The 72,089-nt window shown below is 32.4% G+C and overlaps 3 protein-coding genes across 4 annotated transcripts; 1 reads left to right on the forward strand and 2 right to left on the reverse strand.

Moving 5' to 3' along the window:
• Positions 1-347: 347 nt before the first annotated feature.
• Positions 348-30,925, reverse strand: LOC134686497 (uncharacterized). 2 transcript variants are annotated; one of them, XM_063546165.1, is made up of 3 exons: positions 30,905-30,925; positions 1,973-2,204; positions 348-862 (listed from the first exon to the last, which is right to left on the reverse strand). In XM_063546165.1, exons 2-3 carry the CDS (start codon positions 2,192-2,194, stop codon positions 533-535), a joined length of 552 nt encoding a protein of 183 aa, XP_063402235.1. In that variant the 5' UTR covers positions 2,195-2,204; positions 30,905-30,925; the 3' UTR covers positions 348-532. The 2 variants fall into 2 exon arrangements, with proteins under 2 accessions (XP_063402235.1, XP_063402234.1); XM_063546164.1 differs by lacking the exon at positions 30,905-30,925 and adding an exon at positions 3,011-3,108.
• LOC134688076 (uncharacterized) lies at positions 17,672-19,090 on the forward strand. Its single transcript, XM_063548543.1, has one exon. It carries the CDS (start codon positions 17,672-17,674, stop codon positions 19,088-19,090), a length of 1,419 nt encoding a protein of 472 aa, XP_063404613.1.
• A 7,772-nt stretch (positions 30,926-38,697) lies between the features above and the next one.
• On the reverse strand, positions 38,698-55,958 carry LOC134686498 (uncharacterized). The gene is made up of 8 exons (XM_063546166.1): positions 55,481-55,958; positions 54,562-54,609; positions 52,066-52,181; positions 48,141-48,488; positions 46,154-46,258; positions 44,334-44,369; positions 42,816-43,013; positions 38,698-39,003 (listed from the first exon to the last, which is right to left on the reverse strand). The coding sequence occupies exons 1-8, from the start codon at positions 55,947-55,949 to the stop codon at positions 38,770-38,772; spliced, it is 1,554 nt and encodes a 517-aa protein (XP_063402236.1). The 5' UTR covers positions 55,950-55,958; the 3' UTR covers positions 38,698-38,769.
• Between the last annotated feature and the right edge of the window lie 16,131 nt (positions 55,959-72,089).

Genomic DNA, 72,089 nt, shown 5'->3' on the forward strand with positions numbered 1-72,089 from the left:
TCGTAGCTGTTTTTGAATTCATTGTTCAGTCATTGACGGGTGCCACATGTGGAGCAGTATCTGCTTACCCTTCCGGAGCACCTGAGATCACCCCAGTTTTTGGTGGGGTTCGTCTTGCTTAGTCTTTAGTTTTCTATGTTGTGTTTGTGTATTATTATTTGTCTGTTTGTCGTATTATTTTTTGCATGGCGTTGTCAGTTTATTTTCAATCTATGAGTTTGACTGTCCCTCTGGTTACTTTCGTCCCTTTAAAAGTGGTGTATTTTGATGCTTGAGTGAATGATTCTTTTTTTTTAAATTTTTTAACCAATCTTACAAGCAGTCTACTATTCGGTAAATAGACAAAATCAATTTAACATGGCTGACATTCAACCATATACTTATTTATTTAAGTATTTGCACCCATAGTGTACGGTTGAATGCTAAAACAAATTTTATATACATGTACAACAAAGTAATTATACAAACTTAACACAAAAAACTTAAAGTAATACAAAGTATACATTTTACAGTAATTTTCCTGTCATTCTAATTACTGCGTGACCTCTAACCGTAAATTCGATAGTTTTTGACAATATTCAAATGCACGATATGGAGTCCACATTATTATGTCCCAGAAGTTTAGTGGAAGTTCTTCAAATTCGTTCGTCCTTCCAGCTTCCAAAGCTTTGATAACCATGGTGGCACAATTATTTGTAATTAATGAATACTTTTCGGTTGTCTTGGCCTGATGCCACCACGCGACAACTTTATCTTGATCCAATATACAATTTCTTAGTTTGACCTTGCGGTCAGCTTCCCTTCCTTCTAACACGACGTCATCATGGTATGATGGCATACAGTGGGGTTTGAGTGGATAAATCTGAAAGAGTAATATATTTATAAGTTTACACATGGATTGTTTTAGTGTCTAGCGTCTAGCTCTTTCTTCCATCTGTATAGGCACTTATAATGACCAAGACTTTCTTATTGGTAACATTGTTGAGGTATTCAGTATATGTCTCTTTTTGAAAAGGTTCTTATTTTCATTCGCTCTAAAATATAATGAAATTGTGGAGCTATCGTTTCCAGTTAGCTATTAAGTAGTTTCTGTAGTTTTGATCGAATATTTTCCCTACTTGTTCATACCTTTGTTCTACAAAACCAATCACAAGATTTGTATAACTAGGGCCAACGTTTGGTTAACATGTCTGTACCATTAACCTGCCTTTATATGTCCGTTATTATCACCACCAAAATAAAAGGAACGCTTCAAGAACGGTTTCCAAGTCTTCGATGATGAAACCATTTCAAATCTACTATCTATATCTTTCCGTTTCTTATTAATAAATTCATTATAGATACCAGGATTAAAATTTCGTATTTGCGGCAGACGCGCGTTTCGTCTACAAAAGCCAGTATCTGATAGGCCTAACACATGGGGAATACTTGTATACGAACTTTGGAGATTGAAACTGGTTATTTTTTTTTTCTGGATTTCTATTCAGTATGTGGTTTAAAAATTCCATATCGTTCATAATATAACGTTGTATCAATGGGCAAAGATTTTTCAGTAGACCTATTGAACGATTTAGACTTGAGTTATAGATCAAACAAAAAAATATTACGACTAAAGGGAATCGTAATAATATTGAATTGTTCATGACTTATGATCATCTTTAATTATAAGACAAAGATATTCGAATCACACATTTACATAAATTGTCTTTTTACGCTTTTATTTAGATAGAAAATAGAACTAAAGTTGGTTCGTAAAGCTTTCTCAACGAAATCCTTAATTATCAATGGATATTAACTGAGTCAACTCAGGGGCAGATCCAGCCATTTTAAAAGGTGGGTGGGGAGGGGGGTTCCAACTATAAGTCCCCATTCAAATGCATTGATCGGGCAAAAAAAAAGGGGGGGGGGTCCAACCCCCGGAACCCCACCCCCTGGATCCGCCAATGCAACTGTGTTTAATAGTAATACATACCATTGTAGTAGGGATAGACAGTAAAACTGTAGATATCTTAAATGGCGAAAAGCCAACTGTCTTAGCAACACTTTTACATCCACTCAGTTCCAACCATGTTGTCAGAGTCGATCGGTCTTCATCACATGGCCACCAGCTAATGTGGGTACCATTTGGTAATGTAAGTGAGGCGTGCCCAAGCGCTGACCCAATAGGATCCCATTCGTAAAACCGCACTACCATTTCCAATCACCTAAAAGTTCAATGGATGGTTTTAAAAGATTATGTAGAAATCAACATTAGATATTTCCACTTCATTTTAAAACAAATATTTAATGAGTATTTTTTCAGGATAATGTTTTTAAAAAAAACCCGATCATGTTATCATGGTTATATCATCGGCATCTTCAACGTTCAATCGAAGTAGACATTTCTTTATCATGCATTTAAGGTGAAATGGGACACCCAAATTACACACAGACTTATATATCTCGTTAACATTTTTAGGGATTGACCAGATCCAAACTCCAACCTGCAGCTTTATACTTTATACTTATTAGTCAGTGGCGGATCCAAGAATTTTCATAAGTGGGGGCCCACTGACTGACCTAAGAGGGGGCCCGCTCCAGTCACACTTCAGTGTTTCCTATATAAGCAACCAAATTTTTTCCCAAAAAAAGGGGGGCCGGGACCCCTGCCCCCCTAAATCCGCCTCTGTTAGCTACAACAGATATAAGCATATCATATACATTGAATCGAAAGTTCAATAAAACAAAATCATGATCTGAACTATCATTGTTGTCTTATTGTTGCTGTTCTATAACCACCTTAAACACGAATCTATTGTCGGTTTCAGATTTGCCCATTTTATTCTACCTGAAACATTTATCATGTTTAAAACCCAACTGTTTACATGATATGCAATGCATCACTAATTAACCAGCTAAAACGATGTTACGTATATAAATACTGTCAGACATTTTCCGCTCAGTTCTTTATTCGACGCAGAGCCTTTTCGTGTTAATTTCTATATTTTCTTTCTCTACAAATACTACATACCTTTAGCTATGTTATCATTCAAAGCTTAACTGCTTTGTCTCCCCGGGTGGAATTTCGTAATCATTTGTGAAAATTCATTACCTATTTTTAGACCTGGGAAGTTCCAACTTTTATAATGACCTATTTGTTTGTAAACCGTTATAAATAAACTTGTATACCCGTTTCATATGGGACTTTTAAAAAGAGATCAATTTGATTATTAATGTATGTTAAGAAAACAGGTAGATTTTCTACTATGACCCGTGTACGAATATGTCCCGGGATGATTCCTCACAAGAATTCATCTCTGAAAAATATTTACCTACATACATTAACAAGGTATCAATGTATTGTTTTTAAAAAGTCTACTGGAAGTCTTTGAATAATGATTGTATGGTATGAACTAGAATATAAGGGATATTCGTAGCTAGATTTAGAAATCTTTGACTATTTTATATGTTTGTAAAATCTTATGTAGCAATAAGTCAAGTTGAATGTTGAAGAAATTAAATTTAAATTAACTAGCATATCATGCACTTCAACATGTCAAATAAACCCTTCTTTTGTGTTTAATTTTGAATGCATTCAGCACTTGCAAGGCCGTAAGTAGGCATCTTATTTTAGTGAGGCAAACTAATTGAGCCGAGCGAAGCGAGGCGAAATCCTGCATTCTAGGCATTTTTAGAGAGTTTGATAATATTTTGAATTTGCACACTTTTTGTAAAAAAAATCATATTTTAAGACTTTTTATAAAATAACTAACACCAAATTTTTAACAACTTTTAAAAAATTTATATGTAAGATAATCATCCAAATATCACTGATTTGAGTCTGCTGCTAGAGCATAGAACAAAATTTGATACAGTAGAGTTTGCCAAATTTTTCTATGGGCGGTTCAGTCAAATCGTTTCAGAATCATAATTTGGTCTGCTGATATCCTTATTGCGATGAATATGGAGCATGACAAGATCGAAAATCTGTCGCCACTCATGCATGCTCTTTTTCAAGTTTTCAGTCATTTCAGGGCAGTCTATGTTTCTAAAGGTAGCACATTATCATCAACACAAAGATCAATGTCTTCTTCCAATTCCTTCTCCATCAGCAATTTGGGAGCAGCATCGGTAGTAACAGTTTTGTTTGCAAAAGGGAATTAAGCTTTCCTGTAAGCACCATCATACAGTCACAGTTACAAATTATTAAACTCACTTTTATGCTGACAAAGAGTACACAAACTGGGGATACAATGAGATAAGATACATGTATATGATTCTATCTATAGAGTAAGTATATATTTAATATGGGTATAGGGCAATTGGAATGGAGTTTTTGAGGTTTACATGTAGTTCCGTAACCCTGAATATAAAGAAACGAAATTCCGTAGTCCCGAATAAGTAAGGACAAAATCCTGTGTTAAAGGTTCTACCATTCCTCATTAATGGAATATGGAAAATTCTTTCAATTGTTAAGGTTAAAGAACCATCATCATGAATAAAAGCTAATCCATGCATTCATGTTTCATATTATTTATATTTTATTTATCTGTAAAGAGATAGATTAAAGTTCGTGAAATGAATACGCAGACAGGACTTCTCCCTTCCGAAGACAAGTACTTGATTTGTCAGTCTACTTATCCTAATAAATTTATATGCAATACTCAGACTCTGCTCACAAAAAAATAGTTTACTAGAATTATTCCTTCTTTACCTTCAGGGTCGCTTTTCCTTTTTCTGCAAAAGCCTGGTTTTAACTAAAGATCAATCAATGATGATTATAGTTATACTAGGTTAATGTAATAGAGAAACATCACCCGTTGAGATGCTAAGTTAACGTTATATCTAGGAAGGATAGTTTAAAAGGAATGATAACAAGTTATAGAAATTAAGGTTGAGACAGAACAACAAATGGTTATTATATTTATATATATATGTATAACAAAATAATCAGTGTCGACATTTTAGTGAGCCGAGGCAATTGCCTCACTTGCCTCAAGGGTAGTTACGGCCTTGACTTGAAAGACAAAAAACGTTAAGTTATTTAATTCGAGGTTTTACTTATATGTGCTCCGATAATTTTGAAAATGCTGCTGTATTTGACGCGCGTTTCGTCTACACAAGACTCATCAGTGACGCTCAGATCAAAACAACTAAAAAGCCAAACAAACACAAAGTTGAAGAGCATTGAGGACCCAAAAATCCGAAAAGTTGTGCCAAATACGGCTAAGGTAATCTACTCCTGGGCGTAAGAAAAGCCTTAGATTTTCGAAAAATTCAAAGTTTTGTTGACTGAAAATTTATAAAAATTACCATATAAATATAATTTCTTTCGTTTGAACGTAGTGAATAAGAGTGAAATTATTTTCTCTTGTTTGTTCATGATGAATGTAGGTGTCGTGCTTATCGCACGGTCATTTTCCCCGCCAAAACGGGGGTTTTGGTCATTCAGCACGACAGCGCCGAACCGTCAACACACATTTATTTATCTAAAGTTTAATTCTTAAGTAAGTTGGTAAATTTTTTGTAATGTCGGACCCTGAAGAGAGGGAAACCCCAGAACAGGAGGTGTCTCTTAGAGACGTTATGAAAGCTGTTAAAACCCAGGGTGACTTTAACGAAAAACTTAGGAAAGACATTTCCGATTTAAGACATGAAGTTCACGGGTCTACCGTTGCAGTTGCTTCCCAGGTTAAAAAGTTAAAAACTGAATCTCAATATAATTGGAAGTATGAGGGAAATAAGGTTCAATTTCAACTAAATACTGAATTTTTAGAAGACCTGACACAAGCTATTTGGGCCATTGATAATTCAAAGAGCGACTACGCACGGGAAACTATTACTGAAGTAATTGACAAGATTAAAAGACGAAATAAACTTGTTAAGATTGCCGATAGTAGTGAAGGGGGTTGGGAGACTGTTAGGCAATATGAAAGTAATCCAGTGGCCAGTGACTCCGACGATGAGAGCAAAATTAATAAAGCTGAGAGTAGGGCGATACGTAAACGTAATGCAAAAGGAAAAAAGTCTGCTTCTAAGAAGGCTAATTATTCTGCTTCTAGTACTCCTTCTCCATTTGTTGATACTTTTCAAACAAAAAATCAGCCCTTTCGTGAACCCCAGTCATGATACAATGGTCAAGCCTTGTATCAAAATCAACCCAGCACGAGCGGATATCAACGACAAAATAGACAAGGTGCATGTTATGGTTGTGGATCGTTCCAGCACTGGAGAAGCCAGTGTCCCTTCAATCCCAGACCTATCCAGCCAAAATCGAAATAGTACAGACTTTATAAAAGATGAGTATAATTGTAGCATAGATTATTTAATTGAAAATAATACAACTAAAGTATCTTCGATAAGTGACTCGGATAATCTCACTAATGATTACTACGAGTATGAACAGGGACAGGCACATATTATTGTGAAGGACAGGCTTAAAAGTCACTATTCTTTTTGGAAAAATATTGTTTGTTATGATTATATTTTAGATACTATTTTGAATGGTTACAAAATTCCTTTTTACAGTACCCCTCCTTCTGTATGCTTAAAAACAATCGATCGGCAATCATCCATAGCGAGTTTGTTACCGAAGCTATACATGATCTTCTTATAAGGGGATTGATTGAGGAATGTGAATTTCAACCTTGTGTTGTAAATCATCTAACAGTTTCAGCGTCGGACGGTAGGAAAAACGCCTTATTTTAGACCTCCGTCATGTTAACAAGCATCTTTGGAAATCAAGTGTAAAATTTGAAGATGTTCGCATAGCCATGCAGTTTGTCACAAACAATTCTTTTTGTTTCCAGTTTGATATTGTGTCGGCATATCACCATGTTAATATTTTTATATATTTACTAAGATCACAAGACCACTTATAAAAAAGTGGAGGGGTGAAGGTAAACAAGTTTTAATGTACCTAGATGATGGTTTAGGCACTCATACGGACGAAGAAACTTGCAAAACTATGTCCAATCAAGTGAGACAAGATTTAATTCAGAGTGGATTTGTTCCTAAAAATGAAAAATCTAAATGGTCACCTATGAAACTTTTGGTATTTTTGGGTTATTCAATTGACACAAACCGTGGCACTATAACCATTCCGAACGAAAGAGTTCAAAAGGTTTTAAAAACTATTGCTGACGTTGAATATTATGTATCTTAACATGGCAAAGTCCATGCACGATTGGTTGCTTCTTTAGTGGGACAAATAGGGTCCATGTCATACGTCATTGGAAACGTTGCTTATATCATGTCTAAACATTTAAGCATTGATATTTTAAGTATGACTTCGTGGAATAGTTGTATTGTTTTATCAACAGAAAGCTTGATACAAATTAAATTTTGGAGAGAAAATTTAGAACACGTAAATGTTAAAAAGTTTTCTTCAGATGAATCATGTCAATCTGTAGTTTATAGTGATGCAAGCAATACAGGATATGGTGGCTATGTTGTAGAAACACCTTTTAATATAGCACATGGTATGTGGTCAGAATGTGAGGCTTCAAAGAGTTCTACGTGGAAAGAGCTAAATGCTGTTAGAAATATTCTATTATCTATGATCAATGTATTAAAAGATAAACGAATTAAATGGTTCAGTGATAACCAGAATGTAGTAACTATTGTGGAAAAAGGTAGTATGAAACCTGAGTTACAGGATATTGCTATGTGCATTTTTGAGAATTGTTTGATACATAATATATCTATCGATGTAGTTTGGGTTCCTCGAACCTTGAATGAGAAAGCAGATTTCATCAGTCGTATTATTGATTATGACGATTGGGGTATTGACGAACAGTTATTTATGTATGTAGATTCCCTATGGGGACCTCATGAGATAGACTGGTTTGCAAATGATGACAATCGTAAGTTAACGGTATTTTATTCCCGTTATTGGACGGTGAACTCGAGGGGTATCGATGCATTCACTATTAACTGGCAAGGTGCCAATGGTTGGTTTGTACCACCTGTATGTTTAGTGTCTAAAGTAATAAGTTACATGAGGCAATGTTTTGCTCATGGGACACTTGTTTTACCTTTATGGAAGTCGGCAAGCTTTTGGCCGATTTGATGTCCTACGGGTGAAGGGTTCATTAAAGAGTTGAAAGGCTGTATAGATTTACCTACTAACAAGAAATTCTATACTTCTGGTAAAGGGAATAAATCAGTATTTGGAAATATTGATTTACCCTTCAGGGTGTTGGCTTTGAGACTTGATTTTGAACCTTTTTAACAACTAATATAAAAGTTCTTGAGTTGGTGGCGGTAATGTTACAGTAGGCCTGAGGGGCTGTGGTGGTGGTTTAATCTTAAGTGAAATGCGAGACGAGTTATGTGAACATTAGATTGTGAAATTGTTTATATACAAATTGTATGTGCTTTGTACATTATGTTTTAATGTGATTTTTATTTTTACATATGTTTTTGCAGGCTTTCCAAAGCGATCTGTTGGAATTACCTGATACTTTGATTGAGAAAATCCATTTACTTCCTGATCTGTTAACCGAAAGTAAATCTAACAACACAGTTCAAAATTATTATTATGGTTTTTTGAGATGGAAAAAATGGGCTTTATCTAATGGAATATCTAGTGAATTTATTTTACCGGCCAAACCAATACATGTGGCTATATATTTAGCATGTTTAGTGCAACAAAATCGTACGCCCAGTCCTATCAATCAAGCGTTTTATAGTATTAGATGGGCACATAAAATTATTAGTGTTATTTCTCCTACAGATTCTGATTTAGTGAAAAATATTCTTGAAGGAGCTAAGAGACGTCTATCTGTTCCGATTAAAAAGAAAGAACCGATCACTCCAGATATGCTTTCACAGATGTTCGACAGGTTATATTGTGAAAATGACCTTTACAACCAGCGCACTATTTCTGCTTGTTTGTTATCTTATTCCGGTTTTTTACGTGTTTCTGAATTGCTGAATTTGAGAACCTGTGATATTCAATTTTTTCCAAGTCATATGTCAGTATTCATACAGAAAAGTAAAACGGATATTTACAGAGATGGTGATCGAATAATCATTGCGAGAACCGGGAATAAATTATGTCCTGTGAAGAACTTGGAGAGTTTTTTTAGAATGGAGCAATAATCCACTTGATACTGATGTTTTCGTATTTCAGAATTTGACAAAAACCAAGGAAAATTATGTGTTCCGAAAAGAAAACAAACCTCTTTCTTATACAAGAATGCGAGAGCTATTTATAGAAGCATTTTCTCCGATTGTGCCAAATATAAAATCTTTTGGCCTTCACAGTCTAAGGTCTGGTGGAGCTTCTGCAGCTTGTAATTTTGGTATTTCTGATAGACTTTTCAAAAGGCATGGACGTTGGAGGTCGGAGACAGCAAAAGACGGTTACGTTAAGGACTCGTTTTCGGACAGAATGTTAGTTTCACAAAATTTGGGTCTTTAGTATATTTTTTCAAAAATTAATTATTAGTCCTTTTTTACATATTGTCCCTTTCTTTGGTTCAGCAGCGGCGTTGTCGTGTGGCTTTGCACTTTATTTATGAGTTTATTGTTTTCTTCATACTGTTTAGCAGTATGTCATTTACAATTTCATCAATACGAAGTATTTGTGGTATATGGTATATGAGACCAATACGAAGTATTTGTGGTATATGGTATATGAGACGGTATTGAGTAGTAATTCTGTTTTTTGAATACAGAATGAAGTTCGTTACAAGAGAAATATAATTTCTTTCGTTTGAACGTAGTGAATAAGAGTGAAATTATTTTCTCTTGTTTGTTCATGATGTATGTAGGTGTCGTGCTTATCGCACGGTCATTTTCCCCGCCAAAACGGGGGTTTTGGTCATTCAGCACGACAGCGCCGAACCGTCAACACACATTTATTTATCTAAAGTTTAATTCTTAAGTAAGTTGGTAAATTTTTATTTACAAGTCCCCCTTTTATCGTAATTATATGATTGATAGGACTGGAGGGTAGTTTTTATGCTTGGAAAAATTATAAATTATATTGTTGAAATGTTGTATTGTGTATACAAGTTATATGAATTGTTTCATATCTTGAATAAACTGAGCAGCGGCGTTGTCGTGTGGCTTTGCACTTTATTTATGAGTTTATTGTTTTCTTCATACTGTTTAGCAGTATGTCATTTACAATTTCATCAATACGAAGTATTTGTGGTATATGGTATATGAGACCAATACGAAGTATTTGTGGTATATGGTATATGAGACGGTATTGAGTAGTAATTCTGTTTTTTGAATACAGAATGAAGTTTGTTACAAGAGAATTGATAGAAACAACGCTGTCGTATACAACGCTGTCGTATATATAATAACCGCAATCATAATAAAGCATCTTGTTTTCCCCCTGAATTTGATTGTTGTTCCAGTCAGTCTGTTTTGGTAACATTATTTGTTTTCATATTCAACTTTGAAACCAAAAAAATATTACACCTTAGCACATCTTATGGGGTACATGTTCAATAATAACATATTTTGTTATAGCTGTAAAGTTGAAATTATAGACATTATAAGAATTTGGTTGATATGAGGCGGAATCCAACTTCTTTTCAAATTATTTGATTACAATTTATAATCCTTATTAAATAAAACATCAAACATGGATATGCATTGGGAAACTAAACCATTTATAACACGAATTATTAACAACACAAACACCACCAAAAAGTCGCCGATACAAGGTGCCTCAGAAGTATAATATCATCATATTCATGGTAAGTACATCTCATTTGTGTGATGTCACAATCGAAGAAACGGGAGAATTGGTATAAAATTTGGAACATATCGGTGCTCATCTGTGCCAGTCAATAACAACCAACTAAATAATAATTGCGCATCACTAACTATTAAACAATGGATAGCACATACTGTAGCGGTATAATCACCGTATCAAACTATAATACACCGAGACAGCTATCAAACATATTATATTATATACACAACTAAAGGCCAAAGAACAACTATGGGTCAAAGACCGGCGTTGACAATGAGTACACCCCCATATCTTAAGTCAGCGTAAGAAAAATCCGCCATGACATAACGCAAGACAATTCAAATTCAAATGAAAAAAAGACGTGATTTTTAACAAATAATATACTAAAAACTAGTATCTCAATTGTTTGTAAAACAATTGAAAGGTCTTTCCTGTAAAAGTGATGTTTTCGTAATGTACTTTGTACGACCTTTCGTTTGATATACGACAAGCATATCTTCTGAAACTTTTCGCTTTTTACACTTAATGACCTCATCCGCCTACATTTTCGAGGTTGGAAGTATGATATTTGTTATATAGACAAGATGATCTTTCATTTGATATGCGACAACGCTATGTTTTTTGCACTAAATAACCCCATCAAACTTATTTTTAGAGGTCGGGAATTTGATATTTGAAATGTACACACCATGACCTTTCTTTTGATATACAACAACCCTATCTTAAAAGAAAATTTATTTTTTGCATTCAATTACCCCATCCAACCATTTTGGGGACGCCAATTTGAATTTGAAATGTACGCTTTAAGTTCTTTCATTTGGTATGCGGCAACCTTGCACTCTGAGAAATTTGATTTTTTGCACTAAATGACACATCCTTCTCCCTGGGATGAAAAAGGGGGTTAACATTTTCATTTCTAAGTAAAGTTTTTTAAGACCTTCAATTTGATATATGAGATGACCCCATTTGACAAAGTGCCAAAAATGATGCAAAATCAACTATGTAAATAGAAGTTACGAAACTTACAAAGTCAATTCAAAACATGAACATTTCAAATTGACTTTTTTTGTGTTTTTTTCCATGGAATGTTTCTGGTATTTGGTCAAACTTATAGCTATGTTAACCTCTTCAATTTCTAAAACATTTTAAGTGGTAAGCTGTTGTTAATTCAGATATACATGCCTCCGCTCGCAAAATTTCAAACTGCATTATCTCTAAAACTACAGCAAATATCTCAAATCTGTTAAATGATAAATGATCTACAGTTGAAGGACAAAATTATGTTAGATACTTGAGACTACCACCATTCAATTTAGGACCACTCGACCTTTCATATATAATTAGATCAAGGTCATTGTATACTGTGAACGTCAAGATAAAATTTCATCATGACCTGCCATTGACCTCAAATTGAAGGTCCTGAATTACTGATATCTCTGCAGTTTATAGTAGGTTGAGGTCTGTTACCATTAAAAAGATATACACAAAAGACTATACTTTTAAGAATCATCCCGTTGTAGTTTTTGAACAGACGGTCGGACATTTTTGGCTTATTGTATAAAATGCAGAGCTCGTCGAGAGGAACATTTTATATGCTGTATGAATGCAGCAGTCTCAACGTTTTTTTTAATATGCAAGCTTGAAATTGCAGCGTAATTTTAAGTAATTTGAACTCGATGACCTTTGACCTTGGGTGCCAATTCAAGGTTACATGAACTTAAGATTATTGGTGTTGGGCCCAAGTCTCGACGACTTCCGGTTCTCGAAATACAAGTTTTCAAAAAATTGTGTATATTTTTACAAGGGAAATAACTCCTTATAAGGGTTAATAACAAAATGGTTGTATATGTTCATTAAAAAGTTATCACAGGTACCAGGATTATAATTTAGTACGCCAGACACGCGTTTCGTCTACATAAGACTCATCAGTGACGCTCATATCAAAATATTTATAAAGCCAAACGAGTACAAAGTTGAAGAGCATTGAGGATTCAAAGTTCCAAAAAGTTATGCCAAATACGGCTTAGGTAATCTATGCCTGGGATAAGAAAATCCTTAGTTTTTTTAAAAAACATTGTCTTGTGTTCTTTAACATGTTGCAGTTTTCAAATCGATTCTATCTCTAATACTTTTTGAGTAAAATGCAAATAAAAGAAACTGTTTCAAGGGGATATAACTCTCATAGGTGATGATGAAATCCTATTCAGCCTCATATGGTAATTCATCATGATGAGATCTACCTATGGTCATAATAAGGTCATGCCATCTTTTAAAACAAAGAGGAGGGGGGGGGGTGCTTTTTTGAAAAAAAATAATAAAAGGAAGATATCTTCTTAAGGGGATGATGAAATCATTATGCCCGCGTCACACTGTCCCGATTTTTACGCAGATGGCAACACGATTATGGAAATTTTCAAAATCGGGACTGATCGTATCCAGATCGGGCTATTCGTAGTGTCATCTTTTACCATCGTAGAAAAATCGGACACTTTTTCTAGTCTTTGGGGAGAACTTCGGGAAGGGTTCTAAATTTTTTAACATGTTAAAAAATCCCCGAAGGTGCGTCCGATGTTGAGGGTTCGTATTGAGTTCGTATCACCATCATTACGATGTCAACAAGAATGAATCACGACGCTACCATAAGGTCTCACGATGGCAACACGACTTCGTGAAGACCTCGTAATCCCGTCGTGTTGCCATCGAATAAAAGTACGAAGGCGACAAGATGGAACTACGACGGCAATACATACAGCTAAATGTAAGTTAATTTTCGCGCTAAAATACATTTAAAGTGCCATGCGCGATATGCACTGGTCAGTCTAATACGACAGTTAAACAATAACTATCTTTAAAAAAGATATCCGACGTATTTAAATTTGAGTATATTCACCAAAACCCCGCTGAAATCTCACATGCGTAGGTGCGTTCTAAGAGTCATGCACGTTCGTACAACAAAGTTTACATAAAAAATTATATAATTGTCCCGAATGAACAGCTGTTATGGATGCAAAGAGCTATTGGAGAAACAATTATTTTAATAAAAATATAAATCTTTGTAAGATCTAGTTCAAATATTTATAGTTTTTCACTTGCTTTCCATCACGATATAATTAACGAGACGTTTTTTCAAACACAACAAAATCACTCACCATGACAGCATTTTGTCCAATCACAGAAAGGATTTTCGAGCATGCGTATTATGTTGCCATAGTTAAGCATCCTCAAGTTCAAAGGGTACAAATCCAGTCACGTCTCAGTCATGACAGCTGAACGGACGTGCTGGGCCAGCTCTCCTTTACCCGCTATCTTCGATGAGGGTTTACAATTAGATGTTCAACGACTTACTACTTAAGATGACAGAAACCAATCCATGCCGTACAGATAGACGTAGTAGTTGGCGTACCCGCGTTAACATGCACTCCAAAACCATTGTATATTATGGGGAGTGTCATGCCGATTAACGTCCGAGGGCTGTATCCTAGGCTGTTGGGTGATACGACCTTCATTTCACTGCCTCACGGCTTTGGTCCTGATAACGCTTCCTGTCATCTTTTGAACTACGTCCGAGATCATCTACCAGTACTCCATCATCGAGGCTAGCGGGCTGCCAAGCTGACCAAACTGGCCCTGAAAGCAGCCGTTAGTGGAGAAAAACATCAAAATAGTAAACAAAGAAAAATCTACTCACCAAAACCAAGATGGCGGCCTACATATTGCGACCTCCACTACTTGTTCCTGACCCATGGCATCAAATCATTTAAAGCTCACCAAACGCCTTCGGGCACCGAGCCGACCGTGCGAGGGCTGAAAGGCCAGTCAAGGTCGTTAAACACTTCCATATATAGGGCACAAACCGAAACTATACCGACTACGTCGGAAAAAGACGTTCACAAAACATGGATCTCATATCATATGATTCTATGAGAACAAGAAAGACGACAGCGTTTTTCTATTATAAATTAAAATGGAACAAGAAGAGCAGCTATTACAGGCTCAGGATATACTTTTACAAGTAAAATATTCGTTTTTGTCAATTTTTCATATCAAGTAACATAATGAAAATCATAAACGCGCCTCGTACACCAACACTGCAGGTACACGTATTTAGGGAAACCAACTTTTTCTTCATTATCCTGATTTTTTTATGTATCGTCTGAGTTGTTGTCACACGAATGTTTACTACATAACCATTTTGTTTTCTATATGTCATATTTTGCCGCATTTGTTGCTTTCCCCACATCCTTCCTTTTGTTATTATGGTATTCTCCTGGAAAGAGCTCTTTTGTTAATAAAAGGGATCAACGAACCCATTACCTTACCTTAAAGATAGATCAGTAAACATGGGCATAATTATGGGTGATTATTCAGACTAGTGCACACATTTTACAGTTAAAACAAGGCAATGCCGAGCGTGGCATCCCCTCGTATGTAACATATTGGGGACAAATATGGACACTATATTTGTATATGACACATGCTGAAAATGGTAAATTGAATATGCATATTTAATACATAAACTATTTTTTTAGAAATTTACCAAAACGTTCAGTAACTGGAAATACCTTTAATAGTATCTTTAAAACGCGTGATGCCTTCGGCATATAATTTAAATGCATCGTAAGCTGTACACGACGTCTTTTAGACATCGTATGGTCATCGCGCCATCATCGTAATCCATCGTGTAGCCTTCGTGATCCATCGTGTAGGCTTCGGCTGAGATATGAAGCTTAAATACACGTCTTTGGTTAACCTTCGTATGTCGATCTATGTCCATCTTTTGCTATCTTTTATAATTTCGGCACCATCGTATAGACTCCGTTATTCTTCGTACTTGCTGCGGTCACTTTTCGGTATTTTAACGAGATCGGGACCAACTTCGTACGAACTTACTATTTTCGCATTCGTGTGTCCATCGTATATAAAAATCGGGATAGTGTGACGCGGGCATAATTAAAGTCATCTGGTAATACTTCATGATGAGGTTTATCGATGGTCCATATAACATTTGAAAAACAATAAGGTCTTTTCCTCGCGTAGAGGAAAGACCTTAATAAATATAACAGACACCAAATAAAGACAACCACTAAATTACTGAATCACGACACAGCACGCATCTATAATACTAAAATAACGAGGTCCAATTTGTCAGCCGTCGTCGGGTAAAACGACATATTAAAGAATTCAACTCTAAATATAGGACAATGGTGTAGATTAAAATTACACCAGTCCAGACCGTTTTGTTTTCCACATAACTAATATTGCCAATAACTAACAAGTTACGGGTCGATTCAGATACCAATACCACTAGTATATTCACCTGACACCTTATCTGTACGTTCCGCATGTGACAGGCGCACCACCAAACTGTGTATTTAGGATTTTGCTATATACATGGGTCATAATCAAAGGGCTGACACTACTAAATTCAATCATTATCAAATTGTTCCCTGTTGTAGTTTTATTCAGCAATCAGCAAGACTTTCTAAGATAACAAATATAGGACAATGCTGTCGATTAAATAGTTATCAAAAGTACCAGGATTATAATTTTATACGCCAGACGCGCGTTTCGTCTTCATAAGACTCATCAGTGACGCTCAGATCAAAATGGTTAAAAAGCCAAAAAATACTCCATTCCTGGATAGCCAGGACCTTTTGTTTTCCAAATAATTAACAGAAAACTGTGTATCTTATAATCGACATGACTTTATCAGATGATAATACCAATTACTAAAATATAAGGCTTAGGCATAGTTATATACTTTAATGCAGTCACAGACCCGCGATATCACGGGTGTGTACTTGTATAATATAAAGTTTCAAACCACACTTATCCTTGGTAATACACATTTTTCCTTTGAAATAAAATAATCTTCAAAATGTTTTCGGAAACTTTATAGCTAACCAAAAAGTATTTTACCGTTACAATTTATCAATCTATTAATGTCACCATTGACATTTGAATAGACGATAAACACGTATGTTAAGATATTTGATTCAACATGTCTTCACTGTTATCTAATTTTCTAAGCCCATCGTATAAACTAATGCTAACAAGGAAGTGGACAAACCAACATATTATTCTTGCATTTACACATATAAAAAACAGAAGAATAGAACCTGATCAATTTGTAGTGCTGTTGGAAATATCTATTTGAAAGAAATGAATATACTAATAATTAACTTTTATACAGCAATTATATTAACCGTGCTGTTTCCCTCTGTAATGGGATCATACACATATTGTAGTATCGATGGAATGAAAGATCTGTGGTGTAAGAACCAAAGCAGTTGTTACACAAATAATTACCATTTAAAGGACGGATATGAAGTTATAAACCAATGTCTAGCATGTGAAGCCGTTCCTGAATGGGAAATTCCGCTTCCTAATGTCACATACCTTTCTTTAGACGTTGAAATAACGAACGTAGAAGGAACAGTAAGTATCTTATTAACCGATCAAGAATTCAAAAGTACAACTTATTTTAGATTTATGCATTCACATGGATACCTTCAACAATTGCCAAGGAATATATGCGAGTTTAATATTGTCTTTATTGATGTAAGTTATAATCTATTCCAAGACATCGGAAACATTTCATGTCTACAAACTTTAGATACACTAAAGTTGAATGATAACAGAATAACATTTGTTTCAAATAAGACATTTGCAGGGATGCCAAAGCTGAGGTATGTTGATTTGTCCAGTAATAAGATTTCAAAACTGGACTTCAATATATTGAATTACCCAAAAACTAACATTCTTCACTTTTACCTTAATGCAAATAATTTACGTCAGCTCGACGTTGGAAATGTTCTTGTACAAAATAATACTATTTGCAGGGTAAGTTACAAGAATAATAAATATCCAATTAAGATTTCTAACATTAAGAATTTTAATCCGAAGGAATCAAACACGTTTTTGTGTGGTACCATCGACTTTTCGAATGTAAGGTTAAATATACACCCTTATATGGTATTAGGAACCAGCATTGGAGAACTAGTTAAATTTGCAAGGTGTGGAAACCTTGAGTATCGCGGAGCGAAAATTAACTGTGATTGTTCAGTTGCAGAATTCTTCAATTTAGAGTATCTTGAGTTTAATCGGATGTTTAGTAATCTATTTACTAGTAATGCGTGTCAAAATCCAGAACCTTTACGAGGTATACATATAAAAGACCTTTTCTTTAACACGAGTCTTCATCATCTCATGATATGCGACGTTCAAGATGGCTGTCCTAAAGTTGGAAACTGTAAATGTGTTTGTACATCTCATCCACTTACTGACAGTATAATCATAGATTGCTCTAACCAGTCTTGCACGGATCTTCCCGATGTGGTTCCCAAAACTAGGCATAGAATAGTGTTATTGATGGAAGGTAATCAAATACAAAGTGTTAATTCGAAATACTATTTTAAAGATGTAAAAAGTTTGGATTTAGCCGGAAATCCTGTACAGGGTTTTGATGAAAGCATCCAAAATTTTACAAATGCTGCTGAAATAATCATAGTAGATCATTTACTTGACTCACTTCCAAGGCAAGTTCAATTTCTTGATCCTAACGTCTTCCGGTTCGGTCAAAATGGTATACCTTGTAATTGTGATAATCGATGGATCGGCGAATGGAGACAGTTTAAAAATGCAAAGGATCCTCTATTTTGTTCAAACTTTGAAAATTTCTCAATTGAAGATTATATAAGTCATTCAATGGACTGTGATTCAAGACAAGAAAATCTATTGTCTTTGTATTCACTTATTCCCCTGACTATATTTATTCTTATTTGGAAACTACGACATCTTCGTTATGATGTAAGAGTCCTTAAAAATCAGTTCCTAACAATTGACAAAAATATACAAAGGATTTGGCAAACTGATGTTTATATTTCATTTGACGAAGACAACGATGACGTCAGATGGTTTGTGTTTCAGATATTAGATAAGTTTTGTCGTAGAAGAGAACTAAGCACCTATATTGCCTGTCGAGATTCATGGCCTGGCAGTACAGACGAGCAAAACATCGTCAGGAATTTGCAACGTTGCAAATACTGCCTAATAATACAGTCATCTGGCATGTATGATTTAGATAAAACCAACTCATGTTCAAATCGTATGGAATATAGACTAGCATGGGATCTGTTTACAGATAAAAAGTTATGCAAAGTATTTATTATTAACTTTGACAAGAGTAAAACAGAAAAATTTCAAACTATGAAAACAAAAGCGCTATACAGACTTGGGATGGGATTTAAGATATATGATCGTAAACGGTCTTTATACGAAAAATTGTTGGAAGTTTTCAACGAACCACTAGTTACAAATGCAAAACACATTCGCCAGCGTAAAAGAAGAATATTGGCATATTTATGGCATCAATTTAAAGATAGAACTTGAACTCTATAATATTACAAATACTGAATTCATTTATGAATAAGAAGTTGATTAATGCAGTATAGTTAGTATGTATAACTATTAGTGGAGTGACTTTAACATGTTTAAACGTAAAATTAATTTTTTTAAAGCATCCACCTAATACACTCTAAATTATATATCATTCGAAAGCTACACATCTGTACTATCTGTTTTGCCCGGTTCCGGATGACAGCTAAACAATGCTTAAAATTCATTAGATGTTCGTGTGTGCTTTCGGCAGAATATTTTCAATGAATCTGATGCGCGTCTGGCGTAACACATTATATGTCAAGTATGTGTTTGTTTACAACGACAATAATATGAACATGTAAATGAACCGCCTTTTTCAGATGCAAATTAAAAATCCATAATGTATGACGAAACGACGGGAAAAAAAGATAACACATTTTATCAGTGATGCTCAGTCTGTAGTTTTCTGTGTTGTGTTTTGTGAACTGTTGTTCTAACTTAGCCATGTCATTTGACTTATACGTTTGCATGGATTTTCTTTTGGTGTATCGTAAGCCCCTTTTTTATCAATTCAGATTGCTATATATATCATATTTGTAAACGTGTTTATTGTAAACTGACCGATATTAGATAGATATTGCCAAAGTAACCAACATGAAAAACAGACGAAACAAATTAATGACATATATGGCATCCAAACAAATAAGTTAACAATATTAGTAAATGAAACTTTTGTCAACCAGGATGTGATTAAGCTTGTTACATTTACTCAACACCCACTGTGAAGGTATTTGATGAACATTTTATTTGTAAAATGATATATTGATAGAATAAATACTTTGTGTACAAAACTGAAACAGATGATTAAATTAAATTTTCATAGATACCAGGATTAAAATTTTATATTTACGCCAGACGCGCGTTACGTCTACAAAAGACTCATCAGTGACAATCGAATCAAAAAATGATTAAAAGGCCAAATAAAATACGTTGTTGAAGAGCATTGAGGAATAAAAGTTCCTAAAAGTGTTGCCAAATACAGCTAGGGTAATCTATTCCTGAGGTAGAAAAGCCTTAGTTTTTAAAAAATTCAAAGTTTTGTTAACAGTTAATTTATAATTATGAACATATCAATGATAACTCAAGTCAACACAGAAGTGCTGACTACTAGGCTGGTGATACGGGGAAATATATCTCCACCAGCAGTGGCATCATCATAACTCATCAAAGATACCAGGATTAAAATTTTATATTTACGCCAGACGTGCGTTTCGTCTACATAAGACTCATCAGTGACGCTCATATCAAAATATTTATAAAGCCAAACAAGTACAAAGTTGAAGAGTATTGAGGATCCAAAATTCCAAAAAGGTGTGCCAAATAAGGTTATGGTAATCTATGCCTGGAATAAGAAACGCCTTATTTTTTGAAAATTTCAAAGTTTCGTAAACAGAAAATTTATAAAAAATTACAACATAATTGATATTCATGTCAACACTTGGCTGGTGATACCCTCGGGGACTAATCGTCAACCAGCAGTGGTACGGTCTTCAAAACGGAGCCTTGGCTCACGCCGAATAGCAAACAATAGAAATGGCCTAGTGTAATACCATTCAAACAATAAAAACAACCATTTAAAAAAAACGAGAAACGAGAAACACTTATGAAACACATCAACAAACGACAACCACTGAACAATCTGTGTGAAATCCGATTTTGTGATGTCCGAATCGAGGATAAGATTACAGGAAAATGGCAACGACAATTGCTGCATACTCGTCGTCATCTGTGACACAGTTATTCAAAGTCTGCTAGCACATCATTATGGCGGCCGTCAAACTGCCGAATGGATAACTTCACTACTAGGAATCCTTGGTAGTATACCGCTGTTCAAACTCATAAATCCATGGACAAAAAACAAAATCGGGATAACAAACTAAAACTGAGGGAAACGCATGAAATATAAGAGGAGAACAACGACACAACACTACAATGTAACACACACAGAAACGGACCAAGCATCAGACAAAATCCTACGAGAATAACAAATATAACATATGACTGTCGTGTAGCAAATTAGTATCGAGTAAAATCGCGGTAGGTAACGCAAGCTCTATAATATTGTTAATGTAAAATGAAAAAAAAATCAAAAAGATCGACGCTTACAAATGCATAGAAATATAGGATATTTTCTAACTTCACCATCGATTGCCAGAGATTATCCAATAAATGTCTTGTTCTCCGCTTATAATTTTGTGAATTTAAGTAATTTTATACTGTCTTCAAAACAATTGTAAATACCAAGAATTTTTGAAAAATTAATATTAGCTAATTCATCCAGTCAGGCTTTTGTGTTAATTTTGAGACAAAGGGTTTACAACCCAGCGTTGGCGGCACAGTTATTTGTATAAATTCCTATATTACAGGGTAGAAGACATGGAGGCGTTATACCTCGCATAAAGATGTCTTGTGTTACGATATATCTGTTTGTTATATGTTCGTTGTCCTTAACCTCATTTGTATGGTTAATGACTGACAAAATTAGTTATCAAAGTTAAAGCAAATGACACATTTCAGCATGCACACTTTCTATAATTGATGACTGCATATGAGGAGGCCATTATATAATTTTATGTAGCGGGCTGCGAAGTGCGTCGAGTCTATAAATGTTTTGAACGAATTTACAAAAGGGGAATTGAAAATGTATGGATAAATAAATGCGTTAAACACCCACCATAAAGCTTTACCACTTTCAACATCTAAACCAAAAGATAATCTAGATATCATAAATTCATACCTTTGACTAAGTGATTGCAAGCAATTCTTTCGTTTCTTTCATTGGTGATCCGAATAATATCATATTACGTCTAATGTGCTAATGAATTAAAAAAGAGAGGAAAGTATGTAGTTTAATAATTTTACATTTCGCACAGAGCTCGCTATCATTGATTATTTTAAAGAGTTCAATCAAGTGAACGCATTGAAAGTTTCTAGAAATCGCAAGAACAGCACACGTATGAATGAAACGGTCTACTGTTTCTGAGTCTTTCATGACAAAACGAAAACATTTCCGGAGAAAAACCACGAAATGAAATGTTTCAAAACTATAAACTAAAAACAAATATAACGGACATCAAACTAATACCTATATATTTGATCATTTACATCTACATGATCTATAAATGTCATTATTAACAATTCATTCGACGTTACGCAGATATGTTTAGATATTTATTCAACTGCTTTTCTGTGTTATCTAAAGAAGGAAGTAGAACAGCAGTACATATGTCAAACTAATTTCACCCTTTTACACATTAGAAAAGAGAAGTAGATTATAATCAATTTGTAAATCGACAACGTTACGTGATGTTGGATATATTTATCTAGAAGAAATGAATATAAGTAGCTTGTTTACAGCAATTTTGTTTAAATAAAAACGAGTCCTTAACCAATCCAAATATCTCAATACAACTCATAAGACACAATTCTCCTTTTCTTGTAACAACATAAATCTTCAGAGATGTTGAAATAAGAACGAGTCCTTAAGCAATCCAAACATCTCAATATTATCTCTAGGACACACTCTTCTATTTATGTAACAGTATATATCTTTAGAGAATCAGTGACCTATCGTATCATTAAATATTTGAAATAGTCGGTCAATATTACAATTAGTTTCGTTTTGAACCAAACTATGTAGGCAAGTATCTATTTATTATTACTTCAATAGTAAAATCATACACGTATATCTACGCATAGATATTGGTACGAAATAATTGATTTGATGATGTAATTGGTGTTTCGGCGTAGGTTTTATATTACCTAGGCATTATCCTCATCAGGTACCCTAGCTTTACAGCAACATGATAGAAATAAACGAAAATTCTGTATTGTAGTCCAAATGGAATGAAAGATCTTTGGTGTAATGACCATAGCAGTTGTTACACAAATAAATATTCATAGTACGGATTTGAATTTATAAACCAATGTTTAGCATGTGAAGCCGTTACTGAATGGGAAATTCCGCTTCCTAATGTCACATACCTTTCTTTAGACGTTGAAAAAGTGATAGGCACAGAAAGAATGTTACTAACTGATCAAGATTTCAACAGTACAATTTGTTGTAGATTTGAACATGTACATGGATACCTAAAACAACTGCCAAGGAATATATGCAGTTTTACTATTGTCCTTATTGACGTTAGTTATAATTTGTTTGGAGAAATCGGAAACATTTCTTGTTTACAACAGTTAGATACACTAAAAATGAATAATAACAGAATCACATTTGTTCCCAATAAAACATTTGTAGAGATGCCAAAGTTGAGGTATGTTGATTTGTCCAATAACAAGATTTCGAGACTTGACTTTAATTTACTGAATTATCCCAGAACTAACATTCTACACTTGTATCTAAATGCAAATAATTTACGTCAACTCGACGTTAGCAATGTTGTTGTACCAAATAATAATAATTGTAAGGCTAGTTACAGGGATAATAAATATCCAATTAAGATTTTTAATATGGCGAATATTAATCCTAAGGATTCAAACACGTATCAGTGTGGTTACATTGACTTTTGCAACGTAATGTTAAATCCTTATATGGTATTAGGGCTCAACCCAGAAGAACTAATGAAATTTGCAAGATGTGGCCTGCTTGAGTATCGGGGATCGAAATATGACTGTGATTGTTCAGTTGCAGAATTCTTCAAATTAGAATATAGTGAGTTTAACCGAATATTTGGAATTAAGTTCAGTAAGAGTACGTGTCAGAATCCTGAACCTTTACGAGGTATTAACACTGAAACCTTTTTTTACAACACGAGTCTGCACCACCTCATGGTATGTGACGTTCAAGATGGCTGTCCCAGAGTTGGAAACTGTAAATGTAGATATACTTCTCAACCAATAGCTGACAGTCTAATCATAGATTGTTCTAACCAGTCTTGCAATGATCTTCCAGATGTTGTGCCCGACACTAGTCATAGAATAGCTTTACTCATGGAAGGCAATAAAATTCGAAGTGTTATTTCAAAATACTATTTTAAAGACGTAAAAAGTTTGAATTTATCAAGAAATCCGATCCAGACTTTTGACGAGAGCATCCAAAATTCTACAAATGCTGTTGAAATAATCATAACAGACCATTTACTTGACTCACTTCCAAGGCAAGTTCAACTTCTCTATCCTAACGTCTTCCGTTTCGGTCAAAATGGTATACCATGTAATTGTGATAACCGATGGATCGGCGAATGGAGAAAGTTTAAAAAAGCACAGGAAACTCTATTTTGTTCCAATTTTGAAAATGTTTTAATTGAATATTTTATAAACTTTCAACAGACTGTGATTCAATACAATATACTCTATTGGCTTTATATTCGATTATTCCCCTGACTACATTTTTTGTTCTTATTTGGATACTAAGACATCTTCGTTACGATGTTAAAGTTCTTAAAAGCCAGTTCCAACCAACTGACAAAAATATACAAAGATATTGGCAAACTGATGTTTATATTTCATTTGTTGAAGACAACGATGACGTCAGGTGGTTTGTGTTTCAGATATAAGATAAGTTTTGTCGCAGAAGAGAACTAAGCACCTACATAGCCTGTCGAGATTCCTGGCCTGGAAGTACACACGAGCAATACATCGTCAGGAATTTGCAAAGTTGCAAATACTGCCTTATATTACAGTCATCTGTGATGTATGATTTAGATAAAACTAACTCATGTTCAAATTGTATGGAATACAGACTAGCATGGGATCTCTTTACAAATAAAAAGTTATGCAAAGTATTTGTAATAAAGTTTGACAAGAGTAAAAAAGAAGAATTTCAAGCTATGAAAACAAAAGCGCTATACAGACTTTGAATGGGTTTAAAGATATATGATCGTAAACGGTCTTTATACGAAAAATTGTTGGAAGTTTTCAACGAACCACTAGTTACAAAAGCTAAACAGATTCGCCAGCGGAAAAGAAGAATATCGGCATATTTATGTCAACAATCTAAATATGAGACTTGACCTCTAAAAATGACTATAAAAATCAGTACACTGGAGACATTTGCTGGATGACAACTAACCAATGCTCAATGTGTTATACTATAAACGTGTGTGTTTTCGGCATACCTTCTATTAGGTTCGACCGCTTTCAATGAGTCTGATGAGACAAAGCAAATTATAAGTCTAGTATGTGTTTGTTTACAACGACTTTAATATGTACATATAAATGGACCGCTTTTTTGATATGCAATTTAAAAACCCGTGTTCGTCTGTTGGTCTTATTTTAGCTTTGTCTTTCGACTTTATATGCGTTTGAATTTTCCTTTGGTATCTTTCGCCTCTCTTCTATCTGTAAAGAGTGATCTATTTGTTTAATTTGCAAAAAGGTTGATTATAAACTGACTGCTATTGGATAAAACTTAGCATATCAATCAATATGAACCAGCGACAGATACAAACTAAGGCCACATTATTGGCATACATACAAATAAGTAAAGAACAAATGAAACTCTTTTATACCAGGTTGTGTCACATGTCCCCAATATTCACTGTTTAGGTATTTGATTAATATGTTATTGATAGAAAGATATATAGTTATCGATCTATAGATTATATAAATACTTTGTGTACAAAACTGAAGTAGATATTAAAAAAGACAGAATATATCTTAGGGATGAGTACAAAAGGGAATGTTTTTATAAAGAAGAAATTATCATTACAAATATTGATACATTACTTTGTCGTAGTCTGTGTAATGAATGTTATAATAGTTGACAATCTATATTTCATTGCTTTTAGATTTAGAAGTTTAAACTTCAAGATCAAGTTTAAATCCAGAATAACGCTTTAAAATGAATTAAATTGATAAAGCGACATTTTCAGATTCTAGCATAGTGTTGGTGTTGGAAGATGATGTAAATTGAACATGCTCTGATACTATAACTGACCTTAATTGGTTTTTTTTATTATCAAAAAACACTTTTGCTCGCTTTGGAGATTCCGTATATCGTCAAGTTATCGGAATTCCAATGAGGACTAACTGTGCACCACTTATTGCGGACCTGTTTCTGTATTTTTAAAATACTTTTTGATATTTCGATGATATATTGGCTTTCACTAATGACGACTTATGTATGTATACCAAAGAAAGTTATCCTGTTGAACTAACTTTAAATACAGGTAACACTAATAATAAACACTGCCCTTTACTCGTTCTTGATATCTATATCAAAACTCAAAACCAAGATTTATGATAAAAGAGATGATTTTTTATTTCCTATCGTTAATGATCCATATTTAGATGGTGACGTTCCCTTGTCACCATCTTATTTTGTTTTTATATCTCAAATTCGCTCGTGTATGTAACAACGTATTAGATTTTAACGAGAATATTTTGTGTATTACTGAAACATTATTACACCAGGGTTTTCGATATCATAAACTAGTCAAAATATTTACCAAATGGTATCACCGGTACAAGAACATTATTCGTAAATATAATTCAACATGCACACACGTTATACGTTCCGTGAATATTCTATACAAAGCCCCAAAATGCCGACATTCACCTCAAAAGCTAACAATCCTTTAAACAGACTTATTAAGAAGGGATATAGTTACGATACTGTTGCCAGGTCATCAAATATGGCTTTAATATTGACTCACGTATAGGGTCATTGCATCGGAAATAAACACACTTATTATAAAACCAGTTGTTGGCATGATACGGGTTATGTTCTTCTCATATATTTTATGATTGAATAATGCTAAACGCCTAACGGCAGGGATTGTGCTTGATATTCATATGACGACGATATAATCTTTCAATCAGTTTAATTGAGGTTTGTAGCTGGCATTTCAGAAACTGCTATTAGTCCTTTGTTAATGTATGCATCATTTGTCATTTTGTTTAGTTTCTTTTGTTACCTATTTTTGACATCGGACTCGGACTTCTTATGAACTTAATTTTTCTATGCGTATTTTTTTTTTTTTTTACATTTACTAGAAGAATAGGTATGTCTGTCTGTTTGTCTGTCTGTCTGTCTGTCTGTCTGTCTGTCTGTCTTCGTTTTGTCTGTCTGTCTGTCTGTATGTATGTATGTATGTATCTTGAATCTGTGACCAACAGTTACCAATCATTATGCAAATAGATATAGGAAGATGTGTTGTGAGTGCCATTTTCTATGTTCAATGGACCGTGGAGTTGGGGTGAAATCTCTAATTTTGCATTAAAACTATATAGATCATTTCATTGGGAACTTCATCAAAAACTATCTTAACCTAAAACCTTAACTTGAAGCGCGACAGACTAATGAACTGACGAACAAAACACACAGACCAGAACACATAATGCCCCTCTACTATCGTAGGTGGGAAGTAAAAACCAATGATCAACACATAGGTATCCTAAGATAAAATGATACAAATAGACAAAAAGCAAAACCCATTCAATAACGAAAATGACCAAGTCTAGCACACTGGAAATCAGAGAAAAAAAAAAACAGTCTGGAAAAGGTTGCAAACATTTTCGATATTTTATTTTTTTTAACAAATTTCAATAACAATGTATGAATTATGGACGACTCAAACAATAAATTGGTCACCATATTTACAGATGTTTTTTATTTGTTAACGTTGTGTCTCTATTTTTTTTAAAGAAATTTCAAATTAATGAAATGAATTAGCAAAACATACCTATTCAAATGCTTTAAAAAAAATTAATTTCAACATCAATCCAAAAAAGAAGCTCCCCGACTTAAAACAGAGAGAAAATTATCTTGGTTTCATGCCAGAAATGAAAAAATAAAAAATTCAATAAAATTTACGGGAACTATAAAAATTGGTAAAGTGTTGATAGTTGATTCTAAAATGAGAACAAATCAAAAAGATTTTATTCAAACTTCGCAAAGCCAACCTGCAATTCTAAATTGTTATAACCGCAAATGTAATGAAGCATATTGATTGACGTCCAAAGTGAGATTCCGTCAGATAGACATTTTCAGTTGTCGTGTTAACTTTGAAATTGAGAAGAGGGCACCATCAGCGCATCGTATAAGGTAAAGCTTTCAAACGAAGTAATTGTTCAATCATAGCATTGTTTTTTTTGTACAATTTGTAGTTAAATTGAAGTAATAGTCGTTATTGGGATCTTATTAATATGAAGCGGAATTCAATTTTATTTTCATAAATGTTTGTTGTGTTGTTTTACTTAATATGCAATTTATAATCAGAAAGGAAAAGAACATCATGTTCGTGGTAAGTACATATTCAGTGTAAACATATCAATTTTGATATCACATTCAATGAAAAGATTACAGGAAAATAGCAACAACAGTTGGTACATACTCGTGGTCACAGTTATTCATATAACGACCAACCAACTCATAATGGCACCCGTCATACTGAAAACAGAATTATATTTATTGTGCAATCATACAGTGTGCTCTTTTATGGATTCCTTCTTACAAGATACACCTGTACTTATTATATGACTGAAGTGTAGCATAAAGATAAAAATACATGATGATAGAGGAAAATGAAGCTAGCCATCTATGCCAACTACAACTGAAGGATATTCAACAAATGGACTGTACAAAATGTAACGGGATACTCATTGTATCAACACTATAATACACCGAGATATGTATATTAGTAGATGTGGTTATCGCCAATCAGACAGCTATCAAACATATTATATTATGTAAACCCATATAGGCCAAAGAATTATTATAGGTCAAAACAATAATATAGGCCAAAGAACGGCATAAACAACGAGAAAACCCCATATCTTAAGTCAGCTTTAGAAGAGCCCGTTATGACAAAACGTAAGACAATTCAAACGAAAAAGACGGGATTTATGACAAATGATAAACTAAAATAAATATAACAGACAGCAAATAAAGACAACCACTAAATCACAGAATCCCTACACACCACGCACAGATTCTGTCAGAAATTGATTGGATTAAACAAAAATGTGAGATTAAAAAACCACCCTTATACTTGGTTATACACATTTCCCTCTTGATATAAATACCTTCAAACAATTTTTGGAAGCTCGATAAAAAGTATTTTATCGTTACAATTCATCAATCTATAAATGTCGCCATTGACATTTGGAAAGACGATAACATATGTTTAGTTGTTTAATTCAATATGTCTTCACTGTTATCTTATTTTTCTAGCTCATCTTATAACTCTTATGCTAACAAAAAAGTGAACCAGCCAAAGCATATTATTTCTTGCTTTTACACATTCGACAAACAGAAGAGTAGATCCTAATCAATTTGCAGATGGTTAACATAACGTGTTTTAGGAAATATCTGCCTAAAAGAAATGAATATACTAGTAATTAACTTGTATGCAGCAATTATTTTAACCGTGTTGTTTCCATCGGTAATGGGATCATACACATATTGTAGTATCGATGGAATGAAAGATCTGTGGTGTAAGAACCAAAGCAGTTGTTACACAAATTACCATTCAAAGTACGGATTCGAATTCATAAATCAATGTCTAGCTTGTGAAGCCATTCCTGAATGTTGATTTGTCCAGTAACAAGATTTCGAAACTGGACTTCAATATATTGAATTACCCCAAAACTAACATTCTTCACTTTTACCTAAATGCAAATTATTTACGCAAGCTCGACATTGGAAATGTTCTTGTTCAAAATAATACTGTTTGCAGTGTTAGTTACAAGAATAATGAATATCCAATTCAGATTTCTAACATTAAGAATTTTAATCCGAAGGAATCAAATACGTTTTTGTGCGGTAACATCGACTTTTCCAATGTAAGGTTAAATATTCATCCTTATATGATATTAGGAACCAGCCCTGGAGAACTAGTTAGATATGCAAGATGTGGTAAACTTGAGAATCGTGGAGCGAAATATGACTGTGATTGTTCAGCTGCAGAATTCTTCAAATTGGTATATAGTGAGTTTAATCGAATATATGGAAATATATTAGCTAGAAGTACGTGTCAAAATCCGCAACCTTTACGAGGTATAAACATACAAGACCTTTTCTATAACACGAGTCTGCATCATCTCATGATATGTGACGTTCAAGATGGCTGTCCCAAAGTTGGACAATGTAAATGTGTTTGTACATCTCAACCAATTACTGACAGTCTAATCATAGATTGTTCTAACCAGTCTTGCAAGGATCTTCCAGATGTCGTGCCTGACAGTAGGCATCAAATAGTTATAATCATGGAAGGCAATCAAATTCGAAACGTTAATTCAAAATACTATTTTAAAGACGTAAAAAGTTTGAATTTAGCCGGAAATCCTGTACAGGGTTTTGATGAAAGCATCCAAAATTTAACAAATGCTGTTGAAATAATCATAACAGACCATATACTTGACTCACTTCCAAGGCAAGTCCAACTTCTCGATCCTAACGTCTTCCGGTTTGGTCAAAACGGTATACCATGTAATTGTGATAACCGATGGATCGGCGAATGGAGAAAGTTTAAAAAAGCAAAGTATCCTCTATTTTGTTCAAACTTAAAAAATGTTTCAATTGAAGAGTTTTTAAGTCATTCAACGGACTGTGATTCAAAACCAGATACTCTATTGCCTTTATATTCACTTATTCCTCTGACTATATTTATTGTACTTATTTGGAAACTACGACATCTTCGTTACGATGTAAGAGTTCTTAAAAATCAGTTCCTACCAATTGACAAAAATATACAAAGGATTTGGCAAACTGATGTGTATATTTCATTTGACGAAGGCAACGATGACGTCAGATGGTTTGTGTTACAGCTATTAGATAAGTATTTTAGGAGAAGAGAATTAAGCACATACATTGCTTGTCGCGATTCCTGGCCTGGATGTACAGACGAGGAGAACATCGTCAAGAATTTACAACGTTGCAAATACTGCCTAATAATACAGTCATCTGACATGTATGATTTAGATAAAACTGAGTCATTCACAAATCGTATGGAATATAGACTAGCGTGGGATCTATTTACAGATAGAAAATTATGCAAAATATTTGTTATTAACTTTGACAAGAATAAAACAGAAGAATTTCAAGCTAGGAAAACAAAAGCTCTATACCGACTTGGAATGGGATTTAAAATATATGATCGTAAACGATCTTTATACGAAAAATTGTTGGAAGTTTTCAACGAACCTCTAGTTACAAATGTAAAACACATTCGCCAGCGGAAAAGACGAATATCGGCAACAATCTAAATATAAGACTTGACCTCTCAAAAGGATCATTATTGAAAAGTCGATTAATATAGGATATCTACGCATAATGTATTAATGTAACACTATGTCTAAACCACACCGGCAAAATTTGTTCGGACTCAATGGTACCTAACATCCGGCACAATGACGAAACATTTATAGACAGAAGAAAGCTAAGTTTCTCCTTATTTTCTTATATTTTTTATGATATCGAAGAATATATATACATACACAACTATTTTCTATTGTGATATGCAATATTTTCTACAACCGTTCTATATTAACGAAGAAATAAGTAAAAATGCATGTCAAAATGACGAATTGAGTGAACATTGCCTCGAAATTGTTTAATTTCTCGTTAAATTGTTCACATTGTACGGAAAGAAAGGTACGGGAAGATAGATACTGACACGGAGATTGCAAAACTAGTCATTATGAGCATCTCAATACTTGTATGTCTGTGTATGGAGCGAAAGAAATGGGTCATGTCAAATTAAAATACACCGGTAATTGTTGTTTATTTCCAATCACCCGGTTTCGTCTGTATATATCACCCGTTTTTTTTTTTATTACAACCATCAATTTATGAAAAACAACGTTAACACGGATCTGAAAATTGTCTTTCGAAAGAATTTAAATATATGATTATTATAAAATAAATTTGGCGTGTTTACATTTATTTATATAGGTAATTATAATACTACATATTTTCCTGATGAAAGGCGTATCCGTTATTTCACTGATCTCCAAACTAATTTTAAATGGAATATAAATACTCAATAGCAAACACTGATATCTAGTTACTTTTTTAACACTAACATTATGATATTTTTTATATAGGTTTTGAGATACATCGCAATATGTGACCCCCCTTATTTTTACAAAAAAAAACCCCACCTAAATAACGCTTAATAAACAAAATTTAAAACATCACCAAAAAGTATGCAGAAGATTTATATTACTGAGAAGTGTGTAAAGTTTGATGAAATAATGATAAATCGTTTTGAGATATGGCGCGACATGTTAAAAAAAACCACTCCTGTTTTACTTACAAAGTTCTGTAACTCAAAAATATTAAATTTGATTTTCACTAAAAAGGTTTACAGATCGTTTGACCATTTCAAGAAATAACTTTATTACGTTTGATGAAAACTAGATGTGATGTTCTCAAGTTACGGTGCGAACTGTTAACGTTGGACAGACGGATAGATAGACAGACGGACGGACAGACAGAATGACTGATAGATGAATTAACGGACGGATGGAAGGAAGGACAGACGGACGGACGGATGTGTATAATAATACGTCCTGTCAAAATTGTGACGGGCGTGTAAAAACGCAATGGAATGAAGAAAAACTCTAAATTAAAGGTCAATAAGTTTTATTAGGATATCGGCCAAGTCGATTTATTTGTATATCTCAGTTTATTTTTGCTATATGACTTTCATATATATGTTTGAAAATAATAGATAGAAATTGATAAAAAGAACTTCAAATTCGTCTTTTAAGTGCAATGCAATAACTCATTTGAGAACTTATGTGAGAACTTTATAGAAAATGGACAAATGGTAGAGCTCAACATTTTGCATTTTGAAAATAATAATCTGGCCCTTTCGAAATGTCTATGTCTACGGCTGTTTTTAATTAATTGACATCATGCACTTGCAAGTTTCGTTATAACCTTCATTTCTATCTATTCTGCTGTTAAAAATGTTTGAATGCAAAGTAAAATTAAAATTATTTGTGTTCCGTATAAGAGTAGGAATTCTAGTGTTAGCTTATTATTTATTTGAATCCGAGACTAATCATATAAATAATACGCCGTTGTCCTGTAAAAGAACTTGTTTTCCAACGACCTGGTCACAAAACCCTATTTTATTACTGAGGTTAAATTATCAATTACAATGCAATGCGATTATGATTTTTTTTTAATTTGACCAAACCGGGTTATCCATTGTGAAATAAATGACCAAACCGGGTGGTAAACATTGACGAAACCGGCCAGTTCCATTTTGACATGACCCATTTCTTTCGTTCCATACTCAGAAATAAAAGTATTGAGATGTTCACAAAAACAAGTTTTGCAATTTCTGTGTCAGTATCTATCTTCCCGTAACATTCTTTTCGTACAATGTGAACAATTTAACGAGAAATTAAACAATTTCGAGGCAAGGTTCACTCAATTCGTCATTTTGACATGCATTTTTACTTATTTCTTCGTTAATATAGAACGGTTGTAGAAAATATTGCATATCACAAGAGAAAATAGTTGTATATGTATATATATTCTTCGATATCATAAAAAATGTAAGAAAATAAGGAGAAACCTAGCTTTCTTCTGTCTATTAATGTTCCGTCATTGTGTCGGATGTTAGATACCATCGAGTCCGAACAAATTTTGCCGGTGTGGTTTAGACACAGTGTGTTATGCCGTGTTCACACCAAACACCGTGTAGAGTAAACATGTTTACAATTAGTTTAGTGTAGTGTACACTGGTTTCACATTACATTTGTTCACATCTATACACCTTGTTTAACTACCTGTACATAAGATTTGTTCCCACTTGTAAACTATATGTCATTTAAATGTTCATTTCGTAGAACTGAATTCAAAATTTTTGGACAATTTTTCCAGCGGTAAAGGAACAACCATTTGACCTCAAAAGGGGGGTGGGATGGGAATGAAAATATTCCGATCCCCACTTTGATAAAAAAAAAATGGTCATACAGATGATAAAAAAATATTCTGAATCAAGAGTTTCCCCATACATTATAGTGTTAAATATTGAAATAAATGTATTTGATCACCAGCATAAAAAAAAGGAATAAAAAAGTACGCGCGAAAAAAAATCTGACTCAGATAAAAAAAAATATACCCTCCCCCTTTTTTAAGTTTAGTGGTTGCTACTTTAAGAAAGTCATTTTTATAATTTGCATTAGTTTGAATTTACTAGATATGTCTCAATTACGCATTAGAAAACGTTAGCTGTGGCAGCGTGCTTACAGCCGAAAAAAAGGATTGAGATATTAGGGATCACTACATTTTTATCTTTTCTGTTTGTTTCAAATGGTATTTCTTCTCCAAGGAGTATTGGTAAAAGTATAGGGTAACGTTTTTTTAAAAAAAATATTTTACATGTAATTCAACGGATCTGAGATACAAGACAAACATATCATTTACCCCACACTTTTTTTAGTCATGCATTTATGCGTGAATCGTTGTTTGAGTAAAGACCAGTGACGAATATTTCTGTGTACGTCAAGTCGTTTCGGGTAGACCTTTTCAAATGAATTAGGCAGCATCTATTTACTTTATTTTATAGGGGAGGGGAGGGGTAGAGGGGCGTGGGCTATTGAATTTTTACAGGACAAATTTTGGTGACAAGTCGAAATCGATTTTAGCATTATATATAGGGCCAGCTGAGGGTGAAACAAACACATTTTTTTTGTCATGGCCAAAAACTGGAAATATTTTTTGTTTCCAAAACAAAATCCATAGCTCACCACCCCACCCCCTTGCCTATATGTTTTATACTCAACTATAATAGACCCCACCCACCCCACCCCTCCCGAAAATCAATTGGTTGCTGCCTTATGGGTTCGGCAATGATGCTGCTTTGAGTCTTGATCAGGGGTTAATAAAGTACGTGATTTTTTTTCTGTAAATCTGTAAAATTTAGACAACAATTTCTGTAAACAATGATAAAGAACTATACTAATAATTATTAAAAATATCAATTTTCCTTAAAAATAGTTTCCTCCTTAAATATATACACGGTAAAACTAATGTCCTAAATGCCTAGTTTTGTGTACACTTAATCTACACAAGGCCTACATTGACTATCGACTGTGTGTAGATAAAACATATTTAAAACTACATGTAAACATTGAGTTTTATCAATGGGAACGTAATTATGTTTAGTTTACGTGTGAGTTACACTAACACAACACCGAATTTAGGTCAATGTGAACACAGCCTAATACGAATTTGTTTATAGTTGTTCGTTTTCAATGGACCTTTACTCTAATGCAAAAATATATGCAAATATTCTGTATCAGAATAAGATATACCTATATAAATCTATATATATAGAATGATAAAATATTGTAAAATTAAAAGCAACACTATCATTGAATGAGCTCGTTCAGGTATCCAAACAAATATGATCCCTTCAATTTTGGGAAGTCAAGAGAAGAAGTTAAATGAGATAAAAACATTATTAACTATGTACAGACATTTATGCATAAAAAATGAAACAATAAACAAGTTTATACAATGAAAACTTAAGAAAGATTTTCATACGTAAGAAATTGCCAAAAAAAAGACCCAACTAGGTTCCTACATATCTATTTAAATTCCTTTGCTTGGTTGAGTATTATGTAGAATAATGACTTTTTTGGTTTTTTAAACTGACTTCATCAGCAAAATTTTAAGGTAAAACTTATTTAAATTTGCATATGTAGATCACATGTACACAAAAGCATTAACAATCTTAAGTGGGGACATTCACTAGATGACAATTTACCTTTGCATAATGCACTATATTGTCGTGTGTGCTTTTGACCTGCATACTTTTAGGTTCGAACGCGTTTAATGGGTCTGCTGAGAGGAAATGAGCGTCTGGCGAACATTTTATGAGCCTAGTGTGTTTTTGTTTACTACGACTATAATATGTGAAAAAAATGTATAAAACATGTTATCAGTGTTGGTCAGTCTGAAGATTGTCTATCTTGTATTTTGTGTCATGTTGTTTGTTGATGGCAGTGCTATTTCATTTATGTCTTTTGACTTATGCGTTTGAATTTCCATTTTTTGTCTTTTGAATCCCTTTTGAACAGCAGAAAGGTATGTGTTTGTTATATTTGCCAAAAAAATCATAATTATAAATTGACCGCTATTGGATAACAATTGACATATTTATCAATATGAACAATCGACAGAAACAAATTAATAGCATACATTCAAATAAGTAAACAACACATACAACTATTTTTTAACCAGGATGTGAGTAAGCTTGTCACATTTTTTCAATACCCACTGTTTAGGTATTTGATTAATACGCTATTGATAAAAAGAGATAAAGTTATCGATCTTTTGATAGGACACATACTTTGTATACAAAACAGAAGTAGATATTTTAACGGACAGAACCTAGAAAACTACATCATAGGGATAAATACAATACGAAATGACCTGGGAAGGAGAATTTATCATTAAAACATTATATTGTCTAAATCTGTCTAATTAAAACTATTATAGTTGACATTCTATATTGCATTGCTTTTAAATTGAGAAGTTTGAACTTCTAGATCAAGTTTAAATCCAGAAAAGTTCTTTGCAATGAATAAAATTTACAAAAGTATATTTTCAGTTTCTAGCACTATGTTAATGTCACTCAGGGTAGACTGCAACTCCCCGAGAGTATCCTTAGTTTAGAATGTTAATTAAAAAAGACTTTAATTGTAAAAATGCGCATAATCTATGATGTTATAAGGTTATTCTGATTTAAAAAAAAAAATATAATGTAGTTAAAAGTGAAATAGCGAAAATACCAAGTAAACTTGAAAACGGAAAGTCCTATATCAAATGGCAAAATCAAAAGCTCATACACACAAAACGATATATTATGTACAATATGTCATTATCAATATTCTTATGTTTAATGTTCAACTTAGTGTTCTAAATTTCTGTCTAATCATTGTTGTTTTCAAACAATATTTACTTACGGCCTACATGTTTTTGATTCAAAACGCTTTAAAAAGTGTAGAGAGACGAATGCGCATCTGGCGTCACAAATTAAATGCCTAGTATATTTGTGTTTTCAACGTATGAAATATATTTTATAAATGAACAACCTTTGTCATATGCATCGTTTTAAATATTAAAAATTTAACTGTCGAAAGTGGACAAATATCGTAATACACGAGATTTGGTGGTGGAAAGTCTTTCTCTAATGATTTTCAAACAATACGTAGACAAACCAACGAATGTCTTCTTTCTATGTGACGTCAGCAGGCATGGTCGCCTTTTTTCATGCACCATAATAAGAAATTCAGAGGAATAAAAGACAATTCGACGTCATAATCAGATCTTATCTAATGAAAAACTGAGATCAAACGAACCACACGTTGATGAATTTTTTTATACAATGGGTGCAGAAGGGGGTAAATTGACGAAGAATTAGAGAATTCGACTTAGCTTGAATTGTTTTACATTGTCTTATTGGAGCCTTTTATAGCTGACTATATGCGATATGGGCTTTGCTCATTGTTGAAGGCCGTACGGTGACCTATAATTGTTAATGTTTGTGTCATTTTGGTCTTTTGTGGATAGTTGTCTCATTGGCAATCATACCACATCTTCTTTTTTATATTATATCCTTGAATTGGTTTTCATTTGGTATATCTAGCCTCTCTTTTATCAGTAAAGTGGTCTATGTATGTTATATTTGACAAGTTTATCAATATGAACAGACGACAGATACAAATTAATGACACATATTTGGCATCCATACAAATAACGAAAGAACAAATGAAACTCTTTTCAACCAGGATGTGATTAGCTGGTCACATATGTCATTGATAGAAAGATAATGAGTTATCGGTCTTTTGATAGGTTAATACTTTGGACAAAAATGAAGTAAATATTTTTGAAGACAGAACCGAGAAATTTCATCTTAAGAATGAAAACAAAATGAAATGGATTAAGAAGAGAAATTATCGTTAACAATATTGACACATTGTATTGTCGAAATATGTGTAATGCATAGCTATTATAGTTGACATTCTGTATTTCATTTCTTTTAAATTTAGAAGTTGAAACTGCGAGAGCAAGCGTAAATCAAGAAAAGCGCTTTGAAATAGTTAAATTGATAAAGCGTTATTTTCAGTTTCTATCAATTGGTTGGTGTCGCTCCAGGTAGACTGCAACACCCCGGCAGTATATCAGTTTTTTTTTATAAAACTTTTCTTAGAATTATTTGAAGGCTATATAATAATCAAAATTCATCAGGTAAAGTTGAATCAATTATTCGGCTGTTTATATTTATTTAGACTTTAATAATCAAGGTAAAAAAGCTCCTCAAACACTAAGGGAACAGCATTTTGTCAAAAAGGTAGCGATATTATATAACGAAGTAAAACAAATTAAAATTCAGTATGACAATTTGAAATCCATATCTAAATAGGGGAGGAAATAGTTATCATAGGTACCAGGCTTTTGATTTAATATGCCAGACACGTCTGTATTAAAACATGCATGCAAATTTGTTTCAAAAAGGGACCTCCTTATATAGACAACAAGCTCATATTATTAATTATATAGCAACTTTACAACAAGAATGGCTTTTATACGTGTAGATGGAGAACAGTAAAACAGATTTTCGTTTTAATGTCAAGTTCTTTTTATTATCACATGCAGACACACAATTTATTACGATTGTATCATCAAAATAGTTTCCAATATAGTTTTAAACAACGTTTGCAAAATTATATGTTGATTCGTTGGAATGGTTCCTCAATCCTCTTTCTGAAATTCCAGAATCGATAATGGAGATATGTAGCAATCCATGCATCTCCGCATACTCACACATACAAACTGCACGCGTGGTATGCCTGTAAGATTTACTGTTTTCCAATTTTTGCTCTAGAAAATCTTGAACAAAATTTACAGACATTCTGATTAGAAGATCTCTTGCTTTCTCCTAAAAGACAAACTTTTATTTATAATAACTTATTTCATACTATTGTACACCTGCTCCTAGCATGTTACATAAAATAAAGTTAATATTAGGTAAAAATATAACTCGTAAATCAAATATTCTTGTATTGTTTAAAAAAAAAAATCACAATTAATTATCAACTTTTACCATGGTGGCCAAACAATGTGAATACAATACGATGATGTCTTATTTATAACATCAAGTATCTTCAGCCTGAATTAAAGTTCCGTTTTGATTTTATATTCTTTTAACTACAGTTTTGATACCAGTTACATATTTAACATTCTAATGCAACAACGTTTGTAACGTTCATTTTGATTGGATAACGTGACTTTCTTACATGGCATCAATTGACAATTGATGCCATGGGACGTACGCGCAAGCGCAGACGGCATATGCTAGATTTTAAATACATGTTTTATCGTTGTTTTCTGTCAGTTTCATTAGAATGGAGATAACAATATTGTATTTTAAGCTCCGACGGCATCAATTTGGGATTTGATGATCGCAAATACCCGTTTACTGTCTCCGCTAACGCGTCGCCAGTAAACTTAATTTGCGACCATCAAATCCCCAATTGATGCCGTCGGAGCTTAAAATACAATACAGTTATCTCCTAAATATTTAACAGACCAGCAAATTACATATAGATATAGTTCATCATTTATGTCGATTACAATTTAATTACTATCAAGCCTTATCTGCAGTCATAGTAATATTGTGTATCAGTTAAGCACTAACATTTGGCTCGTACCATTATTTATCACTTTCTTCCCTGAATTCATGTGTCAAAATAAAAAAAACAACTTGATTTTGCTTTGAGGATAAACGTAGATTCTTGATAATACGATATGGCTGCGGTGTATATTTTCAATATTGTTAATAGACAATAAAGTTTAGACTTTGTACAGACTTATCAGTACTTGCAACACAAAATTAATACCACGGCAGTCTCTCTTAGGAAATTTGGCTAACTTCTATATATGTTGCACCCAATAATAATCATACGTTATTCATGCGAAAGTATGTTCTATATTTAAAAAAAGCCCTCAATTTCATGACGTTTAAGCATAAATAAACCGTTATTTTTTTTTATAGCAATCTCTCATTTACGATAGAAATAAAAAAAAACCTTCATGTTACAGTCTTTAACAGTTTGCTGGCAAATGACAAAAATGGGTTCCACCAACCTAGCAGTCATTACTTCTTATTGACATTAAAGATCATTTGTATTATAAATAAAATCATTTGTTTTCAAAACTGTATTTATTTTCTCGCTAAGGAAAGGTAACTTTGATATACACGACAAAACATTTCGGACTTTGGGTCTTAAACTTCGTTCTCTTTTTTCCATTCTGACTTGTTTGATTCGAGCATAGTTGATGAATCTGTTGTAGTCGTTTTGCGTTTATAATTTAAGATATATTTTGAGGTAATTTAAACATATTGAGAAGTCCGTCTAAACAATGACAATTCTTCTACAGTTTCATCAATTTGATCACCATTGAAGGTGATACATAATTGAACACACATATACTATACAAATACCCCTTGTAAGCATGATATAATTGTTTAATTCCACCGAATGTTCCACCCCAGTAAGTTTATTATAATCAGGTATCATATGTAAGTTCTATTTGAATGTTTCATTTTTGCAAGTTGTAAACACTGCCGCTGTGCTATTTGCGCAGTCAAATTGCATTGACCGTATAATGGTCTATAATCATTTCTTATCATTTTTTTTTATGTAAAGTCACTAGCTGACCTTTTTGTGATAATTTGCTGATTCTCGGCTGACTACTACACTTAGTTCATCAGTTTGAGTGAAGCGTAATACAAGTGGATTCCAGTTTTATGTGACCAGTTGATAGTTCATTTCCATTGAATTTTATTTATGACGTCATTAAAAGTACAGGTTCGCGGAATTTTTACGTCATTCAATAATGATGCTTTTTATTCTTAATATTTCATCTGGAACCGTATATTTAAAATGACCATGAATTTGTCATCTTAGAATAGAAATAATTAATTGAGTTATTTTAAGACATGGTGTTCCCCATCTGCCATGGTATTTGCTAGGGTATTCCCCATCTGCCATGGTATTTGCTAGCAAATTCCCCGGCACATGGAATTCCCTAATGACAAATACCCCGGCAGAGAAAAGAAAATCTCAATACATAGAAATTGGTAAAAAATACCATGTCTCTCATCCAATCAAAATACAGCATTATTACATAAGGTGGAATTATATTCAAAATTACTCTCATATCATCACAACAATGTTAAATATACAAATTTACAAATTTGTGGAAGCACATTTACGTTCTTCCCTCACCAAAATTCAAACTAATGCTGATGTATATTGAGAAAACATCGCCTGTAATTTGTCCAGGGCTGTTGACCACTCAGTCACCTAGACATAACCTAAAATTTGTTTATCGGTGACCTAGTATTACCTTTCCTCGAAATTAATCATTATACCAGGATTCTTTTGCTTAATTAAATGATTGACTTTAGTAGTGTCTGATTGTAGTAAGAACGCATGGACGGGTTCAAACAGAAAGATTTTATAAGCATAGAAAACTGTTCACCTGATTATATGCACGACTTTATCAAATTTAAATATAAATATATTATATAATACATAAAATCAAGGCTAAAAATAAGGTATAGGTACGATGACGCGTGTTTGTTCTAGTAAGTATTTAAGATTCGTATATACAAGAGTACTGAAAATATCTACATTCTAAAACGTTTTACAAAATAATAAGATAAGTGACAATTAATAATATTCATGTATGTTGTTTGTTGAATAAATTCATCATAGATACAAGATTTCAACTTTGTATTTATGCCAGACGCGTGTTTCGTCTACAAAAGACATATCAGTGACGCTCGAATAAAAAACAGGTAAAATGGTCAAATAAAGTACAAAGTTGAAGAGCATTGAGGACAAAAAGTTCCTTAAAGTTTTAACAAATAAAGCTAAGGTAATCCATTCCTAAGGTAGAAAAACTTAGTATTCAAAAGTTCAAAGTTTTGTAAACAGTAAATTTATAATTATGACTATATCAATGATAATTCATTGTTATGTAAAGATTGTAAATTTCACCTCAGACAAACATAATAAATATTCTCTTTTTATTCATAGTCACATTACTATATTTATAACTAGATATATAGTAGACATTTATAAATATCTTTTCAAATATGATATTCGAAATTCATGTTCACATTGATTATAAAGCGGAAAAGTAGTAATATTATTCCTTTTTCATAGTATAGACTTTCTCGTTTTTTTTTAATATAAATTACACAGTTGGTTTTCCCGTTTGAATGGTTTTAACTAGTCATTTTGGGACCCTTTATATGCTGTTCGGTGTGAGCAAAGACTCCATGTTTAAGACCATACCTTGACCTATAACGGTTTAATTTTATAAATTGTGACATGGATAAAGCGTTGTCTCATTGGCACTCATACCACATCTGCCTAAATCTATTTATATGTCGCATGAAAAAGAAGTTAATTTTGTTTTATAGAACTATGGGATATGGCTTTGCTCGTGGGTGAAGCACAGTAAAGTGACCAATAGGAGTTAATTTTTTGTGTCATTTTGGTCTCTTGCGGACAGTTATATCATTGGCAATCATGTCATATCTTCTTTTTTATATTGTTTTGTATTTATACCCTTTCGTCATTTCCCTTCTTATTTATGTATATATAAATAATAGATGAAGAGTAGTTCCTTTGGTGAATGAAATAGTGACAGTGGTTGCAAATTAACAACACTTACTCGATAATTTTCTTCGATGTTATTTGTAAATTCTTCGTTCTCTAAAAGAGAATTTTCTTCGTTCTCTAAAAGAGAAATTTCTTCGTCGCCAGAATCGTTAACTAAGCTCTTAGGTGATGTTTCATTTTGAACACAGCGTTCACCATCACATTTACCAGTGTCAAAATGGTCTTTTAGGAAACACTGTTCCATGTAATTCTGTAAAACGTAGACACATAATGGTATTATGATTACTGGACAAGTTTTTGTAGAATTATTAAAATAGCCAAATAACGACGCAGCACTTATTTTTCGGAAATAGAACAGATCAGATTTATGCGACAAATAAACAAACAAAAAACAAAACCCCACACACACAAAATATATGACGATATCGTTATATATATAATACTTTATATTCATTATTAAAAATATTTTGAAATTTTATCAGTATTGTATATATAAAAAACCAAGCGGATTCGAAATGTGACTTATAATTTTGTATATTTATTGTCTATTGCATTTATAGAGAAGGTTAGTCGAAAAAAGAACTAGATATCAAGATAGAACTAAACCCGTGACGAATATTTACTCCAAACTAATCAAAATGTATTTCAGAAACATTCGATTTATTTGAAAAGGTAAACACAATTACACTCCTTTCAGAATGCTCTACAAAATGCATGGGAAATACACTTTATAATCTTTTATGACATCAAAACCAAATACATGAATTTTAAACCTGATGCTTTTTTTTTTTATCTATTAACCATATTTTTCTTTGTCTAATATGTTCTCCTATTTATTTGTAATGTAGTCCTGTAATATTATGTTGTCATTTCAATGATATATTTAAATTTGCCATTAAAGTGCGAGGTTTGGCATGCCACAAAACCAGGTTCAACCCACCATTTTTATTCCCCTTTAAAAATGTACTGTACCAAGTCAGGAAGATGGCCATTGTTATATTATTGTTCGTTTCTGTGTGTGTTGCATTTTAATGTTGTGTCGTTTGTTTTCTCTTATTTTTGAGATATTAAGATAAGACGTGGTACGATACTTGTCTATCCCAAATTCATGTATTTGGTTTTGATGTTATATTTGTTATTCTCGTGCTATTTTGTCTGATGCTTGGTCCGTTTCTGTGTGTGTTGCGTTTCGGTGTTGTGTCGTTGTTCTCCTCTTATATTTAATGCGTTTCCCTCGGTTTTAGTTTGTTACCCCGATTTTGTTTTTTGTCCATGGATTTATGAGTTTTGCACAGCGGTATACTACTGTTGCCTTTATTCATAAGAGTTTAACATACAACCCGTGTTCTCAATATGTCAAAGTGCAGCTAGGAATGTAGTAAAATTTCAAATACAACGTATATGGACTGACAGGCGTAGATATTTTGTGGTAGGGGAAAACACATATATTCATAAAATATTTGTCTGAATATTTCTATTTATTGGTTAAATTCACGTATTTATTTCTAATACACTTCGTCAACTTGTACCTGAACATTAAAGTATCTTTAAAGCAACGTAAACTACATACCAGACAGGGTCGGCAATTGAAGTAAATAAATATCACCTACAAGACAAAATTATATTGAAATATAAAATATATGCATTAAACTCAGGAAGAAATCTACAAGCAAATAAGACGGTTCAAAAATAGGTAGCAGGTTTGTTCTGTTTCAATTTCGATAACAATGATTTTGTTTCCGATAGATGAATATCATTAGCTTTGTAATTAAAATAAAATAAAACATGCAAGGCCTTTTATCGTAACTTACGCAATTTCAATTCGTTTTAAGTCAATGTCATTGGCAACATATGTTACACTAAGCACACACTCCAACATTGAAGACGAGAAAAGACTATATGAAAAACATCTCTTTTTTGTTGATTTTGTATTACTGATCTTTTGGTCTGTTAAGTTTCTTTGACATATTAATAAATTTTGCCTTGTTGATCATTTTTGTGATTTAAAGTGTTTATTTTTCTATGATAATTTGAATCATATGAGGAATAACAAATTTTTTTTTTTATCTCATAATATCATAGTTTTAAAAAAAACGTTTGTCATATTAAGGTCTTAATTCTTATCAGAATTTGCCTGAGAGTTTTTCCTTACATGGACATTGATAGAGGAGCTAATTATTTTGAACATATTTATTCCTTTCAGATTTTCTCTATTCATAAAAGTTAAAAAAAATAATAGACTTGCATTTTACACCTGTGTTCTATTTTTAACCATATCAACCATGTTAGTTGGTAGGTGGGGTCATCTGACATATATTTGTTTTTAAATTAATACATTAATTACTATTGTTGCCAAGTTTGGAGGAATTTTTCCTAGAAGTTTCATAGAAGAATTATTCAAAAAGATTACAATAAATTACGATTTTTTTTAATTGACTATGAGGGCAATAACTACTAAAGGGTCAATTGACCATTTTGGTTTTGTTAAATTATTTGTAGATCTTACTTTCCTGAATAATTTACTGGTTTGACAGTTTATCTCTATCTGTAATATTATTCAAAATCATAATCAAAAACTGCAAAATTTCCTTCAAATTACCAAATCTGGGGCAGGAACCCATCAACATATTGTCTGTTGCGTCTGAAAATTAAGTCAGATAGATCTTGACCTGGTAAACATTTTTATTGCATTTTAAATTTAATGTAAATGCTTTCCCCATTTTATATTTTAGCAATGACGGCCATCTTGATTGATGTACAGGAACATCGGTTACAATTATAAAACTAATTACTAGACGGATATTTTATGTCAAATTTGGTTCAATCTGGCCTAGTAGTTTCAGAGTAGAAGGTTTTTGTAAAAACTTACACAAATTTACGAAAAATTTACTTTAAAGGGCAATAACTCCTTGAAGGAGCTATTGACTTATCTGTAGATCTAATTCTGCTGAACAATGTTGCTGTTTACAGTTTATTTCTATCTATTATAATTTTCAAGATAATTACCCAAATATGCTTAAATTTACCAATTTAGGGCCAGCAATCCAACACTCGGTTGTATTATACATCTGGCAATTTCCGGACAGATAAATATTGACCTGGTGAACAGATTTGCTCTAGTTCTTTAGTTTCAGAGCTATAAGCCAAAACTGCATTTTACTCTTATGTTTCATGATTAGCCCTTGCCCCTACTTGGTTTATATGGGATGGGGGAGGTGTCTCTCTGTGTGTGTGTGTGTGTGGGGGGGGGGGGGTGTCATCGGATACATGTTTTTTTTAAAAATTAGATTCCGAATGTTGAGTTAGGTCAAGTTTGACAGACGCCAAGTGATGCGAAAAGCTCACTTGGCTCTTTTGGGCCACGTGAGCTTAAAATGATATTCGACTTACTTTGACTGTAGCAGAACATATATAATCCTTGAATCCAATCAACAAATTGTGGTCAAGTAGCCTGTGATTTGCAATCATTAGTGCCCTAGTCATTAATGTCCTTTTCTGAAATATAATAGAAACAATTCGTATATGAATTATGAATTTCCAACTCTTAAGTATTCATCTATAATAAGTTTCACGATAAGGTTCTATAATATATATTAATGTGAGAGAGAAGGTACAACTTTCTTAATCCCTCGTGACAACTTTGTATCGAATTGTTTCATAATTTGGATAAATCCATCTTAGAGAAGAGTTATTTTATAACTATAATGACTGAAAGGTACAAGGTCAAGTACTAAAATAAAGAGTATTCAATGCCTGTTCAATGCTGCTTAACAACAAGACAGTTTTTGTTTTCATTCCTATGGTGTGTTTGAGGTTTTAATTTTGCCTTTTGATAACTAACTTTACGTTTTGATTTTTTCTTGGATAATATCTCAAAATATAGGTATACATTGCATTGATTCATCGAGAGGTCAATATGGCAAATTCAAAGGAAAACGAGATTTGGTTTAACATCTGTGTTAGTCATCCGCACTTCTGTTCTGACATGAACATATTTGATAATAATTATAAATAGTTATTTAAAAACTTAGATTTTTTTGAAATAGTAAAGTTGTCTACCTTACGACTAAATTACAGTAGCTCTAAAACAAAATCCTACGGAATATTGGGTCATCAATGCAATGGTTTTCAATATCCTTAAATTTAGTAAAAAAAAAATTAATTCAAGCGCCACTGGTGAATATTTTTAAGACAAAACATGCGGCTGGTGTACAAATAGTTAAATTTTATAACTATGATAATTCTGAACAGTTTATTCAGTTCAAGTTTAACCAAAAAAAAAAAAACCATGATAATAGGTTTCCTTATAAACACACTTTTCGATCAGCTCTAAATTAAGCCAACAGTTTATTTAACAAATTAGAAGCCATTAAGGCATGTGTCGCCTAACTATAAATAATGAAATATTAGCCTGTGGAGCAATTGACAACTGCATAGAATTAGGAGCTTTAGTCGTAAGTACATTAATGTCATTCATAGTAACTGTCTGTTTTATTCTAAACCATTTGTGCAAACAGAAAAGCTTTAGTGCAGGACTACATTGGAAGTGCTGGGATTTTGGATAGATAAAAATGCACCACTAACGATATCGTCTGAAATAATAAGCTAGAAAAGAACATTATGATTTTCCTGAATTTTTCCAGCTGACTATAGACTTCCTTATTTGTTTAATATCCAAATCGAAATGTTCCCTATAACCTTATTACATTCTCAATATACGTTAGACCATGTCAAAAAATGCACCATTAACGATATCGTCTGAAATAATCAGCTAGAAAAAAACATTATGATTTTCCTGACATTTTCCAGCTGACTTGTTTTTTTATATATAGACTTCCTTATTTGTTTAATATCCAAATCGTAATGTCCCCTATAACCTTATTACATTCTCAATATACGTTAGACCATGTATAAAAATGCACCACTAACGATACTGTCCTTTTATTTTTCATTTATATTTATCAAATACATATCATAAGAGGTAGAAATGTTAAAAGTTCTATTGTTTTTTTTTGGCGATTATTATGTTCATGATTATTTTTATTGTCTGACGAGGCGAACAGCAAGAAAAACACTTCTTTAAAGGTTTGCTATCTATTGTAACCAAATCAAAATCGTGAGCATTTTGTATTTGTGTTTAATTTAGTTTAGGTATGCGATACGGGTTTTGCTATGCGATATGGGGTATGCGATACGGATTTAGCCATGCGATACGGGTAATGCGATACAGGGTATGTGATACAGGGTATGTGATACAGACTGAAAAAAATACATTTATTAGATATACAAAATTTATGTATTTTGTACTTAACATATAATAATTCATATTAATGTATGATTATGCATTGCATATGTTATGTGTTAATAAACATCTTACCGTAACTCTGTGTACAAAACATCCAAAAAACCAAACACATAAACTAACAATTAGCAAGCCAGAAAATACTATCATTCCAATATCACTAGCAACTTCATTATCATTCTCATCATATTCAGACATGTTGTTTGTGTTTGCTCGAACCTCCTCCATATCATTTGTATCGGATTGACGGTTTTTGTAGTTAACATATTGATCACAGGCAACGATTAAAGATGTAATTCCCCAGCTATATAGTAGAATTCCACAGAAAACTGTTGGAATCCAGGGGAACAAGCATTGCCGACATTTGAAAAACGATGCCTTAGAAATGACTTGCAGCACATCTTTGTATAACGAGTAATCCAGCTGTAAAATAAAGTTAAGTATTCAAGATTTTAACATAAAGGTTAAATCGTTGCTCCAGGGGGCATACATTTGTGCTCATTTGTAGTAAAATAAACACGTCAAGAATAATAAAATAAGAAATCGCATGTATAAAATTGAGAAAGGAAATAACTGTTTCTAACAGCAATACCATTGGTTATTAAACCTGATTGCCTCAGGCCAAGAACACTATAATAAACACGTACATAAATTCCATCACATATGACTTGAATGCATATTTAAATCATTGAAAATATGAAAACAATGAACGTAACTGATTTTGCATACACGATGTATAATCATATGTTTGTTTTTAAAAGATGAATATCAAAGAAAGTGTATATATAGAAAACATATAGAAAACATATAATACATATATATAATTAGATATATATGTATATATAGGATATTCAACATTCTCACTAAAATCGTACATTCGATTTTTCATCCCAAAACTTATTGGTATTTTATTAGGAGCATATTTTAAATCTAAGAAACTAATTAAATGCAAAATCTGTGTGTTTCTACTCCAAACTGTTTTATAAACATTTTTCGTTTTTGAATCTAAACAGTTAGTGTAATGAATTAGCAATAATAATTTCAAACTTATTATTTAAATGAAGACTTTCATACATGCCTTGTTATGCTCCTTTGCTAAATATTGGTTTGTTTTTATAGTGATTAAAATAATAACACAATGATTCCTGCGGCATCCCTATTTTTGACATTTTGTTACTTTTTATGTCTTTGGTTTTGTTCACACATTGTTCTCATATAATAAAATTTCTGATGCAGGTGTCATACAAGTAAGATGGTTATATAGCTATACAAACCAGTTTTAATCCACAATTTTCTACATAAGAAAATGTCTGTACAAGTCAGGAAATTGACAGTTGTTATCCATTCATTGGATATTTTTTAAATTTTAATTTTGAAAGAATGAACAATATAGTATTTTGCCATTTTTATTTGTATTTAAGTCGATTTCAATTTATCCTCTTATGTTAAATCAGTAACGATCAATTCGCATACAGTCAATAAGACCTTTTCAGGTTATATTCAGAATGTTCAAAACGTTATTTACATATATACATACACAATATACTAAATTGTCTGAAAAGTTACTGATAGTACTGAATAGACTGCATATAAATTGTCTGCAAGCAAATTTTCCGAACATTACTGAATGTACCGTGGATAAGTCTGAATTTTGTTAATAAAAAATAACGAGCCATGACTCAAATTCAAAAAGAGGGAATTCGTTAAAAACTTACAAAATCAAAAGTTCGCTTTAGACTTCATCATCTTACGGAATGAATGGTAAAAAATTGTCATAGTCCAAACTGGGGCAGGCATTTTCCAATCAAATGTCGATTTAATTCTTTTTTTTTATAGATAGTTCAACCTTTCTTGTATAGAACATTTGTTTCAAGTACTGTATATATTGATAAAATTGAGCCAGCAACCGAAACAGTAATAATAGAATAATGTGACAATATTTGGATCTAACAGCAGTCAAAATTGTGTACATATACATCAGAGAAATACAATACACGTTACTTAAAAAGTCAGACCTACAATTAAATCTAACAAAGAGTAACAATTGTTTTGAAATTGATAGTAAGACAATAACAAACAAAACCGAGGAGTAAACACATAAAGGCAACAGAAGTATAACGATGTTCAAAACTCATAAATCGATAGAAAAACACAAATCCAAACCTAAACCGAGGGATACGCATTAAATATAAGAGGAGAATGACGACACAACGTTAAAATGTAACACACATAGAAACAGACTAAGCAGTAGACAAAATCCGATGAGAATAACAAATATAATATCAAAACTAATTACATGAATTTGGGATAGAACAGTACCGTGACACGTCTTATAATAATATGATTTTCACTCAAATATAAGAGGAAACAAACGACACAAAAGAAACACAACGTTAAAATGTAACACACACAGACTCACTAAACCAAAAGACATTTACATCAACAGTTATAAATAATAAAGAAACAACACGAACTCCACTAAAAACCGGGAGTGAAATCAGGTGCTCCGGAAGGGTAAGCATTTCCTGCACCGTATACGGCACCCGTCGTGTTATTTCTTTGTTCAATTCGGTAATAATGGAAGGTTATTATGACTGAGGAAGAATATCAGATATGATATATGACCTATTTTTGTCATAATAGCCAAACTGACAAACACGACAACAGAACGAAAATGATAATGCATACGGTATATTGCATTCAGTTTCTCGTTAATGTACAAAAGTAGGTAAGTTAACACATGAGACAAAAACATTAAACAACTGTTATAATATATTGCTTTCTAACCGCAAGTTTGTATGCACTCCATGGACGTTCAAAGACAACAACCAGATATATGTATGTATATCTATCTTTACAGAGACACGTTTAGGAACATCAAAAAGGAACACAATAGCACAAAGACAAATAAAAGTAAACTAAAAAGTAAATAAAAAGATACACACATTTGGCACCTTTAAACGATAACGCAAGACAATCTTGTATTATTTGTAAAGTAGACACTGAACATATTTCTATTCTGTCTTGGTACTTTCCGATAAACATTAAGAGAAAAGGAACGAGAAATTATCTGACCAAATATGCTGAATCAATGACGTTTAACAGAGTCTAAATAACGTGAGAAAGGTATAATCCATACGTAGATGAAGTTGGTGTATTGGTGCTCAGATGAGGATACATTATAATTACAAAATTGAAATCGTCTAGTTGGTCAAAGATTCATGTATTGGGATTGATGCTTTACTTACACACAATGAAATAGCAATCTATGGGTTTATATTTAAGAAAAGAAATTGTTTTTTCCCCTTTGCAGACACTAAATATTAAACAGTTTGTGTCATGACCCTAACAAATACATTTTATTAGCTATTGAGGTCATTTATGAAAAAAAAGATGCTTTTCTTCGGCAAAATATTTTACACTGTATCAGAGGAAAAAACCCAAGGAGTCGAAACATCTAACTAAAATCTAGAAACCTGACGTTACTACATCACTAAGCTGTAAGATTTTATCATGCAAAACCATGATAACTAAATATTTTTACTTTACTCATTAGTTTGGTAAAGTGACATTTGAATGACATAAAATACTACTCTATCTTTATATCTATTCTTTTCACGATTTGTTTTCTATTTGTAGAGCTCAAACATTTCTCAAAAACTAGATGCTTGAAATAAAACACTAATACAAAAAATTGAAATAAAGAGTAAGATGATTGGTAATATCTCAAGAACTGCAATAGAAATGTATTATAAATAAATTTGATGATCAAGTATGTTTACAGTAATTGAATTCTTTATCTTGACAAACAGAAAGTACGGATAACAATTGTAAACTGCATTTCGGTTTACTTACTTCTTTAGTTTAGGTCATATACAATGGCGTACAGGATGGTTAATGCAGGTTCCAGTAAATACTTATACATACAAACAATCGACGAAAGTATGTTTTCAAAATAATTTCAAAATTAACAACAGTTAAAAAATTTAAACAAACATACTTTGAAAGGTTTGTCGTTTAATGTATCAGGTACATGTCGCCATGATTTGAATGGTAATTCTCGACACCAGCCAATTTTACTTCTTTCTTCATGAACTATGTCAAAATTTCGGTAACCTAAAATTTAGATAAATAAATATATTATTTGTTGGATTTATAGATAAAGCATCATGGTATAGTATATCGTTTGTTTAAAAGTTTCTGATTGTTAAGGACTTTTGTTTTTGTGTTATGAAAATAGTTACAATATCTTCACCGTCTACTTATTTTGGAATAGTATTTGATAGTTTACAATATCATTGATCCAACTGGACCAACACACAGATTATGCTCAGGTTATTAGATGCCAGGTACAGTAAAACAAGTTACAAGTTTTCAGTACATTAAAGTTGCAAGTTAAGACAGATAACGTCATGTACAACATATCTAGCCTTTTAGCCTCTGTCCTAGGACTTGCACACACACCAAAACACAATATGCTGCCCTGTCTATCAAAGAATAAAAAATTACAAAGTGTATAATTTAGGGGCCAGGCACGGATTAAGTCAACACAATACTTATCAGATTGACACAATACAACTGCAAGACCGAATATTAAGTTCGAAGATTAAAGCATTGGGCATCGAAATCAAAATATATTGCAAATAATTTATAAAAAAGAACTTATATAGTTGATGGAAAAAAAGACATCTCATATATCGTTGTGAACTTAATCTGTTTGTTTCCTCAAATCAAAACAGATAGACAATTGCAAACCAGAATCAATTACAAATGTGATGGATAATGGTAAATGTTTGATACAAACTGTGGATATTTAATAAAATCTGCATTCAATGTAATAGAAAATTATTTATATTTACATTGGTGGACCACCTTCAACTACGGAATCCATAGAAAATTTATATAAACGAATAAAATGAATCCTTAGTAGACATATATTTGTTCTCATATGAAACATCAGTTCTAATACTTTATTTGAAATTATGAATGGAATGTACAGACACCATTAAATATCTCCGAATACAAGTTTACAGCTAGCTGTTCAATATAAGCCAATTACTCGTGATGAAGGACGTTGTTAGACCAATAAGTATTTACTTTTTACATATTATGACATTGATTGAAGGTTGTCTCATTGGAACTAATACCATATCTTCTTATTCTTAATTACAATACGACACAAAACAAATAGATTATTATAGCATAAAAGTGAGTTTCAGACTGAAAATGAAAATTTCGAAAATATCTTTCTTTCTCTTCAATGGTAAATATATTGTTTATGCTTCAGTCGTTTTAAGAAAAAAGTCAACAATTAGTGATTTTTCTTTGATTGAATTGTAAATATCCTTAGTGTTTACCTTTAAATACTAAGCATGCATTTGTTCTTACAAATGCTGAAGTTGTAAAATTGTTGCTGTAAACGAGCGTCATAAAAAAAATAGACTATGATCTTTGATCTTAAAAATACTGATTATGGCAATTTTGTTGGTTACTATCATCTATGTTCATTTTTTACTAATTTTGAATCTACATTATATTCCAATAGTTATGGAAAACTATCGTGCTATCTTTGTGTAGGTTTGTTTACTTGATTGAATGAACCACAGTTTATGCTTTTAAATAATAATAAAAAAAACCACAAACGAACCCCAATTTATAGATATGGTCCTCTTGTTATATATGCGAGCTCAGGAAACAATACGTTGACCTGCAGGACTCAATTTCTGACCTTATTTTTTTTTTTTTTTTTTTTTTTTTTTTTTAAAAGTTTTTGCTATTTGATTTGGGACTTTCCTTCTTGAATATTTTTCGGAGTTCAGTATTTTTGTGGTTTAACTTTTTATGTCAAAATGTTCTGGTTTACCAATTTAAATTGGTATATGAAGGATATTCAATTGTTAGCATGAGTTTGAGTGTTTAGTCAATAACTTTGATATAAAATTTCTTCCGATAAATCTTTAGACAAATAAGGAACTGCAACTTTGATGAAATTAGTTTAGAAATTTATGTAATCACTTATCATTTGACATATATATGTTGTTATGAAATAAATCTAATTTACAAAATAAATATAATTTACAAAATAAATATAATTTACAAAATAAATATAATTTACAAAATAAAAATCTAATTTACAAAATAAATCTAATTTACAAAATAAATTTATTCACAAAATAAATCTAATTTACAAAATAAATCTAATTGATATGCAATGACACCAAAAGTCAACAAAAAACACTTAAAAGCTTTAAATTTATCTTGCATCAAAAATATGATATCATTGCTGTTAGCAAGTACATGGTTCTAAAACGGGATAATATTTTTTTTATCCTTGTTAAACCTATTGAATGACCCTGAAAAGAGTTTTCTATATCAGCGTGGTATTTGATTGCTGTTTCATTGATGTATAATGAACGTCTTTTTTTCAGTTTTTTTCAATAAACAATGGGTAATAAGGGATACAATTCCCTCTTAAATTGGGTTTACGATTACTTACATGTATGCAAATCTTCTTGTGAAAATTCTGATTCCAACCAGCAGTTCACTGTTAAAAAGAACATAAAAACTCATAACGAATCAAAGTAGATGGAAAGGCAGTCGATTATATAGTTTCATGCATGCCTTATGTTCTCTCAGTTTCTGTCGACAGACTTTATGTGTCTCTTCTTCATCGATAAACCTGTCGCATGAATTCATATAAGGTGGACGTGTCACGGTACTTTTCTATCCTAAATTCATGTATTTGGTTTTGATGTTATATTTGTTATTCTCATCGGAATTTGTACAATGCCTAGTCCGTTTTTGTGTGTGTTACATCTAAATGTTGTGTCGTTGTTCTCTTATATTTAATGCCTGTCTCTCAGTTTTAGTTTGTTACCCCGATTTCCCCCCATCGATTTACGAGTTTTGAACAGCAGTATACTACTGTTGCCTTTATTCATAAACAATTACAATGCATCGCCACTTTAAGGATATAAAACTAAAGCTATTTAAGCAAAATGGACAATTGTCATGCACGCATAGTGGTGCTGAGATCGAAAGATTTTCAGGTTAATCTTCTAAAGAATCTTTGAAGGAACATTTTTGTTATTCTTATTTTTAAAAAATCCATTGAACCACAATACAATGCTTTGTTCGTTATGTTCATCACTTTGACAATAAATCAAAAATAAACACGTATGCTTGAAAAATAATTGCATCAAAATCAAATCCCACATGCTAAAGACATGACAATTTATCACAGTTAATGCAAAACATAAACTGTAAATATATGCATTGCCAGATTTCGATTTGATGCTTTTTTTGTTTTAAAAATAAATATCATATTTTATTTGAATGAACATTGTCTGAAAGCACAGTGATAGAAGAAGCCTCTTTTGGAGGACATTTTTTCTGACGAACATAGTTATAAATACCTGGTGAATCAATAGCAGTTACAAGTCTTGGTAGCCAACTTCCAATCGGACCTCTGGCATCTATGTAGGTGAATGGTTTTAAATGATCAGGAATTTCACAGTCTTCTTTTAAAACTGGTATCAAAATTTGTTCTCTCATTTCCATACTCATCTGATGAGTGTATTCTACTTCAAATGTGCACCAATGACTGTCATTATATTCTTTTGACAATATTATCAACGTCTTTACAGATTTGAGAACAGCATCTTTTATGTTTTCAACAATCTTCCGACCAGGTTTAAAATCATGTACATGATTGCAGCATTTGAGTTGGTGAAGATTTTCTAGCTTTTCTATGAGGTTATTCACCCATTCTCTATCCTCATCTATGTCTCGATAAGAGATGAATACATGGTATATTTTGCCTTGTGGAAGTGTCTTCAAACACACTTCAGAATCTATCTCACGATCATTGTATGGGCCATCCATTGGAATAGTTTTATTCTGATTATGAGAATTAAAGTAATGAAATGTTGCTTTGGCAATTACTATAATATATCAATACATACTTAAAAACATGAAACAGAATAAGAACTAGTTGATAGTTTAAGGGAGCTCGCTTCTCGGTTTTAGAGTAATTAACTTTTAAAAACACTAGTTTGTATTGATAGGGGAATAATAAAGGAATCCAAAAAGCAAAAAAAATATATAGGTCAACGTGCTTGTTTTCGAGATATTAGCCATTGAGAATTTGGCGGAAAAATATTCTCTCTTGACTTTTCATAGCTTTATCATTGACAAGTTTAAGTTCTCAAAAACTATTAAAAAATAATTGAAATTTTATAAGACTTTTACAGATGACTTATCATAATACATGTAAAAGATTTACAAAAAGAAAAATGGGGGTCACCGGGCAAATTTTTTCAAGGCATTCAAATGGATAAAACCAAGGTAACATTTCTTAGTTACAATATCATCGCAGTGTGCTTCCCCTAAAATGAGATGTTTGCGAAATACATCTTCGCGATTGAAATACCTTCGAAAATATGCTTTATTACAATTGTTTTGGTCACGAAAATGAAGCAGACTAATAGACAACTTTCGAGTTCGATGCATTTCCGTCAAAAACTCTGGTTTTAGGGAACGTCATTTGTGCGTTTAGGGGCGTCGTCACTTCCGTTCCAATGTTGAGCGAGTGGTTGGAAAACTATAATTCTATATTGTACGAATTATTCGGCAAATTAAATTCTCAAAATTGACAATCAGTACTGCTGTCATTTGGGAATTGTCATTAGGTACCTACAGAACAACAATTATTTATAGTTTAGCCTGCACAATGACGATCACTAAGACGCTTGATGAACGTTAATAGTGCAGGGATACAGGCGAACCCCTCTATCTGGTAAATGACGTCATAAAGGCGCGTATAATTGACGAGTTTTTTCCGATGACGGATGAACTCGAAAGTGGTCTATTGCTTTTTGCATTGTCCTCTTACCTGAATGATAAGACATCCTGAATAACTCGAATAGCGTGGGATATTAAATTAGCGTTAAAGGGAAATTCCGCGATTTTTTACTTATCATCTAATTATGTTCATCTTAACATAAAAAACACATTTGCAAAGTTTTAAATTTATATTCCTTCTAATAACGGAGAAAATCAAGTATTTGTAACTTTTTTGGTTGAATTCTCGAGTGGGTCGTGACGTATGAGCCCGATTTATTGAATTCTGGGAAAAAATAAAATCTGTTTAACTCTTATATCTTATCGACAATATACGTAATTAAAAGCGCACAGCCGACGAATGGTCGTAGTCATTAACCACAATATTAGAATGAACGAAAATGAATATGCATATACCGTTTTGTAATGATGAATTAAATTCCTATTAAATTATCTCTAGTAAATGTTTTCGAATAAATTTCATTAATTATTGTTGAGATTTTTTTCATAAAATATTTATTGAACATTTTTACTGATATTGAACTGAAAATATTTCAGTTCTATTTACCGTTATTGTTTTGATAATCATTTCAATGCAACAAAAGTGTGAGCAGAGTGTGTATATTATTTTGTAAAGGTCACTGTATATTTCTCGGCTTGAGGTCAATTTGTTTACCTTGTAGCTATTTAGCCGCAGGTGTGAGTTCAAGCGAACACAGGTATAAATGTTGTTATTTGGAAAGGATAAACAGAAAGGATTAGAAAGAGTATGCTTTCACGATTTTAATACACTAAGATTTAATACACGATGAGAATAAAGATACAATAATTAAATTGTGTAAATTAATTGAAAATAAAATTCAGATTCGTAATTCCGAAAGTGCATAAAAATAAAAGGAAACAATTTTGATTACTTTCTTAGCGGCAATAGGCGTAAATGAAGTAAAAAATAGTAGTTTTAATCTTTAATAAAAACTAAATGCAATATTACCCAATTTGCTATATCATTGCAAATCTGTTTGATATCATTGACTTTACCGGAATTTTTTTAACTTGTATTCAAATCTGGCTGTGTTTAAATGCTAATAAAACTGTAGCAATTTTAAAGTTTTTAATTGAAAAAAAAATACAACATACAAAATACATGATTTTTTTTAGTTTCTTTTTAACATTTTATTCTTACATAATTAAATTCATTTGACAATCATTTACACGAACTTTTTATGAAAATAATACCAACTATCTAAGCTAAGGCATTATTTTTTTTGAGGATTTTTTTAAAAATTCTATGATAATATTTGTGCAATATTGAACATGATAGCCGTCATTAATCCAAATAAGTAATACAGTAGTTGTAATAAAACTTATATCTTAGTCATGCATAACTGATATTGACGAATTTAGAATAGTTCGTCCATACATCGTTGTTCTTGAAACAATCATTATTAGTATACATACATGTAAGTTTCCTGACGTATAAGCGCCTTTGAGGATGAGCTCCAGAGAAAGCAGACTAGTAGCGTTTCGTTCGTTTGTTTGTTGGGAAAGGAGAGGAAATGCAACCACTTGTACAGATAAACGACAGAATTACCATACAAGCATTTATAGTCAATACAATCAGAAAGAGTTCCCATCGTTGGACAGGGAATATGAAGGCTTCCAAGAATGAACAAGTGACATGTCGAAATTTGAACAGTTAGAAAACGGACTATCGACATCGACCGCTTGTTCTTGATATTTGAAACTGCATGCATATATACGTATACGTTTATGATAGTGATGAGTTCTTGCGACTGACAAAAACTAAATTCCTTCATGGTTATATCTTGCCATACTTTTATATTGGTTTGTAAGGTGATTACTCAAAATCGTAATTTGAAAATCCTGTTTGAGAGATGTAGATTCATTTCAATACAGAAATTCCGTCTATATATTAAGTTCCACAAGTGTATAACACGGGGAAGCTCTGAGGGTCCATTACTCCCATTTTGTTTGGGTGTGAAACATCGATGTTTACAGCAATATCAAAGAAAAAGATGATGATGGTAGAAAGAACTATGGGCGTTATGTGGCAAATATTACATGCATATCGGACCATGAGTTGTCAATCTGTATGAAAAGATTTCCAATACAACCATATTATTGAGAAGCTAGGTTTACATGCTATACTCTCGTACTAGTTTTACAGGGTTCTTGTGGCGTTCACCTTAGACACACATCTTTTTAACGATGTTTAAAAAAAACGACAGAAACAATTTAATGTCGTATTTCCATATTTTTTTAAAAATATAACTAAAAGTCTTTTATCTGCCAAGAATACCCATATTTAGCGGACAAGTAATTTATTCTTTTTTCTGTTATTGAATACCAAGAAAGAAAATAAATCCCGAAATTAATTTGAAACTTTGATACTCAAAAGTTTCCGGGCAAAATATTCACATCCCTTGGGGATAATTAGTGTTCGTCCAGTGGCATATATAACAATTGTGATGACGAATTCCTTCCTTTGTTCGAGAACAATCTTATTGAAATATAAATCTGTGATTTTACTATTTCCCGTGACAACTTCAATGAACCAAAGCAAAAGTTATACATCGACCTGTATTTAAATCAAATTGGTTCTCTTCTTCTTCTGGTATACAATAGTCTATCGACATTCAATGATTACATACTGTTGGCATACGTGGACTAGTCTATTTACAAAACTTTTACCCCAATTTATTCAAAATATATGTTTTTTTTCTTATGTTTAATGTATACATGCATATATTTTAAATTACGCTTTAGTTCCATAACTTTCTACCCAGTCGTATAAACGAATCGTCGGCAAGTGCGTACATTTTTTTAAATCAATATTTCTGGTATGTTCCAATCTGTCGACCTTCACCATTGACAATGAGTATATCTTACATTTTCCAAAATTCACCCTTGGAAAAAATATTTAAATAGATTTTAATTTCAACAAATCTTATTTTTTGGGTTTTATTTATATTTTTATGAATAATATTCTTTTCACCAGAAATGTTATTTATAAACAAGCGTATGAGTTTAGTAATGACAAGTAAGACAGAGTTGTATATTATACATCTGATAGTTCAAAATGGAAAGTTATAAGTTATCAGCCGTGTACACTGCAGAAGTGAAACGATGCATGAACTTGCAAGCCCGACAGGAAATCGATTGAATACCTGGACGTGTCACCTCACACCCCTCACAATACCTTTGAAAGTAATACCATTAGCCATGCTGGTGATCAGATGAGGGAAGATTAAAAGTTATTTGAGAAAAGTTTATTACTTTGAAGAATTATGAACAAATTAGATTTTCGAAAACAATTTTCACGGAACACTTATTTAGGATTTCAACTTTGACTTTTCACCTAATTCCAATATCAACAGTTTAAAAACAACAGACCATGGTAATTTAAAAACAAATAAGAATATTTTCCGTATCAAGTTAGTAAGTCGGATAAAACAACCGTACGATTGACAAGATATTCGACACGCAATTACGACTACATCGGTTACTGTAGTTTTGTTCCTTTTGGGTTTATAGACATATCGATTTTATTAACCGGGAAAGAAGACAAAATGGCTGAACGTAGAGAAATGATACTCTAAATTTAAAATCGATGGTGATCGCTTATCTATTGGAATAAAACTTTAATATCTATGAATTTGAGCATTTTTATACCGAATGAACATGATATCAATTTTTGATTTTTTTGCGAAGTTTCCCTTTAAGAAATATCAAAGCGGTAATGATTGAAAAAAGTGATAATTAACAAAACTTAAGGGTTCATGTACTAAAATTCAGTTTCTGAATAGCCAAATAGTTTTCAATATTTACAATACTAAAGGAGAAACATTAAATTTCACGAGCCGCCATGCAAAGGAAATTCCTTATCAAGACTGGTATTATAATTTCTGTGAAGTACCCAGGTAGTAATCACGTGGTATTATTATGACTAATGTAGATCCCTGTAGAGGTAAGTATGAACAGCTGAAAGTAGTTAATGTTTAATGATAGTGGATAATTATCATAATTACTGAGCAAAATCAATAAATGTTAAAGTCTGTTTCGGAGACTTAAAAGCAAATTCTATTTGTTTCATTAGTCATTAAAGAAAACAGTGTATGTGTGTTAGCTATATCATTTCATTTCAAAACTTGACTGAATATCCATAATAAATTCTATTAGGTTAAACTTGCCAATCTTTGTTGATCATTTCTGCTAGCCTTTAGTGAGCAATAAACACAATTTCTTTTGTTGTCATTCTCCCAATTTCATATTTGACCTAAAAAAAGTTATACATAAACTAATGCGATAACGTGCTAACTTATATTATATACATAAAGACAAAAACTAAAATGAGTTCCTTCAGTGTCGTCTCTTATTTAAGTTGTAAGTAAGAACTGTTCTATCGTGTATGTTGACCTTTAGGGAATAACTGTTTCACAATGACAAAAGGTATTACAATTATCGTAACCACAATCCCGTCAGCTTTTCCTGGAATCTGACAAACATGATAAGATTTGTTTTTTTTGTGCGCTGTTATTTCTCTTTTTGTCGCCATGGCATTGCAAAGTTTTGACTTATGAAATGAAATGATCCTTTGATTTCGTGGCCTATCTTTTTATATATATATATATTTAGTTCTATCATGATTTCCTTGATAGAGGAATTCTACTCACATGGAAGCTATTAAACCAACAGTTCCAAATGGTGAAAATGAAATCATCTCTTCGTAAATTTTACGAACGCCCTCACGAGTAGGTTGACCGTTATGGAATATCCGTTTCACAGATTATATCGGATATGTTCCTTATCTCGTAAATGCAATCCCGCCCCCTTTTGAAGAATGTGACCTCCTGAATTTGTCTTATTGCCACATGTGGAACAAAATCGATATCAAATAAACCGAATTTAAGAAATAAAAGTCGTAATAAAAACCAGAATAATCGCTATTGTTAGTCACAATAAAAATGTTTACATGGATAAATCTAAATAAAATAATATGGTAGATTAGAAAAATCTTACTATCATTGATTAGCTTAATGGTCGTTGAATTTAACAAACTGTAAAACCTTACCTTTCATTATTCCTCAAAAATGAAAATTAGATTTAAACATACTACAAATGGGAGATGTAGTTGCTCCCCTTGCAATGACGTTTTCCATTCATACTTCAAAATATTGTTTAGATTTACAAACAAGTTTTAATATATTTCACGTACAAGTTCCTAATTATAGATGATATTTAAAATACATTATTTGTAAATTTCATGAAGCATTTATGAAATATTAATACTATTTGAATATTCGTTCTAAAGAACGATTATATAAGTAGTATGTATATAAAGTGTAATCAACAACATAAACTAGATTATAGTGTATAGAATCATGCATCATTGGCTAAGGTTTCTATGATTTAAATAAGTCTTCATATTGAATTGATTTTAATTTTGTTTTCAAAAGAAATTTTCCTTTTTAAATTTTATTTTATATAATGGTTCAATTGAATATATTCGCGAACAGTCTATTCATCTGTTTAACATATTTGTGTATTTACTTTAGTGTCTAAATTTTCACGAAGGCACACTGCAAGACAAAAATTAAACCAAAGTTTCCCCTTTGAGCATTTGCTCTATAATGGAATTTCAAACCAAAAAATAAATAAATGGACCTTCTATCATTCAATGAAAATCTTAATTGCACAAGTGACCTTCCAAGTGATCTACGAAATATATTTCTAAATTATTTTTACCAAATTAAAAACATGTCTGAAATAAATATCAAGTAATTAGAGCACATTTAAATACAGCAAACATTTAATAGGTTGTCTGGACCCTTTTTCAAGATCATACACAAGAGATGAGATGAAATAAAAAGGAACAAAATATACGTGACTCACATATATTAAAACGCATTAAGAATTGGCTGACAGTTCTATTCGGAATAAAACCATGCAAACATGCATACAGACATTTAAAACTTCCTAGCATTCAAACTGTGCGAGGACTTTTTGGAATAACTACTAGTATATACCAATAATAGGACGGACAGACGGTCGAACAAACGAACGGACATACCGACAAGAAAACATAATGCCCTCTACTATCGTATGTGGGACGTAAAATCCATTGATCAACACATAGGTATTCTAAGATAAAATGATACAAATAAATTACACATATCACGTTTCTTATACATCAGTACTCACCCCATGTGCTTTATACTTTTATAATCCATACGTAAGTCACCGGAATTTTACGAGGAGGGTTACGCTCGGGTCACTATGCATACGGAAAATAAGTCGGCGAATTGCTTCCTGGAAGCAATCAATTAAAAAAAAGTAAACTTCTTCTAAATGTGGACAAATTAAAGAATTTTACTCAGAAAAAAGTATATGTACACAAATTGTAAAAACTATATATTTAGTTATAAAAAACATATGCATATTTTTTTTTAATTTGAGGTTTCTTATGACTTAAAAAAAATTGATACAAATAGACAAACAAAAGATATTCCAATAACGAAAATAAACCAAAGTCCAAAATACTAGAAACCAGAGAAAAATTGTCTGCAATAGGTTGTAAACATTTTCAATCGTTTTACAAACTTCAATAGTAATGCATCAGTTATGGACGACTCATCAATAAACTGGTTATCATTTTCAGATGTCTTTTATTCGTTCACATTGTGTCTTTTTTTAATGAAATTCTCTAAATGAATAAATAGAGTATGCAAAAGCAGACATATTCAAATTCTTTTTTCGTGTTTTATTTTCATCAATCCGAAAAGGTAGATTGTACGACTTTACAGAGAGAAAATTATCTTGGTTTTTATGCCAGAAAATTAAAAAAAATCCACAAAATTTACAGGAACTGTCAAAAGTGATAAATTGTTGATAGTTGATTCTATAATGAAAAAAAAATATGATGCGTATTCATTCAAACCTCGCAGTGTCAACCCTCAATTCTAAATTGTTATAATCGCACTCGCAATGAAGCATCTTTTATTTTCTTTCCTTAATTTGATTAACGTCCAAAGTGAGATTCCGTTAGATAGACACTTTCAGTTGTGGTATTAACTTTAAAATTAAGAAGAAGGCAACATAAGCACATCTTATAAGGTAAAGGTTTCAAACTAACTAATTGTTCAATCATAACATTGTTTTTTGTTCTACAATTTGTAGTAAAATTGAAGTAGTAGTTGTTAATGGGAACTTAGAACATTTTTGTTGTTGTTTTACTTAATATACAATTTAAAATCCTCATGCATGAATATATAATGGATATTATTTATAACACGTACCATTTATACAACACATATATACCACCAAAACGTAACGGATACCAAGTGCCCCAGGAAGGACAAGAACATCATGTTCGTGGTAAGTACATATTCAGTGTAAACATATCATTTTGGATATCAAATTCGAGGAATCGATTACAGGAAAAAGGCAACAACAGTTGGTACATACTCGTGGTCAAATTTATTCATATAACGACCAACCAACTCATAATGGCGCCTGATATACTGAAACAGAATTATATTCATTTTGCGATCATGAAGTGTGCTCTTTTATGGATTCCTCCTTACAAGATACACCTGTACTAATTATATGACTGAAGTGTAGAATAAAGATGAATTACATGATGATAGAGGAAAATGAACCTAGCCATCTATGTCAACTACTACTGAATGATATCATAGGATTAAACACATTTTTTATAGAGGTTTTTGATTTGTTAACTGAAGCGATTAACTCACAAACAGGATTAAAGTCCGAAGAACTTTTATGTGAAGTTTGTGAGTAAGAGCCCCGGTTTACACATCAATAACCTCTACAAAAAAATTGTTTAATCCTTATAATTCTTCAGTCAAATATTTCCGATGTTTTATAAACATTTTTTGTTTGATGGCTAAGATATTTACCATCAAATGCTCAAAGGCATGTCGTAACTAAGGAGTACGCCGCCATCTAAAAACCATAAATGTTCGATAAATGCAACAGAATCTAAAATGAAATAGCACCTACCTAAAAAAATCATATTATTTAGTTAATTTCCGAATTTGAAGCGTAAAAGTAACGAAATAATCTTTCGTTTGAAAGTTTTCCATCGTATGACGTCGTATTTTGCAATGACGTAAATTCACCAAATCATTCGTGAATTTTCCCGGAATTTTATATGAATTTAAATTTTATGTACATTTTCAAAGTTTTCAGGCATTACTTTTTTTATGTTTTATATGCATTAAAATAAAAACAAGTCAGCTTTTATGTTTTTTGTTTTTCAATCTCAATTTGCTGAAAATCCCGGGATCCCTACATGTATGTGTATTGCGCATGAATAGATCACAGTGAAGGTTATGAAAGTAGTTTCGGAAACATTGTTTATTGAAGTGTAAACCAAAGGAAAAATATGTAATTGACCAATCCCGTTCAAGTATTTATAGATATGCCAATCATATAAGAATTATTCAACAATGGATTGTACAAAATGTAGCGGGATACTCATTGTATCAATCTATAATGCACCGAGATATGTATATTAGAAGATGTAGTTATCGCCAATCAGATAGCTATCAAACATTTTGTATTATGTAAACCACTATAGGCCAAAGAAATAAGATAGGTCAAAACAATAAAATAGGTCAAAGAACGGTGTAAACAACGAGAAAACCCCATATCTTAAGTCAGCTTTAGAAGAGCCCGTTATTAAAAAACTTAAGACAATTCAAACGAAAAAGACGTGATTTATGACAAATGATAAACTTAAATAAATACAACAGACATAATATAATGACAAACACTAAATCACTGAATCCCTACACTTCACGCATAGAAAGTAATTGGATTAAAAAAAAATTGAGTTTCAAAAACCACCCTTATTCTGGGTAATACCCATTTCCCTCTTAATATAAATATCTTCAAACAATTGGTGGACGCTCGTTAAAAAGTATTTTATCGTTACAATTCATCAATTTATAAATGTCGCTATTGACATTTGGAAAGACGATAACATATGTTTAGTTGTTTAATTCAATATGTCTTCACTGTTATCTTATTTTTCAAGCTCATCTTATGCTAACAAGAAAGTGGACCGGCCAAAATATTATTCTTGCTATTACACATTCGACAAACAAACAGAAGTGTAGATCTTGATCAAAGTGCAGATTGTTAACATTATGTGTTGTAGGAAATATCTGCCTTAAAGAAATGACTATATTAGTAATCAACTTTTATACAGCAATTATATCAACCGTGTGGTTTCCATCTGTAATGGGATCATACAAATATTGTAGTATTGATGGAATGAAAGATCTGTGGTGTAAGAACCAAAGCAATTGTTACACAAATTCTCATTCAAAGTACGGATTCGAATTTATAAACCAATGTCTAGCATGTGAAGCCATTCCTGAATGGGAAATTCCGCTTCCTAATGTCACATACCTTTCTTTAGACGTTGAAATAACGAACATAGAAGGAACAGTAAGTATGTTATTAACCGATCAAGATTTCAACAGTACAACTTATTTTAGATTTGTACATTCACATGGCTATCTTAAACAATTGCCAAGGAATATATGCGAGTTTAACGTTGTCTTTATTGATGTAGGTTATAATCTATTCCAAGACATCGGAAACATTTCATGTCTACAAACTTTAGATACACTAAAAATGAATGACAACATAATAACATTTGTTTCAAATAAGACATTTGCAAAGATGCCTAAGCTGAGGTATGTTGATTTGTCCAATAACAAGATTTCAAAACTGGACTTCAATATACTGAATTACCCCAGAACTAATATTCTTCACTTTTACCTTAATTCAAATAATTTACGTCAACTCGACATTGGAAATGTTTTTGTACAAAACAATACTATTTGCAGGATTAGTTACAAGAATAATAAATATCCAATCAAGATTTCTAACATTAAGAATTTTAATCCGAAGATTTCAAACACGTTATTGTGCGGTAACATCGACTTCTCCAATGTAAGGTTTAATTTCCACCCTTATATGATATTGGGAACCAACATTGGAGAACTAGTTAAATTTGCAAGATGTGGAAAACTTGAGTATCGCGGAGCAAAATACAACTGTGATTGCTCAGTTGCAGAATTCTTCAATTTGGAGTATAGTGATTTTAATCGATTTTGTGGAAGTCTATTAACTAGTAGTACGTGTCAAGATCCAGAACCTTTACGAGGTATAAATATAAAAGACCTTTTCTATAACACGAGTCTGCATCATCTCATGATATGTGACGTTCAAGATGGCTGTCCCAAAGTTGGAAACTGTAAATGTGTTTGTACATCTCAACCAATAACTGACAGTATAATCATAGATTGTTCTAACCAGTACTGCAAGGATCTTCCCGATGTCGTGCCTGACACTAGGCATAAACTAGTTATAATCATGGAAGGCAATCAAATTCGAAATGTTAATTCAAAATACTATTTTAAAGACGTAAAAAGTTTGAATTTAGCCGGAAATCCTGTACAGGGTTTTGATGAAAGCATCCAAAATTTAACAAATGCTGTTGAAATAATCATAACAGTATGGTGGCCGGTTAAGGCCATTTCGCGTTTTCGCGTTTTCGCGTTTTCGCCCATCATATTATATAGGGCGAAAACGCGAAAACGCGAAATCGCGAAGTCGAAAACGCGAAAACGCGAAGTCGAAAACGCGAAAACGCGAAAACGCGAAGTCGAAAACGCGAAAACGCGAAATATTTTTTCTTTCCGATTTCGCGTTTTCGACTTCGCGTTTTCGCGTTTTCGACTTCGCGTTTTCGCGTTTTCGCGTTTTCGACTTCGCGATTTCGCGTTTTCGCGTTTTCGCGTTTTCGCGATTTCGCGTTTTCGCGTTTTCGCGATTTCGCGTTTTCGCGATTTCGCGATTTCGCCTTTTCGCGTTTTCGCGATTTCGCGTTTTCGCCTTTTCGCCTTTTTGTCTCGGTACCATAAAACAAAATCTTAGATATCAATTCGTGGATTATAATCCAAACCCGAAAGTTGAATTATCGATTTTATATATATCTATGGGGGTTGTTGTTGTTTGTTCATGCAGGTCATATGGTCTTATTAAGGAAGGCAGTAAAAATCGTAAATTATTTTGTAAATTAGGCCGTTAGCTCGTTTGAACTGTTTCATTTTTTTGTCGGGGCATTCAATGTTCAAAGCCACACAGTGTCCTTTGATCACTTTCTATTTTAAACATATTTTATTTGATCAAGTTCAAATTGGATAAGACACAAGTCAAACAGATTTATGAAGTCTTCTCCATTTAACATTTTTAGCAATATAATACAAAATGTATGTATGAGCATTCATGTATAGAATGGTATATCTATAAGTATATATTGATTTATGTCAAAAGACAGAGAAGAGCAGATAGAAAAAAAGAAAAAAAAGAAAAAAATATATAAAAATAAATAAATGAATAATTAGAAAACTAAAACACAAAAAATAAAAATACAAATTAAACAAACGAGAAAAAAGGATAGACTGTCACGTAAATGAAGATGTGTGTGCGATCATGGTTTGCTATCTAGAAAATTAGAAATCTTTCCGAACTTTTAATATACTGGAAGACATTTTTTAAATTAGTTTGGTTTTTATCTAGATCAGTTTGAGCTGTACAAGATCTGCAAAGAGACCCCGTCTGCAATAAACTGATACAAATATCCACTGGAGTTAATTAACTCATGTAGCAGAAAGTGATGAACATCATTATACCATTCTGCAGACTAATGATTCATTTATTCCATCAACCATACGTCTTTGGAATAATCTTGATGATTCAACTCGTGATGCGGAATCAATAAATAATTTTAAAACTGAACTAAAAAAACTTTATCCTCAGAGTAACATATTTCTACCGAAGAAATTTGAGTTAGAAATTCGAAAACTTAATATTATTCTAACCCAACTTCGATGTTTTTGCATCATCCTTAAACTATGATCTACATAGGGTCAATATCATCCCTGACCCTTTTTGCCTGTGTGGTGTTAATCGTGAAGATTTCTATCATTTCTTTTTTAAATGTATATTATATTCAGAAATACAAAATGATATATTTGAAAGTCTGCGCTGGCTGTAAAATTAACTAAGAACTGCCAACCTCGGGTAGTTGTCTTCTTTCTCTAGATAAAAACCAAACTAATTTAAAAAATGTCTTCCAGTATATTAAAAGTTCGGAAAGATTTCTAATTTTCTAGATAGCAAACCATGATCGCACACACATCTTCATTTACGTGACAGTCTATCCTTTTTTCTCGTTTGTTTAATTTGTATTTTTATTTTTTGTGTTTTAGTTTTCTAATTATTCATTTATTTATTTTTATATATTTTTTTCTTTTTTTTCTTTTTTTCTATCTGCTCTTCTCTGTCTTTTGACATAAATCAATATATACTTATAGATATACCATTCTATACATGAATGCTCATACATACATTTTGTATTATATTGCTAAAAATGTTAAATGGAGAAGACTTCATAAATCTGTTTGACTTGTGTCTTATCCAATTTGAACTTGATCAAATAAAATATGTTTAAAATAGAAAGTGATCAAAGGACACTGTGTGGCTTTGAACATTGAATGCCCCGACAAAAAAATGAAACAGTTCAAACGAGCTAACGGCCTAATTTACAAAATAATTTACGATTTTTACTGCCTTCCTTAATAAGACCATATGACCTGCATGAACAAACAACAACAACCCCCATAGATATATATAAAATCGATAATTCAACTTTCGGGTTTGGATTATAATCCACGAATTGATATCTAAGATTTTGTTTTATGGTACCGAGACAAAAAGGCGAAAAGGCGAAAACGCGAAATCGCGAAAACGCGAAAACGCGAAATCGCGAAATCGCGAAAACGCGAAAACGCGAAAACGCGAAATCGCGAAAACGCGAAAACGCGAAATCGCGAAGTCGAAAACGCGAAAACGCGAAGTCGAAAACGCGAAAACGCGAAAACGCGAAGTCGAAAACGCGAAAACGCGAAGTCGAAAACGCGAAATCGGAAAGAAAAAATATTTCGCGTTTTCGCGTTTTCGACTTCGCGTTTTCGCGTTTTCGACTTCGCGTTTTCGCGTTTTCGCGTTTTCGACTTCGCGATTTCGCGTTTTCGCGTTTTCGCCCTATATAATATGATGGGCGAAAACGCGAAATGGCCTTAACCGGCCACCATATAACAGACCATATACTTGACTCACTTCCAAGGCAAGTCCAACTTCTCGATCCTAACGTCTTCCGGTTTGGTCAAAACGGTATACCATGTAGTTGTGATAACCGATGGATCGGCGAATGGAGAAAGTTTAAAAAAGCAAAGTATCCTCTATTTTGTTCAAACTTAAAAAATGTTTCAATTGAAGAGTTTTTAAGTCATTCAACGGACTGTGATTCAAAACCAGATACTCTATTGTCTTTATATTCACTTATTCCTCTGGCTATATTTATTGTTCTTATTTGGAAACTACGACATCTTCGTTACGATGTCAGAGTTATTAAAAATCAGTTCCTACCAATTGACAAAAATATACAAAGGATTTGGCAAACTGATGTGTATATTTCATTTGACGAGGGCAACGATGACGTCAGATGGTTTGTGTTACAGCTATTAGATAAGTATTTTAGGAGAAGAGCATTAAGCACATACATTGCTTGTCGCGATTCCTGGCCTGGATGTACAGACGAGGAGAACATCGTCAAGAATTTACAACGTTGCAAATACTGCCTAATAATACAGTCATCTGACATGTATGATTTAGATAAAACTGAGTCATTCACAAATCGAATGGAATATAGACTAGCGTGGGATCTATTTACAGATAAAAAGTTATGCAAAATATTTGTTATTAACTTTGACAAGAATAAAACAGAAGAATTTCAAGCTATGAAAACAAAAGCTCTATACCGACTTGGAATGGGATTTAAAATATATGATCGTAAACGATCTTTATACGAAAAATTGTTGGAAATTTTCAACGAACCTCTAGTTACAAATGTAAAACACATTCGCCAGCGGAAAAGAAGAATATCGGCATATGTATGCCAACAATCTAAATATAAGACTTGACCTCTTAAAATGATTCTTGAAATTATATATAAAAATGAAGTCGATTAATATAGTATATCTACGTATAATGTATTAATGTAACACGAATTAGTATATAGTTGTTCGTTTCCAATGGACCTTTATTCTTATACGAACATATATGCAGATATTCTGTATCAGAATAAGATATGCATATGTTCCGGACCATATAAGTATTTGGACCATACGCGTATGGTCATGACCAGATGGGTATGTACTCATATGGTCCGACCATATTTTATTAATATGTTATTGATAGAAGGAGATTAAGTTATCGATCTATTGATATGATTCATTTTTGTGAATTTCTTTCTATTCATTATTGTTTTCAAACAATATTTACTTATGGCCTACTCGTTTTTGATTCATCCCGCTTTAGGTTAAGGGGAGGGTTGGGATCCCGCTAACATGTTTAACCCCGCCACATTATTTATGTATGTGCCTGTCCCAAGTCAGGAGCCTGTAATTCTGTGGTTGTCGTTTTTATGTGTCACATATTTGTTTTTCGTTCATTTTTTTTTACATAAATAAGGCCGTTAGTTTTCTCGTTTGAATTGTTTTACATTGTCTTATCGGGGCCTGTTATAGCTGACTATGTGGTATGGGGTTTGTTCATTGTTGAAGGCCGTACGGTGACCATTATTTGTTAATGTTTGTGTTATTTTGGTCTTTTGTGGATAGTTGCCTAATTGACAATCATACCGCATCTTCTTTTTTATATCAATAAGTCTAAAGATACGAATGCGAATTTGGCGTCACAAGTTAAATGCCTAACGTATTTGTGTTTTCAACGTATAAAATATGTTAAAACAAACGAACAACTTTTGTCATATGCAATTTATGTAAAAGGCAATAAAAACACCAATAATGTACGACAAAACGACGAGAGAAAAAAGGGATGAAACATTTTATCAGTGTTGCTCAGTTTTATTATGATGTGTTTTGTTTACTGTTGTTTGTCTGTTGGTCTTTCTGAAAACATGTCATTCGACTTATACGTTTGCTTTGATTTTCCTTTGGTATCTTTAGCCTCTCTTTTCTCATTAAAGTGTGCTATGTA

Source organism: Mytilus trossulus, chromosome 10, assembly GCF_036588685.1.
Source record: "Mytilus trossulus isolate FHL-02 chromosome 10, PNRI_Mtr1.1.1.hap1, whole genome shotgun sequence".
NCBI classification, from domain to species: Eukaryota; Metazoa; Mollusca; class Bivalvia; order Mytilida; family Mytilidae; genus Mytilus; species Mytilus trossulus.

Coding starts and splice junctions, on each gene's coding strand:
- LOC134686497 (XM_063546165.1), bottom strand. CDS start 2,194: ATGGTAGTGCGGTTTTACGAATGGGATCCTATTGGGTCAGCGCTTGGG. Junction 863..1,972: donor TGTCTATCCCTACTACAATG/GTATGTATTACT, acceptor TTACTCTTTCAG/ATTTATCCACTCAAACCCCA.
- LOC134688076 (XM_063548543.1), top strand. CDS start 17,672: ATGGTATTAGGAACCAGCATTGGAGAACTAGTTAAATTTGCAAGGTGT.
- LOC134686498 (XM_063546166.1), bottom strand. CDS start 55,949: ATGGATGGCCCATACAATGATCGTGAGATAGATTCTGAAGTGTGTTTG. Junction 48,489..52,065: donor TAAACGACAAACCTTTCAAA/GTATGTTTGTTT, acceptor TTTATTTTACAG/CTGGATTACTCGTTATACAA. Junction 46,259..48,140: donor GTTTTGTACACAGAGTTACG/GTAAGATGTTTA, acceptor ATTATATTTCAG/AAAAGGACATTAATGACTAG.